Source organism: Gossypium hirsutum, chromosome A08, assembly GCF_007990345.1.
Source record: "Gossypium hirsutum isolate 1008001.06 chromosome A08, Gossypium_hirsutum_v2.1, whole genome shotgun sequence".
Lineage (NCBI taxonomy): Eukaryota > Viridiplantae > Streptophyta > Magnoliopsida > Malvales > Malvaceae > Gossypium > Gossypium hirsutum.
The window spans coordinates 59,276,627-59,348,715 of record NC_053431.1 but is presented as its reverse complement, the minus strand read 5'-3'; the positions used below and the strand labels follow the sequence as shown (position 1 = coordinate 59,348,715).

Below are 72,089 nucleotides of genomic sequence, written 5' to 3'. Positions count from 1 at the left end.
TGAACTTGGACTCAACTCAACGAGTTCGGATGCCTAGTTACATCTCACGAACTCGGACTCAACTCAACGAGTTCGGACATTCGCATCCATAAGTGAACTCGGACTCAACTCAACGAGTTCGGATGCTCAATCATCCTAGTGACATGTCACTTGTATCCTAATCTATTCCTAAGTTTCAAACGGGCTTTTTCCTCGAACACTTATCCTTGCCGTCTTCCGTCGAATGCCGAAATCAATACTCGGTAACAATTATATTTAACAAGTAGTTCACATAATTTACATATTATTTGAAATTAACCACAAAGCATACATTTCATAATAAATTAGCATAACATATAATTAACATCAATAACTTAAAAATAACCATTATGCTACATTATTTACACATGAACTTACCTTGGTACCAAATACAAAGATTTTGCAATTTAGTCCACAATCTTTTCTTTTCCTCGATTGAGGTCGATTCCACGTCTTTCTTGATCTAAAATAACACATTTAGCTTATTTAATACTCACATTATCAAATTAATCCTTAACTCAAATTTTGGCAAAAATACAATTTTACCCCTAAACTTTTGCATATTTACATTTTTGCCCCTAGGCTCGGGATTAAACTGTATTCCTTATTCTTATGTTTTACAACATGCTGATCACTTTTCTCTTCTATGGCAACATCAAATTCTCACTCTAACATGTACTTATGACTATTAGGTATTTTTACCAATTAAGCCCTTTTACTCGTTTTCACTCAAAACCGAGTAGCACAAGTTGTCTAACATAATTTAAAACCCCATATTCTATCATAAAACATCAAAATACACAAATTTCACCTATGGGTATTTTTCCAAATATGAACCCTAAGTTGAATTATTGTTAGCATAAGCTTAATCGAGCTACCGGGATCTCAAAAACGTAAAAATCATTAAAAACGGGGCTTGGAATCACTTACTATGGAGCTTGGAAGCTTGAAACAAACCCTAGCTATGGAGAACCCTTGAAATTTCGGCCTAATGAAGAAGATGGACAAAAATTGGCTTTTAATTTTGTTTTTAATTCATTTTAATAACTAAATGACCAAAATACCCTTACTACTAAACTTTCCAAAAATTCCTTCCATGTCCTAATTTTGTCCATGAACTTAAAATTGGTCAAATTGCTATTTAAGACCTCCTAATTAATATTCCAAAACAATTTCATACTAAAACTTCTAGAATGCAAGTTTCCAACTTATTCGATTTAGTCCCTACTTTCAATTTAAGCACTTTAGGCATAGAATTTCATCACGAAATTTTCACACAATTATGCAATCATATCATAACCTCAAAATAATTATAAAATAATTATTTCTATCTCGGATTTGTGGTCACAAAACCACTATTCTGATTAGGCCCTAATTCGGGATATTACACTATCAAAGCCCCCTTTTGGTACAATTTTGGTTGAACTTTGAAATGGCATGTATAGGACTACCCTTCTTGTTGTTGGTCATGTACCCATGGATTTTGTGTAAATTTGGATAGCCATGCGAAAATGGCTTATATACGTTTTTAGCATAGTACTATAATCGTTTTGTATGTTGATCACTAAGAGGTATGGAAATGTTTGGAAACGATTAGCCATCGGAATGGTTAATCATGATTATACTTTGTGCTATGTATGCAAAAAAAAAGGGGCTAATTGAATCATGGAAACTATGAAATAGGTAAAGTCTACCTTAAAGGCAGATGCTGACAGCAGCAACAATGTGGATGTGAAAATCACTAAAAATAGTAGGAATGGAATTAAATAATGAATAAATTATTTAAGTGAACCTTGATGAATCTAATTTCATATGGAAGAAACGAAACGGTCATATGAGTTGTATGTTAAGAGATATTTAGGTTTTCGTGAAACAGGGCCAGAACGGTTTCTAGATTCCCTATTCCGACTTTGGAAATTCATTATAAATTAACCAGAGATAATTAGGAATCATGCCATATATTTATAGATTCCTATTTGAGTCTAGTTTCTATAGAAACAAACGGCATCAGTATTGAAGCCTTGTACAGGGAGATATCCAAGTCGTAATGCGTGAAGGTCAGTGTAGTCGATCCCTGTAACATGGGAGACTTTAACTAATAAACTGTACTAATTGGCCTGACCAAAAATTATAGAAGAAAAATTTTAGATGCATATATGAGTCTAGTTTCAGGGAAAAATCACGAAACTGATTTCGAGTTGTGGAACTCAAGATATGATTTTTAAGGTGACAGCGACATAGTTAGCCAGCTATCTGGAAATTTTTAAAATGAACTGTGCAAGTAAATGAACTAAGTCGGTCAGCACCTCGTGTTCGACTCCGGCAATGGTCTCGGGCACGGGGTGTTACAATTTTATTGGTATCAGAGCACGGTTTAGTCGATTCTAGGACTACCGTAATACGTTTGGGTCTAGCTATACATGCCATTTTGTGATTATTTGATAGTGTGGTGATTTCTAACAATTGAAAATGTGTTTATTTATAGTAATGGATCCCGATCCCGACCGAGCGGTAGCTGATGATCTTGAGAGTGTGGCGCCTGCTCCCACACAAGGGACAGCTCCGGCGGACACTCAACCGATTGCTAGCAATCCGAATGATGAGGCTAGGCAAGCTTTTTATAGCGTGATGAATGATTGGTTCAACCAATACATTCGAACTAATACGGCTATTCCACAACCTCCATTCCCGACTAATACAACCCCCGCACCTACAATACCTCCGGTAACTGACCAAATAAGGTCAAATAAGCCCCAGTTGACAGAATCCGAAAACATGGGGCTACTGAATTTAAAGCTACGGATAGCGACGATGCCGAGCAAGCTGAATTTTGGTTGGACAACACTATCCAGGTACTCGATGAGCTATCTTGTACACCCGATGAATGCCTAAAGTGTACTATCTCCTTGCTACGCGATTCTGCCTACTATTGGTGGAGTACTCTGACTTCTGTTGTGCCCCGAGAGCAAGTAACTTGGGAGTTTTTCCAAACTAAGTTTCGGAAAAAGTATATCAGTCAGAGATTTGTTGATCAAAAACGGAAGGAATTTCTTGAGCTTAAGCAAGGTTCTATGTCAGTTACTAATTACGAGCGAAAATTTGTTACACTTAGTAGATACGCTCGGGAATGTGTTTCGTCCGAGGCTATCATGTGTAAACGCTTCGAGGATGGGCTGAATGAAGATATAAAAATGTTCGTTGGCATTCTTGAAATACGAGAGTTCGTAGTACTTGTCGAGCGAGCTTGTAAACCGAAGAGCTTAGAAAAGAAAAACAAAAAGTTGATGTGGAACTGGAGAGTTTCGTAAAAGATCCTCGGGAAAGTCTATTCAACAGGCATCGAAGAAATTTTGAGATGATGTGGGCCGGTCTAGAGGCACTTCGGGCCTTTTTAGACGAGATCGTGATCGACCCCTGTGGGTACACGAGGCACTTCGGTCGCCAGTGTTGGGAATGAAGGTCGAGACAAAACGGAGTGTCAGCATTGTGGTTAATGGCATTTGGGGAGCTGTAGGTTCCATGACCGCTCCTGCTATAAGTGTGGATCAGCTGACCACTTTATCAAGGATTGCCCGAGGTTGCCTGAACAAAATGTAAGTCAGAGTGGGAAACCAGGTGCTACTACTGCTCGGGGTAGACCGTCTAGAAACACGGGCAATGCTAGTGGCGGTCAGAGAGGATCTAGAGATGCTACAACCAGATTTGAGGCTCGTGCGCCTGCTAGAGCTTATGCTATACGTGCCCGTGAGGATGCTTCTTCGCCTGATGTTATTACCGGTACTTTTACTCTCTTTGATACTAATGTAATTGCTTTGATTGACCCCGGTTCTACTCATTCTTATATATGTGAAACCTTAGCATCCAGTAAGACTTTACCTATTGAGTCTACTAAGTTCGTAATTCGGGTGTCAAATCCCTTGGGTCGTTACGTGCTTGTCGACAAAGTGTGTAAGAAATTTCCCTAGTAATTCGAGGTTCCTGTTTTCCGGCGGACTTGATGCTTCTGCCGTTTGATGAATTTGATGTTATTCTCGGGTTGGATTGGTTGACCGTGCATGATGCGGTTGTGAATTGCAAAAGCAAGACTATTGATTTGAGGTGCGCAAATAACGAAGTAATCCGAGTTGAGTCTACGGACTTGGATGGGTTGCCAGCTGTAATATCCTCAATGTTGGCTCAGAAATATGTAAGAAAGGGGTATGAAGCATACCTTGCGTATGTACTTGATAACAAGGAATTAGAAAAGAAACTTGAGTTGTACCAGTAATTTGTGAATACCCGGATGTTTTTCCCGAAGAATTACCGGGTTTGCCACCTGTTCGGGAGATAGAGTTTGGTATTGAGCTTGTACCTGGGACTACGCCGATTTCGATAGCTCCGTATCGTATGGCACCAACAGAGTTAAAAGGGTTGAAAGCTCAGTTGCAAGAATTGATGGATAGAGGTTTCGCTCGACCAAGTTTCTCACCTTCGGGTGCACAGTATTGTTTGTGAAAAAGAAGGACGGAACCATGAGGTTGTGAATTGACTATCGTCAACTGAATAAAGTGACGATAAAGAATAAATATCCGTTACCGCGTATTGATGATTTGTTTGATCAACTAAAGGGAGCCTCAGTGTTTTCAAAGATAGATTTGAGATCGGGTTATTATCAGTTACGGATTCGAGATTCGGACGTACCCAAAACTGCTTTCAGAACGAGGTACGGTCACTATGAGTTCTTAGTGATGCCGTTCGGGCTCACTAATGCGCTGCGGTATTTATGGATTTGATGAATCGGATCTTCAGACAGTATTTGGACCGGTTCGTAGTTGTGTTCATTGATGACATCTTGGTCTATTCAAGAGATGAGACCGAACATGCTGAGCACCTGAGATTAGCGTTGCAAATTTTGCGGGATAAGCAGTTATATGCTAAGTTCAGTAAGTGTGAGTTCTGGTTAAGAGAGGTTAGCTTCTTGGGTCATGTGGTATCCGCATTGGGTATTCGAGTTGACCCAAGCAAAATTTCAGCCATACTTAACTGGAAGCCTCCAAGAAATATTACCGAAGTTCAGAGCTTCCTGAAGCTCGCCGGTTATTACCGACGATTTGTAAAAGGTTTCTCGATGATAGCCACACCAATGACGAAGCTACTTCAAAAGGATGTTAAGTTCGAATGGATGGAGAAATGTTAGAAAAGTTTCGATCAACTGAAAACTTATTTGACTGAAGCTCCAATTTTAGTGCAACCCGAATCAGGCAAAGAGTTTGTCATTTATAGTGACGCATCCTTACTTGGGTTGGGTTGCGTATTGATGCAAGAAGGTCGAGTTGTGGCCTATGCGTCGAGACAATTGAAGCCACACGAGAGAAATTATCCGACCCATGATCTCGAACTAGCTGCCATCGTATTTGCTTTGAAAATATGGCGACATTATTTGTTTGGTGAGAAGTGCCATGTATTTTCGGATCACAAAAGTCTCAAATATTTGATGACCCAGCGAGACTTGAATCTGCGACAAAGGCGTTGGCTTGAGTTGTTGAAAGATTATGAGCTTGTCATTAATTATCACCCGGGAAAGGCTAATGTGGTTGCGGACGCCTTAAGCCAAAAATCACTGTTTGCTTTGCGAGCGATGAATGTACACTTGTCTGTTCTACCTGACAATGTGTTAGTAGCTGAATTAAAAGCCAAACCATTATTGATTCATCAAATTCGTGAAGCTCAAAAAGTCGATGATGAATTGGTTGCAAAACGGGCTGAGTGTGTTCCGAACAAGGAATCGGAGTTTCAAATTGATGATGATGATTGTTTGAGGTTCAGAAGTCGTTTGTGTGTTCCAAGGAATTCGGAACTGATTTCGATGATTTTGAACGAAGCCCATTGTAGCCGAATGTCAATTCACCCGGGGAGTACGAAAATGTACAATGATTTGAAACGTCGGTTTTGGTGGCATGGTATGAAACGAGACATCTCCGACTTTGTTTCGAGATGTTTAATATGTCAACAAGTGAAAGCGGAACATCAAGTGCCTTCAGGATTACTTCAGCCGATCATGATACCCGAGTGGAAATGAGATCGAGTCACAATGGACTTTGTGTCCGGACTGCCATTGTCAGCAAGTAAGAAGGATGCGATTCGGGTTGTTGTTGATAGACTGACTAAGTCGGCTCACTTTATCCCTGTGCGTACGGATTTTTCATTGGATAAACTAGCTAAATTGTACGTTTCTCAGATTGTGAGATTACACAGGGTACCGATTTCTGTTGTGTCGGATAGAGATCCGAGATTCACCTCGCGATTTTGGAAGAAATTGCAAGAAGCTTTGGGTACCAAGCTGCATTTTAGCACCCCTTTTCATCCACAAACCGATGGTCAATCCGAGCGGGTAATTCAGATACTTGAGGATATGTTGAGATGTTGCATCCTTGAGTTTAGTGGTTCATGGGAACGATATTTACCATTGATTGAATTCGCTTACAACAATAGTTTTCAATCAAGTATTAAGATGGCACCTTACGAGGCTTTGTACGGGCGTAAATGCTGTACACCATTGTTTTGGACCGAGCTCGGTGAAAGTAAAATTTTCAGAGTGGATTTGATTAAAGATGCTGAACAGAAAGTAAAAGTAATCCGTGAAAGTCTAAAGATAGCCTCAGATCGCCAGAAGTCGTACGCGGATCTGAAACGAAAAGACATTGAGTATCAGGTGGGAGATAAGGTGTTTCTTAAAGTTTCACCTTGGAAAAAGATACTCAGATTTGGGCGTAAGGGCAAATTGAGTCCAAGGTTCATCGGGCCATACGAAATATCCAAACGAGTCGGTCTAGTTGCGTATCGATTGATTTTGCCCCTTGAACTTGAAAAGATTCACGACGTCTTTCATGTTTCGATGCTTCGACGCTATAGATCTGATCCATCGCACATAATTAGCCCATCAGAGGTTAAAATTCAAGCCGATATGAGTTATGAAGAAGAACCGATGCGTATCCTAGCTCGTGAAGTGAAAGAGTTGCGAAACAAAAGGGTTCCGTTAGTAAAGGTGTTATGGCTCAAACACGGGATCGAGGAAGCTACTTAGGAAACCGAGAGCTCGATGAAAGAACGATACCCAAACCTATTTACCGGTAAGATTTTCGGGGACGAAAATTTCTTAAGTAGGGGAGAGTTGTGACAGCCCTAAAGTGACCCTAGTCGGAAAGCGGTCTCGGGACCGCTAGACCGAGTCCCAAATTATTTGAATGTGATAATTATTGCCTAAAATATGTGAATATAAATGTGTGAATGTTTTAAGCTTCGATTTAGTTAATTGCATGTGAATTTAGTTGATAGGACTTATGTGAGAAAATTTAGAAATGTGCTAGGCAAATGCAAGTGGCCTAATAGTGCATGTAATCAAAGGGGTGGACTTGCATGTCAATTTCCCCCCATTTAAGTACTAGTGGCCGGCCATGACAAGGGATGATGGGCAAAACATGTCATGAAACATGTGTTAATGGAAAAATAAAATAAGAAGCATGGGCAATAAACTAATAAGAAATGGAAGGAAGAAAACAAAAAAAAAGGAATGTGTGTGAGTGTTCCCCCCCATTGCCGTGAGTTGGAGAAAAGAAAAAAAATTTTGTTCATCCTTTTTCATTTCTTTTGGCCGAAAATTCTAAGGAAGAAGGAAGGAGTTCTTGCTTCATGTTTGGTTTGGAAGAGGATTAGGAGGAGGTTTGGCAATACTTGTATCTAGATTAAGGTATGTTTGAGGTTGTGCCATGAGATTCATGCATGTTTTTAGTTGCTAGCTTGAGTTCTAATTAGCCCATGGTTCAGATCTTTGCTATGTCATGGGGATGATATTCGGCCTAGGTGGATTTTGTGTTAATGCCATTGCATGCTAAATATGAAGCTTGTTAATGATACATGTGATGGTGGATTGATGACTCTTGGATTTTCTTTTTAGCATTTTTGAGTGAGACATTAAGTTCTTTGTTTAACCATGACCAAAATTGAAATGGTATGGTGTTGTGATGTATTCGGCCATGGTATATCCATAAGTATGATTTATGCTTATTGCATGGTAGGTAAGATTTGTGTTTTGGATTTATGTTCATGTTTAGTTATAATCAACTTTGAGATTCGGCTCTTGCACATATATATATGTTTGCACATGACGTATTGGTATGACATATACAATATCTCAAGGTATATATTTACATATGATGGTGTTTCGGTTATGGAGTACATGATGGATGCGTATTGAGTTATAATATGTAATGCATTAGTTAGTAAAAGGTATGCCATTTGTGTGTGGTATTGAGTATATAATTGGCCTCAACATAGACATGCATAATCGGCCACATGAATGAGTACATAGGTTGATGTGTTGTTCGGCCATAGGTAAGCATATTGAAGGCTTTATCTTGACTTAGAAAATTCGGCTAAGGAGAGTATTAACTAATGTGTTGAGTTTGATTCATGATTCCGTACATATGTGACTTTAATGTCTAATGGATATATGTGGGCCAAGTACCTTGAGTTCCTCTTTTCGATGCTCAAGTGATTAAATCAATTTATTTGTTAAATTAAGCTCAAGAGCAAAGGGGAACTAAATCCGATAAAGGGAAGGAAAAAGTGGTCGAATAGCCATCGGAATCGTTCGACAACATCCGAGGTAAGTTTTCGAGTAATGGGACTTAAATTATGATTCGATTAGATTATGTCTTAAGTAAATCAAAATCATGCTCTTGTATGTGGCTATTGAGCCGAAATTGTAAATGTGATAAGTGTCTTGTGTTTGAGCTTTAGTAATGAAAATGAAATATGAATGTGTCATGATTTATTGATATATGTGCATGGTTACTCGAATGATATCCGGGCTAAGTCCCGAAGGCTTTTGTGCTAAGCGACTATATCCGGGCTAAGTCCCGAAGGCTTTTGTGCTAAGCGACTACATCCGGACTAAGATCCGAAGGCATTTGTGCTAGCGACTATATCCGGGCTAAGTCCCGAAGGCATTTATGCTAGTGACGATATCCGGGTTAAGACCTGAAGGCCTTGTGCGAGTGGTTATATCCGGCTAAACCCCGAAGATGCTTGATTTGGGAACGAGCGATCTTGCTGTAAAAATTTAAATTAATACGCTCGTAAAATCCCAGCGATGAGGTATGTTTCGTGTGTGCTTTGAATTAGTTGATCCCTTACAAATCTGTATTCGCTCAGTCGATAAATGAGCTACCGGCCTTTGGCTAAGTTGATCTTTTGTGTATGAACATAAGGGTTGGTAATGTGAAGTAAGTATGATATTGAGAATTTGTGCATATGAAATTATCCGTTTAGCTAGATGAATGCTATACTTTTGTTGTGCTGGAATCCCTTGCTCAAAACTTACTAAGCATAAATTGCTTACTCCGTTTCTTTGTTTCTCTGTTTTATAGATTTTGGCTCGTCAGCTATCGGACTTGGGATTTTTGGAAGTCGAAGTCTCCCACACTATCAAAGCCCCCTTTTGGTATAATTTTGGTTGAACTTTGAAATGGCATGTATAGGACTACCCTTCTTGTTGTTGGTCATGTACCCATGGATTTTGTGTAAATTTGGATAGCCATGCGAAAATGGCTTATATACGTTTTTAGCATAGTACTATAATTGTTTTGTATGTTGATCACTAAGAGGTATGGAAATGTTTGGAAACGATTAGCCATTGGAATGGTTAATCATGATTATACTTTGTGCTATGTATGCAAAAAAAAAGGGGCTAATTGAATCATGGAAACTATGAAATAGGTAAAGTCTACCTTAAAGGCAGATGCTGACAGCAGCAGCGATGTGGATGTGAAAAATCACTAAAAATAGTAGGAATGGAATTAAATAGTGAATAAATTATGTAAATGAACCTTGATGAATCTACTTTCATATGGAAGAAACGAAACGGTCATATGAGTTGTATGTTAAGAGATATTTAGGTTTTTGTGAAACAGGGTCAGAACGGTTTCTGGATTTCCTGTTCCGACTTTGGAAATTCATTATAAATTAACCAGAGATAATTATGAGTAATGCCATATATTTATAGATTCCTCTTTGAGTCTAGTTTCTATAGAAACAAACAGCATCAGTATTGAAGCCCTGTACAGGGAGATATCCAAGTCGTAATGCGTGAAGGTCAGTGTAGTCGATCCCTGTAACATGGGAGACTTTAACTAATAAACTGTACTAATTTGCCCAACCAAAAATTATAGAAAAAAAATTGTGGATGTATATATGAGTCTAGTTTCAGGGAAAAATCACGAAACTGATTTTTGAGTTGTGGAACTCAAGATATGATTTTTAAGGTGACAGCGACACAATTAGCCAGCTGTCTGGAATTTTTTAAAATGAACTGTGCAAGTAAATGAACTAAGTCGGTCAGCACCTCGTGTTCGACTCTGGCAACGGTCTCGGGCACGGGGTGTTACAAGTATAGCTACAGTGAGCAAAGATATCGTTCCCACGAAGACTAAAAGTACTAGTAATTATCGTATTTCTATTATTTAACCAAAAAATTGAAATGATTGAATTAAACTAAAATTAACTAAATTAATTAACTAAGAACTCAAAAAATAACAAATCAAAAAAATAATCGAATAATAACCAAGAAGTGAAACAATACCCAAGAAAGAATACAATACCCAGGAAAGAATCTGCCTAGACTGCATCTACCATTACCAATCTAAATTAAACAATTTATTCACTTAATATCTTGATCCGTAGAAATCCCTAAATTATGCTAATATCTCTCTTCAAGACTAAAAGCAACAGACTCTAGGTTGATTAATTGAAATTCCTTTCTAATTAAAACCCCTATTATCACATTAACTTGATCTATGAATTCCCCTATTAGATTTGACTCTAATCCGGTAGATTTATGTCACCCTATTTCTAGGATTGCATGCAACTCCACTCAATTATGCCAGATCTACTCTTAAATAGGGTTTATTCCTCCTATGAATTAAGTACCTCAAACATTAATTAATAATCTAAAAATATTAAATCAAGAATTAAGTACGCATAACTGAGAACATGATACAAGTATTTATTTCATAAAACAGAAATGAAAAGACAGAATTCATCATAGGGTTCATCTACCTTAGGTATTTAGAAAATTAGTTAATAATTGCGCGTAAAAACATCTCAAAGACAGAATAACCACAAGAAATAGAGAAACTCATAATAAACTTCAAAGAAAACAAAAGGAGATCTTCAATCTTGGAGGAAATCTACTTCAGAGTAGGCTTCAATGGTGTTTCTAAGTTGTTTTCTTCAAATTTCTCTGACGGCTCCCATTTCTCTTCTTATATTTGGTATATATTTGGAGTGCGAATCACGAAATCCATACGGTCTAGCATATGGCTATGTGGCAACCCATGTGGCTCACACAACTATGTGCCCAGCCCGTGTGGCTCTTGAAATCTACTCTAATTGTCCATTTTTCACTCTGTTTTCACTTGTTCTTCTCCCAAATGCTCTCCTAAGTATAGAAACATGAATTTAAAAGATTAGGAGCATAAAATTCACCATTTTGTATCATTAGTCATCCAAAAATGCATTAAGAACGAGATTAAAACATGTTGCTTTTGACACTTATCAAAATTTATAGTCCAACTAATGAGTACATGATATCCTCTCATTGGCATTGCATGATAGATGAAAAGAAAGCATGGCCACAAGTCAATTTGTCTTTTTAATAAATGACTTAGTTACCATTTGATAGCAATTGACTTTTCATGAAGGAAGATGTAATGGTTGCCATGGGATAAAATAGGATCATATTGGAAGAACGAATTTGTCTCTAATAAACCATAATTTATACATATTTTTACCCCATGCTTAACGCATTTTATGGATGATTTTTCCTTAGAATTAGTGAATTTGATGCTCCTAATGCTTTAATTTCATGTTTTATACTTAGGAGAGCATAAGAGAGCGAAAGGAACGAGAAATGGGCCAAAAACAGAGAAAATGGGCCAAAGTACAAACTCAACACGGCCTGGACTTCCTCACACGGGTAGCCTACACAGCCGTGTCAATATGGAAGAATCGAAGTACAACTCACATGGGTATAACACATGCCCGTGCCATTCTAACAGGCTTGAACAAAGCCTGAAGTAATCGCACACGGGCGTGTCACATGGACGTGTCCCTGCCGAGCCCAAGTTGAGTCCAATTCGGAAAAGGCCACTTTTGAGGGCTCATAGGCATTCCAAAGCCTATAAATACACCCTAGAAAAGAAGAAAAGAGGACACACAGAAGAGGGAGTAAGGAATTACTCCAAGGAAGCCGATTGATTCATCTCAGAAGCCGAATTCATCATCAAGACTGAAGATCTCTCCTTAATTCCCCTTCAGGAGTTTTGGGTTTTCTTTATGTTTTGTATTATTTATTATTATGAGATGTTTTCTTGTTTATTTATGAACTAAATTCCCTAAATACCTAAGGGGAATGAAACCTAAGACGAATCTTGTTATTATTTTCTGAATTGTATGATAAATATTTAACTTGTTCTTAATTCTTGTTTTGATATCCCAGGATACTGACTCAAGATAAGCTCTTATTCAGAGGAGGAATAGACCCTGTCAAAGTGAAAAATTTTCATAATTAAGTAGAGTTGATTGTGCGTCTAGACATAGGGTGACAAGATTTTTTCGAATTAGGGTGTAACCTTAGAAGGGGATCCATAGATCGAGTTAATGCAACCCTAGGGTGTTAATTAGAGAAAGGTCTCAATTATCTAATCTAGGGATTAGACATTATTAGTCTTGAATAGGTATAATAACATAACTTAAGGATCTCTACAGAACAAGTTAAATGAATAAATCGTCCGATTCGGAGCAAGAATAACAAGTACAGTTTAGGTGGATTTTTCCTTAGGTATTGTCTCAATCAATCGATTTTTCCAAAAGCAATTCCCCAATTCTAATTTCTGTTTTTATAGTTTATGATTAGAAGAAACCCGTCAGGGCCACTACTTTTTGATGAAGAAATCGATCGCACAGTTCGCAAAAACCAAAGAGAAATAAGGTGAAGCTTGAGATACACAGAGAACGAGCAAGAAGATGATACTCAACCCCCAACCAAAGAGATGGCTAAAAACCAAGAATTGCAGCTAATCAAAATCCTGCTCCACGCACTATGTATGATTATGCTAAACCTTCTTTAACAGGAATTGAATCGAGCATACTTAGACCTCCTATAGCTACAAATACTTTTGAATTGAAACCTTACACAATTCAAATGATACAACAGTTTGTTCAGTTCGATGGTTTACAGGATGAAGATCCCAACGCTCACTTAGCAAACTTTTTGGAACAATGGAATACAATTAAAATCAATGGCATTTTTGATGATGCCATACATCTCCGATTTTTTCCTTTTTCATTGAGGAACAAGGCTAAACAGTGGTTGAACTCATTACCATAAGGGTCAATTACTACTCAGGAACAAATGACTGAAAAAGTTTTACTAAAATATTTTCCCCCGGCTAAAATGGCTAAATTACGTAATGATATCTCTTCTTTTGTGTAGATGGATTTAGAAACACTCTATGATGCATGGGAGAGATACAAGGACCTTTTGAGAAGGTGCCCCCACCATGGGTTACTGCTTTGGCTTCAGGTTCAAACATTCCATAACGACCTTAATCCTTCGAATCGGCAAATGGTTGACGCAGCTACTGGCGGAACCATAAATAATAAAACACCTGAAGATGCTTATGAGCTCATAGAAGAGATGTCAATGAATAACTATCAGTGGCAAGTCATGAGGACAAAGCCAACGAAAACAGTCTGTGTTTATAATGTCGATTCGGTCACCACGCTCTCTAATCAGGTAGAACTCTTAAATAAGAAAATTGATGGTTTTCTTAGTTCTTCACAGGTTCATCCAGTAATGAGGTGCGAGATGAATGGAAGAGGAGCATGCACAGAGTATCAACCCTTCAACCCTATCATCGAGGAGGAACAAGTCCAATATATGGGTAACAATAACTCTCGATCCCAAAATAATCTATATAGTAACACTTACAATGCAGGTTGGAGGAACCACCCCAATTTCTCATGGGGAGGCCAAGGAAATCAGCAACCACCTTTGGGCTACCAACAACCTCCCTATCAACAGGAAAAGAAGCCGAACCTTGAAGAGATGCTCACAAAGTTTATCTTGGTATCAGAAACCCGCTTTCAAAACACCGAAACAGCACTTAAAAATCAACAAGCGTCAATCCAAGGGTTCAAAACTTAGATAGACTAGCTTTCTAAACTAATCTCCGAATGACCACAAGGTAGCCTGCCAAGTAATACTGAACCTAACCCAAGGGAACAACTCAATGCAATTAATGTTCAAAATGAAGAAGGAGTCGTTGAGCCTGAGCCAAAATCGAGGTAAGAAACAGTGGTAAGCAAAGGTAAAGGTGAGGTAGATTGTAATAAAAACAATCCAGTGACTGTCCCTCGTGTGCCATACCGCAACGCAACAAGGAAAGACCGCTTAGATGAACAATTTGGTAAATTCCTTAAACTCTTAAAAAAGTTACATATTAACTTACCATTTATTAAAGCTCTATCGCAGATGCCAAACGCAATGAAATTTTTAAAGGAGCTTTTAGCGAATAAGCGAAAGTTGGACGAGGCGTCGCATGTGGAGCTGAACACAGTTTGCTCGACTATTCTCTAAAATAAAATACCCAACAAACTAAAAGATTCAGGGAGTTTTACGATTCCTTTCTTAATTGGTAGTTTAGATGTTAATAATGCATTAGCTGATCTAGGGGCTAGTATCAACTTCATGCCTTACAAAATGTTTAAGCAACTAGGTCTCGGGAAACCCAAACAAACAAGGATGAGCATTCAATTAGCAGATAAAACTATAAGATTCCCTAGGGGTATTATTGAAGATGTTCTAGTTAAAATCGATAAATTTATATTTCCCGTTGGCTTTATTGTTCTAGACATAGAAGAGGATAGCAACACTCCCTTAATTCTAGGAAGGCCTTTTTAGCAACTACTAAAACGATCATTGATGTTGGCATAGGTGAACTCACACTCCAGGTAGGAGACGAAACAATCACCCTTCAAGCTTGCAATTCTGGCAACACTTCAAAAATTGAAGGTGATCGTTTAAACCATTCTACTAAAACTAACAATATGGTGCAACCTACTTTGCAGGAAATGAGTCTGAAGGAAGCACATGAGTCATTCTCAAGCAATAGTAGAGGACCTACTCATGAGGAACGAAGACTGCAAATAGAGGAGCTAGATGAATGGTGAACACATAAACCAAAACTGTGCCAAAACGAGCTCGATACGTTTCCAAATCAACTTAAGGTTGGTAATAAAGTCTTATTAGATGCCGTAGATCCTCACATTGTCACTGTTAGAACGGTTGAAGAAATCCCTCTCACGGTACTTAGTATTTTTCCACTGGGTACGATCGAGGTGAGTCACCCCAAGTTTAGCACTTTTAAGGTAAACAGCACGCATTTAAAACCTTATTTTGATGAGATTGATAGTAGGAATGAGGAGTATAAACTCCTCGAACCACCATGACCATTCAATGGAAAGGTAAGTCGAGCTTAGACTATAAATAAGCACTCATCGGGAGGCAACCCGAGCACTAACTACATTAACTTCTTTAAATATTAGTGTATAATACCTAACTTACTAATGGAGCTCTTAAAAATAGGTTCACCACAGAGACACGGTCAAGCACATGGGCGTGCTTAGGACCGTGTCGAAATAGAGCAAAAATATTCCCCAAACACGGGCTGCGAAAAATCGCCACGGTCGTGCGACATGGCCGTGGCCGAGCCTGCCAAAACAACACGGGTGTGTGACACGCCCGTGCCTTAGGACCGTGGTTGAAACTGAAAAACTAGCACGGGCGTGGGACACACCTGTGTCAACACCCATGGTCGAACCTATCAAATTAACACGGGTGTGGACCTTGCATACACGGGGGTGGGAGAAGCGAACGAAGCTAGACACGGTCATTTAACATGGCTGTGTGCACCCACACGCCCAGGGAACACGGGCGTGGGACGAATTTCAAACACGCCCAAATAGGAAAAACGCGAAACACACGGGCAGAAATTGGGGAACACGGGCGTGTTCCCTGGCTGTGTGGCCTAAAATCTATAAATACTATGCGCTATTCACTTTCTTCCCCATTCAAAAACCCTAACCCTAGCTGCTGGAAGACCACATGGCCTCCCTATGACGGCCGTGCGCCGCCTCTAACTCCATTCTCGATGCCCAATCTCTTTCCTTTAGTGTTTGTTTACTCCTTTTCCTTTTATTTCACTGATTTATAATGCTATTTATCATAGTAATCTATATTTTTCATGTTATTTCCATAGTGATAATCACATAAATTTCATTTATAAAACAAGTTATCATCTTTCTCATGTTTAAAATCTTACTCATTACATGATTCCTTCACTTTATTTAATTAGTTAGAAGTGAATATTCATGGCTAGGATAGTTGAAATAATCATGCGTATTGTGTTGACATTTCTTTTCATTCATATAGTATTTTGCATTCCATTATTTGCCATTTTTACTTATATCATGATGCTAATGCCACAAAGAAATAGGTCATTGAACTTATTGTTTTAATTGAATTTAGTAGTTATGGCTGAATATATTTATGCATTTTCCTTTTCGAATTTAGTCGCATTTCTTTTATATATTATTAATTGTCTACTCATCAAAGACGAATTGATGTTTCCACTTGCAGGAATACAATGTTGTCTTTAAGAGGAAAGAAAACCGCCGTACCTACTTCAAAGAAGAGGAAAGGAGCGTCCTCTTCCACGGGTCCAAGCGTGGAAATTAGTCACCCTCTCCTACAGTTCCCTCGTGGGCCCCAGGAAGAACTTTTCCAAATACTTCGGGGCCGACCTTTAATTGTGGGCCGCTACATCGACTGGGCTACCGTAGAATAAGTTCAGTTGGCTGATATAATTCGGGCCCTCCTAACCACCGACCCTTGGGAGCTATGTTTTGGGATCATCGAGCCAACATACATTGAGCTCACGATGGAACTATGATCAACGTTACATCTTCAGACCGTAATGACGAACTACGATGATCCCAGCACGGTTCAATTTCGCCTAGGCTGATTAATCTGCCAGCTAAGGGTCCCAGAGTTCGGTGCTGCACTGGGCTTATATACGGAGGAGTTCAAGGAGGAGAATGATTTGGACACTCTCAGTCGCCACATACACTTCTCCCTCTCGAAGTGCTGGCACACTTTGGCCCTTGGCGCGGCATCCTACAATCCTAGCCACTCCAAGGCATCAGTTCTCCCACCTTCCTTGAGGTACTTACACGCCATTTTGGCTCACACGATTACAGGAAGGCGAGAAAGCACTGGCGTCATCAACACTCACGACGCCTACTTTTTATGGTGCATGTCGCATGGGTACGTCATCGACCTTGCCTATTTCCTCGCCCTCGCGATTCAGCACCAGATGTAGTGGCATAGGAAGGGGGTCATCTCCATTGGTCTCTATGTGACGTGATTGGCTCGACACTTTGGGCTCCTTGAGATCGCGGCCCCAGAATCATCCTTGACCCTCATTGGCCAGATGTCTCCACAAGGCATCTCGAGCATGCTTAGCATGAGGATGATCGAGAGGCACCGAGGAACCTACCCTCCTCAATATCATCTCTCCTAATCTACTGAGGAGGAGACCTACAGGACATTCCTGATGATGCCCATTCGAAGCACGAGGACCCACCGACTCAGCCACCACCAACCTCTCGTCCAGTTCATGCGGCGGCTTCATATGCTGACATCTCTGAGTGCCTTACCCGATTCGAGCAGTAGTGTTTTTAACGATTTGAGAACATTGATGCTACTCTATAGCATATTTGTCAGCACCTCCACATCTCATCGCCAGTCCCACCTTGTGAACCATCCAGCAATGAAGATGTTTAAAAACATTTATTTATTATTTTATGTTTTTTAATTTTTATTAAAACTACTTTTTATTTTTATTAGATTTTAGAATTTTATTATCAATTTCAGTTATTTCTTTATGAGTAATTATTCTTCCTAATATCCCTTGAAAAGTTCCTGATCTTATCACAGTTAAATAGAGCTCTTAAGTTCATCATCGCATAGGAACTAAAAACTCCATCGGGAAAGGTTCTCCACAACTGCCATGTCCTGATCGACCACGACCATAGCTACCACTAGATATAATATTATTTTGGCGTAGGACTTATGGATTAATGAACCTCTACCACTGCCGGAGTATCCTCCTCCACTCTCACATCAATTACTCTCCAAAACTCTAGTTCGAGGAATTCATCATACAGGAAGTTTCACTTCTTTCCCTATCTTATTTTTATATTCTAAATATCTACCGTAGTACATTGAGGGCAATGTACATCTTAAGTGTGGGGGGCATTCATTTCATTATCAGAAAAATCCCTGAATGATCACCTTGTTCTCTTGAAAAGCTCTCATATCATATTTAGGATAAATTTTAATTGATTTATGATTTTGATTGATATATCTTGAATTAAAACATAGGGATTTATGCATTGATTGTTTAAACTTTAAGACATTAGAGAATCAAGCATGATAAGTTGATTTTTAAGAATTTAAAATTATAAGTTGTTTCCCCAAGTCTAGGTATTACTTTGAATTGGAATTCACGAGTCTAAACATCAAAAAGCCATAATTTTTGTGAGATTTTTTAGCCTTTTGAGCATCTATTAATTCTTTCATACTTATTTTTATTATTGCTTTGAGTGCGTCAGTATCGAAATGTTATTCTAGAACTTGCCTAATTATGCATGTCAAGACCACACTATTTGATTTGATATGTCAAAATGATAGGGGCACTTAGGATTAACCCAATCATGCCATGAAAAGCCTACCTCCACGATTAACCCATTGTAAACCCCTTTGAGCCTAACAAGTCATTCCTTATATTACCCTCAATATTAACCCTTAACCCATTATTGTTGAAATCCCTTAAATTAATTTGATCACTATTTTTGTTGAGATTTAAGTTGAGTAAATTGCTTAGCTATGTCTTGTTTGTAATAAGTTAGTCTATGTTATTTAACTTGTTCTTAAAAAAAAAAGCTATGTATAAACATTAGTAATTCCATATTCTGAGAAGAAGCTCTGTTGTATACAAGTAAAGATTAACTCTTTTTCTAGTTAGGCAATTTTTTAATTCAATCTCAACTCTAACCCTTTCTTTTAGCTTGTGACCACACCCCCTAACCAAGCCTCGTTACAACCCTCTAAAGACCTTTTGATTGATGTATCATCTTAAATTATAGTGGTGAAGATTTGATTTTCATGCAAGCCTATGGTAATGACTTTTCATTATTGACTATTGAAAGCTTCATTTATTGTCCTTAAACACCTCGAGTGATTTAAGTGAATCTTTAGTGAGGATGTGAAACTCTGTGATATTCTGAATCAAAGGTAATTACTCAGATGAGGGGAGACACCTATGTTTGCATAATTAAATACTCAACTTGGATTGTTTGAAACTTTTATGTTCTTTTAGTTGAATTCTCAATGTATGATTACTTATAGATTATTTTGAAATATTATCGATAGAAATTATAAGTTGAGAAGAATATATTTTTATTATGAGTTGAGGATTTTGCTTGAGGACAGGCAAATGCTTAAGTGTGGGGGTATTTGATAAACCATAATTTATACATATTTTTACCCCATGCTGAACGCATTTTATGGATGATTTTTCCTTAGAATTAGTGAATTGATGTTCCTAATGCTTTAATTTTATGTTTTATACTTAAGAGAGCATAGGAGAGCGAAAGGAACGAGAAACGGGCCAAAACGGAGAAAATGGGCCAAAGTACAAACTCAACACGGCCTGGACTTCCTCACACGGGCAGCCCACATGACCATGTCAATCTGGCAGAATCAAAACACAACTCACACGGGTATAACACACACTCGTGCCATTCTAACAGGCTCGAATATGGCCTGAAGTAATCGCACACGGGCATGTCACACGGGCATGTCCTTGCCGAGCCCAAGTTGAGTCCAATTCGGAAAAGGCCACTTTTGAGGGCTCATAGGCATTCCAAAGCCTATAAATACACCTTAGAAGATGAGAAAAGAGGACACACAGAAGAGGGAGTAAAGAAGTACTCCATGGAAGCCGATTAATTCATCTCAAAAGCCAGATTCATCACAAGACTGAAGATCTCTCCTCAATTCCCCTTCAGGAGTTTTGGGTTTTCTTTATGTTTTGTATTCTTTATTATTTTGAGATGTTTTCTTATTTATTTATGAACTAAATTGTATGATAAATATTTAACTTCAGATGAATCTTGCTATTATTTTCTGAATTGTATGATAAATATTTAACTTGTTCTTAATTATGTGTTCTTAATTCTTGTTTTGATATCCCAGGATACTGACTTAAGATAAGCTCTTATTCAGAGGAGGAATAGACCCTGTCTAAGAGTACATTTGTCATAATTATGCAGAGTTGATTGCGCACCTAGACATAGGGTGACAAGATTTTGCCGGATTAGGGTGAAACCTAATAAGGGGATCCATAGATCGAGTTAATGCAACCCTAGGGTGTTAATTAGAGAAAGGTCTTAATTATTCAATCTAGGGATTAGACGTTATTAGTCTTGAATAGGGATAATAACATAATTTAGGGATTTCTACGGAACAAGTTAAATGAATAAATCGTCCGTTTCGGAGCCAGAATAACAAGTACAGTCTAGGTGGATTTTTCCTTAGGTATTGTCTCAATCAATCGATTTTCACAAAAGCAATTCCCCAATTCTAATTTCTGTGAGTTCTTAGTTTAGATAATTAGTTAGTTAAAACAAAACCCCATTATTCTCAAGCTAGATAATAAAAAGACAGTCATTACTAGTACTTTTAGTTCCTTTGGGTTCAACAATCCGGTCTTGCTAAAACTATACTACTGTTCGATAGGTACACTTGCCTACATCGCAACAATAGTTAGTTTCAAAATGATTAATCATAAATATTTAAAACCTATCACGAAATCACGCGATCAGTCCCAAATAGATTAATAATATCTTATGTGGGTAACACATTAATAACAATGTTATTAGACGAGCACTAATTAATTAGCTTTTGTAATGATATGTAATTAGGGAGAGCTCAGTCTCGATACTATAATGGAATGACTTTGCAACTAAATAAGTTTATAAATAATAGGTGAAAAGTTGAAACTTAATTATAAGTTATTTGAGCCCTAATTACATATGTCCAATCGGTCCCTCCACTAGCTCGTTGAAATCATAAATGAATTGCATGTAGAACCAAATGAACTAAAATAGATGGAAATTATGAAGTTAAAGAAATTGGTCAGATTCACAAATGAATGTGTTGTCTCACAAGGTATAGAAATGACTAGAGAATTAATTTAAGGTTTTTGAATTATTAAATAATTAATTAATTGATGTTCGAAAATAAAATAATATATTCATTGTGAATCAATTGAAAATGGAAATTAAAATATTTCCTGATAGATTCTTTTATGGTAAAGTTGTCAGGAATGTCTAGGGTCCGCATCGCACAAAGCACAAGTAATTTTCGGGGAAAAGGCTTATTGCTATAAATATCAGAAACCAACTCAGTTTTCAAAATTTTAATTTTTCATTGACTATAGACCGTATTTCTAAACCAGATTTTTCCAACACCGCAAACATAGACTAAGGTCGAATTGCATAAACAATATAAATGTTCATCTTTTTTAGGCACTTTTAGTTTCATGGTTGAAATTATGACCACAGTTCTAAGCATTATTGCTACCACAATTTCTATTTTGCTAATAAGTGCTTAAATTATCATGTTTCGACCTCATTCTTAATGCGTTTTTAGGTGCCTATTCGATGTTAATTGTGAATTTTATGCTCTTAATCCTTTAAACTCATGTGTTAATGCTTAATAGAGCACTTGGGAGCAAGTTGCAGGAGCCACAGAGGCTAAACCATTCCACACAACCATGTGACCTACATGGGCGTGTGGTAGGTCATGTGACCCACACGGATGTGAGGTAGGCCGTGTCGATTTCATAGGATTTTACATTGAACTAAGAAAAGTCACAATTTTTAAGTTTTTTTGGGCATTTTAAGACTTATATATGAATAAAATAAGAAGACAGGAGTGAGCCGTCAAAGAATATTCATGGAAACAACTCAAGAAACACCATTGAAGCAGACTTTGAAGTAAGTTTCCGTTAAGATTGAAGATTCCAGTTGATTTCTTAGGAAGTTATCATTTCTTTATTTCTTTTGGTTATATTGTGTCTTTTATGTTTTTATTTTCAAGCATTATCTAATTTTCTAAATACCTTGGGAGATAAACCCTATGATGGATTTTTTCGTTTGATTTTTATTTTATGCAATAAATTCTTAGTTTCTTGTTCTCAATTATCTTCGATTTTAGTTTCTTGTTCTCGATTATCTTTGCTTTATCCTTGATTTGATATCTCTAAATTATTAATCCGTATTTGATGTAATTAATCAATTGTTGAATAGGCCTTGTTTAAGAGTAGATCTTACGTAATTGAGTGGAGTTGCATGTAATTCTAGAAATAGGACAACATAAATCTACCATAGTAGAGTAAAATCTTGTAACATCCCACTTGACGTAGTATAGGGAATTTGAGTACTGTGTATAGAGATAGGCTTATAGAATAAATTTTAAGCAAATAAAATGTTAAGAACTCGCTAAGTGGTTTAAAACTATGAGTACACCCATGAGTGAAGTCCGTGTTAAGGCGAGTCTAGTGGTTGGCGAAGCTCCTTTTACAGAGTATATATGGAATGAAATGTGCAAGTGTACACAATCGAAACAAGTAATAAAGTGATAAGTAAATGTCGAGTTATCGTGTAACACCCTATGACCCTCATCCGTCGCCGGAATAGATTTACAAGGTATTACCTAATAGAAGACAGATCAGACTAGCCATTCATAATCAATCATGCATAAAATATAGTTTCTTTGATCTTTCAACCATGAACGAATTTTAAGCAAATTAAAATAACTAATAAATTTCAAAATAATTGACACATAAGTCCACTGAACCATATACTCATGTTTAGGAATTAAGCAAGCCATTTTCGCATGGCTAGAATATTTACAATTTCAAATTATAACTTGTTTCAAAAGAGAGCTAAGCCTATACATGCCATCTTTTCAAAATATAAACTATCAAAAAGTACCAAAATAGTGACGATAGTGTGGATGACTTTGGACTTGAAATCCTTGAGCTCGTAGCTTTCAAACAAGATCTATAAAATAGGACAAACACAAAACATTCATAGTAAGCAATTAAGCTTAGTAAGTCTTAAGTATTTTAAACAACAAAACTTATTTATGCACATTATTCACATATAACATATTCGAAATGCAACACTAATTAGCTGAATATACATAACCACATTAAATCCATTTTATTGACTTATCATTTCTTCAATGTTCGAATTACATAATCACACCATCTAAATGACTCGAAGTAATTCTTTGATTCGATTTTATAAAATTAATTCAGATCACTGCATTCACATATAATTTCAATGATCATAATCATATATATAACATATACTTTCATGTACTAAAATCAAAATGGCCGAATATAAATATACACAACCACATTTCATATACTTCTCGTTTCACTTCATAATTTAATTCACATTATCCTCATATGCATAAACAATTTATACGTACCTGGACAATTTAATCTATCGAATGAATCTAGATGTCGTATAGCATAAATCTCATATTCATAGACTTTTATTATTTCACCGGCAATTAGCCTGCTAGGTAATAACCTAAACTTATCATCGGCACGAGGCCTGCTAGGTATAAACCTGAATTTATCACCGGCACGAGGCCTGCTAGACATTAAGTCTGAAACTCATTCACCGGCATTATGCCTGCTAGGCTCATGGCCTGAAACAATTTCACCAGCTAAAAGCTTGCTGAGCCATAGGCCTGAATAATAATTCGAATATAAATTTCACAAAATCATAACATATACACTTCTTGTATTTATGCATTTCACACAAGTTAATCACATTAGTCCACTTAGACTTCATTCGCGTATAATCACTTAATAACTATCACACTGTTGCTTCTTAATTTACGATTACATATCTTCCATCTCATGAATATAACTTACGGCAATATGATGACAACAAATTTCCTTATTTCACTTTCATGCATACCATTCGACTTTATGCATGTATATATATATATGTATATATGCTAAAGGTATGGCTAAATTCTCGTGACATATCATGATTAATTCACAAATAACTTATGTTTAAATACTTAAAACTTACCTCGAGTATTTCTGAACAACTACGGGTCGGCTATTCAACTACTTTAGCTTTCCCCTTATCCGAATTTGCCCCTCTATGCTCTTGAGCTTAAATTCAAAAATTTTAAACTAGTCATTATTCGACTATTCAAGCATTACTTCAAAAATATAATATATATATTTGACTTTCACACATATAGATCATAGTAAGATTATAAGAAAACAATAAGCAACTCATTAACAATTTTTATCAATGTTTACCACATAATCACAAATTCACTACAAGTTGTCTTCCTGAGCAACAGTTACTAAATTATTTATAAATGGAGCTAAAAAACTCCAAATAAATTGCCGTTAATTTTTCCTAAAAATAGACTCATATATATTCTATCCATAAAATTTTTAGAATTTTTGGTTTGGCCAATCAATACCAGAATTTTCTTAAAGTTTCCCCTGTTTCACTGTTTGACTAATCTGACCACTGTTTACTACAAATCAAATTTCTCATTGTAAAGAATTCAAAATATGTTCTCGTTGATTTTATTTGAAACTAGACTCATTAATATTTAATTACATTATTTATTCAGCTTCTAACTCAACTCCCACAATTTATGGTGATTTTCCAAATATCACGTTACTGCTGCTGTCCCAAGCAGATTTATTATAAATTTACTCTTTTCACACATTCTTTGCATTCATATTATTTAAACATGTATATCACCAATCAATTTCATCACATATCTATAATTTCACTTAAGCATAATCTCAATACAATACATCATGCTCAATGATTCGCACACAACCGTTCAAATTAGCAATTATAAGATGGTTCCACACATAGCCCACCCTTATCGATAATTTACGATGGTTTTACCTTTACTCACATATATGAAATAGGCATTTAAATACTTCAGTGTCAACTTTAATTCAATCGAATTCAGCCATTGTACCATTTCATAACCACAGTTACTTTCGTCATTCATATCTAAATGGTATTTCACATAATTCATATAACCTTTCACCATGACCGAATACACACATACACATATGACATCTTCACCTATGCTTCTCATTTCACATTCATGATTCAATTTCAATCGATCTAATATTTTAATACTCAACATTTGCTTAAATCATTATTCAAGTTCAAATTCGGCTAACACACATATAAATACTAGCAACTAAATATTAACTTTGCATTTTACCATAATAGCCAATTGCCATTAAACAATTAAGCCACAATTATTCAATTTTACCAAGCTCAACTCATCTATTATCAACCCTCAATACACAAAAGCATCAAAAACAACATCAAAGAAATACAAACATCCATGACCGGATGTCATCTTCAACAATTTACAAAAAATTTGTCATGAGCTAGCTTCTATACTTGATGACCACTCCAAATATACAAAGATTTTCAATGAAAGATCATTAAACATACCTTAATCAACTTAAAGGTGACCAAATGCCTTAACTTCAATTTCTTCTTTTCTTTCTTTAGGTACGGCAATGGAAGAAGAAAAAGATGAACCGACTTTGTTTTTATCACCCTTTTATTTTAATAAAAATTCATATTTCATATTATTTATTCATTAAACATTTAATTAATTAATATAAAGGACATAAATTGTCAATCATCCACTACCCTTGCCGTCCACTAACTTAAGGAAGGGATATTTGACATGCAAGTCCCCATATTTTAAACCATACAATATTTGGCCACTACAAATTGACCTATCACATTTTCAAGTTTCTCACATAAGTCCTTTTTAATAATTTCACATTCAAATGACAAAATTAAGACACGATACTTTCACACATGAAACTTCACATATAATAAACATAGAAAAGAGCATTTAAATAATTTTGTGACTAGTTTTGTGGTCTCGAAACCATTTTTCGACTAGGGTCAAATTAGGGCTATCACATATCGTACCCACAGGGCCTGTGAAAAGAATTATTTATGAATGCAATTTCAAAAACACTTTGGTGAAGAAAAATATTTTGATTTGAGGAGGTCATTAAAAACTAGGATTTTAACAAAGTAAAATAAATAAAAATAAAATAAAAGTTCCAATTCACGATTTCAAAAGATGATTTTAATCAATATGACATAATTGTGCTAGATTAATTACATTTCATAACTTAGAATTATTAAACTCTTGTTTATGTTGTTATGAATAAATTCACGAAAACTCGGTAATTTGTTAACTGATGAACATACTCACCTACCAAAATCCATTCATCTCTTGACTATATCTCTATGTCAATTCAACCAATTAAACAATTTTAATAGGAAAATGTGTTAATGCACATACATACTTATGAAATTAAAATAATCTCTTGTACATATCTTTATGCCAATTCAAACAATTAATTCAATCTCATAAGTACATAAAAGATTACGTGAGGTAACAATGTATTTCTACCTTGAAACAGTTTAATCACAATAATCTTTCAAGTTATACAAGGCAAATGTATCGTTAGATACCGTTGCTAATTTAACCCTCAGCTACCTTAGATGATTAAACATGCACCTGATTAAGTATCGTGTCAATTAATTACAATTTCAATGCGTTTAAATAATTAATTCATTAGTTACTTTACAATTGTAATGCAAGAATAACTTAGTCATGGTTCTACTTAATCAAACATCTTACCGAGGCCTATAACAACGCAAACACAATTTTAATAAATTAAGTAGACGAAATGCAATCAACCTAACACGAATCAAATTTAAGCCATATCAACTAAATTAAACATTTCAACATCACAAGTATTCATAGACATGTTCATCATAACAACAACAAAAATTAAAAGGATAGGGAACAAGAATCAAATCCGATGTTTCTCCATGGCTTGACTGATTTGCTCCACTCTTCCTTCTCTGCTTGTTCTTGTCAAATCAAGACTACTATGAGCACTTTAATGCTGATCCAAATGGTGGATGAATGAATCTTTTTCAAGAGGTGAAATCGGCAAGAGAATAAAGAAAAATGGATGAGAAATGAAGAGAGAAAATTGAGAGAAAAGAGAAGAGATGAGAAAGTTAAGTTGTGTTTCAAATGAGCAGCCAAGGGGGATTTTTATAGGTTGAGAGGGCTGCTTAAAATAGTCAAAATCAGCAGCCAAAGAGCCCTCCCATGGCCTGCCACCCATGTGGCAAGTTTGAAGTTTTCAAACTTGTTATATTAAGGTAGGGGCAAATCTAGAAAGGCACAAATAGTGGAGGGGTTTGCCTGCAATTTGAGAAAGTTTTCAAGGGCCATTTTGTAGGCTAATTAATCAGCTAAGCAAGCTGATTGGGTCAGCATGTGGGATGGTTTTGGGCTGCCCAGTACTTGGTCGGTTTAGTTTTTCTCGGTTCAACTAAACTAGGCCACTTTTCATAATTAATTAATAATAATTTATTTAACCCAAATTAAATTGGATATAAATTAAAATTAATTATATTATGAATTAATACACATAATTTGGACCGTCTTAGGCTGAAAAATTAATTCGCCTTGATGCTTCAAAATTGTTTCTCGGTTTTGCGCTTCTAGTAGTGTCTGCCGAGCCCTTTTTCGCCTTTTGTGCAAATCTGTCAAAAATTATAAAAATTAACCAAAATTAATTATAAAATTAATTATAATTCATTATGTTAATAATTTAAGTACAAAATAATTATTTTATAATAATTATATAATTTTCAACAAGAATTTTACCGAACTTGCATGAATTTGAGTTAAAAAGGGCATGAAAAAGTGTGTATATATTCTTGTTTCCACACCCCCAAACTTAATTCATTTCTCGTCCCGATTAATGCACAAATTTGAAAAGAATTTCTTGGAAACACCTTTGAAAAATTCCTTCAGAACAACATTCTTCCCAACAATCATGAATTTGGTATACTTATGCTCAAGAACAAGAAATTTGATATTTATGCTACTTATGCATACATATCATTCAAATTAATCTCAATCATTCTTATAATAGTAAAAATTAGACTAAATGCTTCCTAATAAAGACATGTTAATCCCTACCAATATTATTTTATTCCCTTATTCAAGATTAATGTGCAATCATTAAGTTTAACTTATGCATTCATATGTTGAACATAGCAATTTCTCTCCACTAATGTAGGTAGCACAGAAACTTGAATCAGTAGGTCTTTAAAAAGTTGTAACGTGGCTAGGCTAGGGGTAGGTAAAAGATAGATAAATTTAGGCTAAAAACCCTAGAATTAGCTTCATTCAGATCTTCGAAATATTAACCTTCAATACACCGACTTACTTTTCTTTCACATGCTCTTTTGTACATCTATTTCTTTCAAGTACACATGATCTCTCTCTCTCTCTCTCTTTTTTACGAGCATTTTATTGAATGTACTACAATTTTTTGAGCATTCGATAATTCTTTTCAACTCCCCTAAACTTATTTTCAAAGAATGTTCTAAATAGTACTGAGTCTAGTGTTTGGGATAATTTAAAGATAATTAAGAGAGAAGTGATGGCTAGATATTGCAAGGGTTCAAATCAAATTAGGCCATATAGTCTCAAAGTTGGGTTTCAAAGGATAAAATTTCATCAAGGTTGGCTTGAAAGGATCAAACGGTCCAAACATAAGTTGCCTAAATCATTTTTAACATACCATGCTTCCTAGGATTTCGCCTCAAGAAACTACTAAGTCAATTCTAGAGACTTAAACTTTCATGCATGCCTAACTTTCCTAAGGAACTAAAAATTTTATGGTACGATTTGCATGCTTTATTAAAAGTACACTTATGTCATATTTCAGTTAACATAACAATTATTGAAATAATTGAACTTTATTCATACTGAAGTTTAGCATGCTTAACAAATTTTCAAATTTTTGAACAAAATATAACCTAATCATAACCGAAAGAAAATTTTATTTTGAGTGGAAATAATTTCAATTTTTTGGTCCCCCCTACTTAAGATGAACAATGTCTTCATTGTTAAAAGTGAATAGATACTATACACCAGGTAGAATTCTAGAAAAGAGGAGGTGAGTCAATTTGACTGCTTAAGTACCAAGCTCTCTCTAGATCCAATCCTAGACATGTATATATCTATTGCTACACTTTATACTTTACGACTTGTTCATTTTTATTAATGATTTCCACCTCTTGTTTTATTATGCGAAAATAAAAATTCCTAATTAAAATTAATCCTAAAATAACCTAAGAACAAAAATAAAATAAAATCAAGATCCCCTCTTTTTTATTTTCGACTCATCTTTTACTCCATCATCTTTGTTTTTGCATGAATAGCTTCACACCTTCTTTGATAGCGGACTCCATGGTTCAAATATGAAATTTTGATTCCGTGAACAAAAACTTCCTTCAACTCACTTGAGATTAAATTCGCATAAAATTCATGAACTAACTCCTCATCCACATTAGGTCTTTTCTCACAGAAAAACTTCCAAATGAGAGCTTCAGCAACCTGACGAATGCACACCACGAAATCAATATAATTGCTTTCTTTCAATGTAAAGCCTTTCTTTGGATGCATCTGTTAATTCTTGAAAATACTTTCGTATCTCACTTTGGCTTCCTCACAATGGAATTTGTTTTGTGATTTGGGCAGAGGCACGAGTTCTCTTGCAAGGCATGATTAACCTGAACATAAGATAGAAACAATTACTTTCTCAAAATTTTAATTAATATAAACTATTAATAATTTAATAAATTAAAAAATTAAAAAATTAAATAAAATTAAAATTGTAGGCGAAAATTTTGTCTTACCGCCCTTTTTATAAAAATCAAGAACTCCTAAAAAAATAATTACAAATTAAAAGAGGTCAATTTAGGATAGGTTTGAGGGTTAACAGCTAAGGGTGTTGGTGCGCAGATGTGCGTGTGAGTAGGCAGCAGCGTGGAGTGGGCAGCAGCGTGGGCGCTCGCAAGCTGGAGCTAGGGGCAACACGAGGCTCACGGATCCTTGCAGGTACGTTTAGCAGGCTTGGCAAGCTGCTAGAGCTGGACGTATGATAGGTGTGGTGCCAAGGAGCAGGCTACTAGGTGCGCACGGTGGGCGAGAGCTGCTGGGCGAATGGGTGAGGGTGCCGAGTAGCTAGGTGGTGTTGGAAGCTTGTGGGACTAGGTATTGGTGGGGTTTGGATGAATGAAAAAAAATAAAAAGGTGGATGAAATTTATGGTGAGGGGAGTAGGAGTTAAAGTAGAATTCTTTGAACAATTTAATAATTAAAATATTCTAAGTTCTAAACCTATACAAAGTTAACAACAATTTAGAAATAATATAATGCATATTAAATTATTATTTGCTATTAATTTATTAAAGATAAATACTTATTAAAAATATGATAAAATTTAAACTAATCCTAATTCTATACAAAGCTGATAATAATTAATATATATTATAATGGATATAATTATATATTAATGATTATCATCTTATTTATTAAATTAAAAATGAAAAATTTACAAAAAGAGGCGTCTAATTTTTCATATTTACAAGAAGAGCAACAAATTTTGAAAATAGTTCAATTAAGTATCTAGACTTAAAGAAACTTTGAAATTGAGTTGCAATTTTAAATTTGGATCAAAATTGACCCTTTTATTTGAAAAACTAAAAATTTATTTTCCATTTAGGGAATAATTTCTCAAAAAATTATGTTAAAATTAATTCCCAAGAAAGATTGGAGGGGTCACGAGAGGTCCCGCTTAAGTTCCAATCTCCTAGATATAATTTATTTAAACATACTAATCCTGAAAATATACCTTAAACCATTTATTTTAAAAGGAAAACAAGAAAAAATAATCATTTGATAAAATGAATGAGATTTGATCCTGTTCAATTTTACCTTCCCAATAGTGTTTTAAGCTTTAAGCATTAACTCGAAAATTACCTCGCTTACTTCGAAGTTCGACAACTTCGTATGGATAAACTCGGTGAATCTTAAATGTGTAACATCCCAAAATAGGGCCTAGTCAAAATAGTGGTTTTGAGACCATAAATCTGACATTAAAATATTGATTTTATGATTTTTATGAGGTTTAGAATATGAATATATGCATGTGTTAAAGTTTCATGAACAAATTCTAAGTATAAAGTGTCCAATTGGAAATTAGGGACTAAATTGAATAAGTTGCAAAATTTTTGTTTTAGAAGCAATTTGTATGAAATTGCTTTGGATTATTAATTAGGAGGTCTTAAAGAGAATTTTCCCAATTTCTAAGTTTTTGGACAAAAATAGGCTTGAATGGAAAAATTTAAAGAAAAGACATTAGGGGCATTTTGGTCATTTGGTATATTAATGAAATAAAAAAGGGAAAATAAGTCAAAAATCAGCTCATTCTCTCCATGTTGCTACTAAAATTTTATGGTTCTCTATAGCTAGGGTTTTCAAGCTTTCCAAGCCCTATTGTAAGTGCTCCCAAGCCACATTTTTAATGTTCTTCGTAATTTTGAAATCCCAGTAACTTGCTCTCTCTTTTTCTACCCATATTTCATGCTAGGGTTCATGTTTAGAAATTTACCATGCATGAGAAGCTTATGTTTTGATGATTTATGGAAGGATATGAGAGTTTAAAGGATGGTAAACAACATTTACTAAGTAGATTTTCATGAAAAGGGCTTTAAGGACTATTTTGTAAAAGTTGTAGAAGAGCGTAGAAGAATGTCAAAAGAAAGAAAATGTTGACTATTACGAACATGAAAAATTTTCGGCTAGGCTTGGGTAACTAAGAAATCCCATACATTGTATTATTCGAGCCTAAGGACTAAATTGTAATTATATGAAAGTATAGGGGCAAAATAGTAATTTTAACCAAATATGAATTTTGGATCGTTTTGAGTAATGCATGTATTAAACGAGCTAAATTTGATATTATAGATCAAGAGAATCGAGATACGGGCCTTGATCGGGAAAAAATAAGGTTTACGAGGTTTAGGCTCGATTTTTAATATTTTGTACCGAGGTAAGTACATATGCAAATAAATACATTAATTATTGTTATTAAATGATTTATTTGATATGTGTACGCTTAATATGCTTATTTGGCTATGTTGATAATGTAACATGTTTTGATGCTTTGCTATATGATTATGAGACATTGGCTAGTGAAAGAAACCATTATGCGAGTACGTTTGGTAAAGGTCTGGAAGTCTAAAATCCCGTTTGAACCTTAGGAATAGTTAATGATACAAGTGACATGTCACAAGGATAGTAATGTGTGTTATGAGCTCATTTGATATGTGATACATGCTAGGGTCCGGGTGCTGGGTATTTTAGTTGTGTTCGGATACTCTCTTAGCTCTTTGAGTAGCCCCGTTGAGAAAGGCATGTGATTCTGTGATATGAGGCACTTCAGTGCACTTTTTTTCAGGTAGCCAAGGCTACGTTCAGGCACTTCTATGCATTTCTTCCGTGTGTCTGAATCATATTCCAAGTGTTCAACGGGTAACGTAATATGTATTCCGAAAGTAAAATTTAAGTAAGCCATATGTGTGCAAGATGGCACAGGTATGTACTAAAACTCTATGAGGACTTAGTATATGATGATATTATGAAAAGATATGTATTTGAATAAGCATGTGCGTATGAATATGGAAGGTAAGTATATATATGACATGATGAAAAGTATCATAATAGAGAAGTAATTATGCACAGATTATCAATAATTGCAAAAATGTAGATTATTTGTATGTGTACTTACAAAGCTTTATAGCTTACCGTCCTCTCTTTTCCCTTCTCTTTAGATACGTTAAGCTAGTTCAAAGGATCAGGAGACGTCAGAGCTCAGATCACACTATCTTCAAGGATTTTGGGTATAAAAGGGTTCAATTATTTTGGTCAGGGCATGTATAGGAAACTTGTCTATTTTGTGTATATGTGTCATGTTGAAGTAGCCAAGTGTAATTGCTCATTTGGGCATTGATTATTTTGTATGTGGCCATGTGATTTGGTCCATATTATTGATTGGGATGTATCCCTAAGTTTACCTTTACATGCATACTAAGTTGTGTAAGTGTTGGTTTGATGGATGATTATTTATTTGCTAGTATGTGGTTGCATGATTTAGCACTCATAATGGATTGATAATAAGGAATATGGTAAACCATGAAATTGGTGTGCAATAGTTAAAAGATAAGGTTGTGTGAATACTAATGGACTAGTATGAAAAGGGGTCATAGTGATGCTCTAATGTTGCATGTTTAAGTGTCCAAATATATCATGGGATATGACATTGAACATATGGAAGTGTATGATTGTTTAAGGGTGACCAATGGCTTGGAGAGTAGCTTCTAAATGGTCCACATAGGTAGACACATGGGCATGTGTCTAGGTCATGTGTGACACACGGTCAGCCCCATGGGCTTGTCGTTCGGCCATGTATCCCCTGCACCTTGAATTTTAGGTTAACATGCATGGTAGTAAACACACGGGCAGAGACACAGCCATGTGTCTCAACCATGTGGAGGACACGGCCCCTGGCCATGGGCGTGTGCTTGGCCATGTGTCTCAAATTTGTATGATGACGTCATAAATAGAATGCTCGCTAAAATCACACGGGCTACCACAAGGACGTGTCCCAAGCCGTGTGAGGAACACGGGCCAAGGAGACGGGCGTGTGCTCAGCCATGTGAAAACCCTTGTAGGTTCGAATTGGAAAATAAATCCAATAATTCCACACGGGTGTAGGACAATGGCCATGTCCCTAAGCACACAGGCGTGTGCATTGCCTCCACAAGTGCGTGTAAGGCTTTAACCTAAAAATTTTCTTTGAATTTTTGTGATTTCTCGATTTAGTCTCGGACTGCTAATGATGTATGTTTTGGGCCTCGTAGGTCCATAATAGGGACAAATTGACTTTAATTGATTGGTTTAGTTTGAATGAAAATTTGTGGCCCGGTTCTATATGTTTGGTTCTGCTTAAGTTCGGTAATGCCTCGTATCTTGTCCCGACGTCGGATACAGGTAAAAGGTGTTACAAAATGGACCGAACCAACGTAATTTTAACTTAGCTGAATAGAACCTTAATCTGGAATTGAATAACAAGACTTGCTGACCTATTTCAAATTCTCAAACTGGAATGTGCTTGTCATGCCATTTCTTAAGTCTGTCCTTGAGTAATTTGGCATTCTCGTATGAGAAAATTCAAAATTCTTCTAACTCGCTGGAGCATTCGTTTCTCTTTAGCAAGCTTAAGATCTAAGTTGAGTTGATGAAGAGCCCAGTAAGCTTTGTGCGCTAACTCTAAAGGCAGATGACAGGCTTTCCCAAAACCAACCTATAGGATGACATCCTTAAAGGTGTCTTGTATGCTATTCTGTGGGGACATAAAGCACCATCTAGTTGTTTGGACCAATCTCGTCAGTTTGGGCAAACTACCTTCTCAAGTATGCCTTCGATCTTTTTATTTGCGAATTCAGCTTGCCCATTAGTCTATGGATGGTAAGCTATAGCAACCTTGTGTTTCACTTCATGTTTTTTGAGTAACCATTTCACAAAACGGGACCCTTTATCACTGATGATAGCTCTTGGGGTTCCAATCCTTGTGAACCCATGCTTCTGCAAAAACTTCATCACAACCTTAGCATCATTTGTCAGATATGCCTCAGCCTCAACCCTCTTAGACACATAGTTTATTGCTACCAATATCTACTTGTGACCAAAAGACGGAGGGAAAGGACCGATAAAGTCAATACCCCAAACATCAAGTAATTCTGCCTCAATGATGTTTGTTCGAGGCATCTCATTTCTATTGATGACATTTCTAACCCTCTGACATCGATCACAACTCTTTACGTAAGCATATGCGTCTTTGAATAGTGTTGTCCAAAAGAATCCAGCTTGCAATACCTTGGTCGCAGTACGTGTGCCTTTGAAGTGTCCCCCACTCGGAGCTAGGTGGCAATGGTATAGAATCTTGTGTACTTCATCTTCTACCACCCATCTCCTGATCATTTGATTTGCACACTTTTTAAACAAATATGGCTCTTTCCAAAAATAGTACTTCGCATCATGAAGTAACTTTTTCTTTTGATGATACATCTTATCAATCGGCATCAAACCATAAACTAAATAGTTAGCAATATCAGCAAACCAAAGGGTATTATGGACATGATTTACCTTCAGTATGTGTTCATTTGGAAATGTCTCCTGAATTGGTATAAGAAGAGAATTCCCTTCTTGCGGCTCCAACCTTGACAAGTGGTCTGCTACTTGGTTTTCTACTCCTTTCGATCTTGAATTTCTAAATCGAATTCTTGTAGTAGAAGTACCCATCGAATCAGTCTCGGATTAGTGTCTTTCTTGGCAAGTAAATACTTAATTACCGAATGATTCACATAGGCAGTGACTTTGGTACCTACAAGATAGGATCGAAACTTGTCAAAAGCAAACACAATAGCAAGTAACTCTTTCTCTGTTATTGTGTAATTTAGTTGAGCTCTTGTTAGAGTTCGACTTGTGTAGTAGATGGGAAGAAAAAATTTGTTCCTTCGTTGGCCCATGACAGCTCCTATCGTAAAGTCACTTGCATCACACATCAATTCAAATGGCAAATCCTAGTTTGGTGTGACGATTATGGGTGCCGAAACTAACCAACTCTTCAAATCGTTGAAAGCTCTTAAGCACTCCTTATCAAATTTGAACATCGTGTCCTTCTCTAATAATTTGCATAAAGGTTTAACAATTTTGGAGAAGTCCTTGATAAATCTTCAATAGAAACCAGTGTGGCCCGAAAAGCTCTTAACACCTTTTACAGATGTTGGAGGTGGGAGTTTCTCAATAATGTCTACCTTTGCTTTATCTACCTCGATTCAATGTCTCGTTATCCGATGCCCTGGAACAATACCTTCTCTACCATAAAATAACACTTTTCCCAAATGAGTACGAGGTTTGTTTCTTCGCATCGCCTTAGTACCTTGGCTAGATTGGCTAGGCAATCATTATATGTATCTCTAAATACCAAAAAATTATCCATAAAGACTTCTAAGTATTTCTTAATCATATCAGTAAAAATAGACATCATACATCTTTAAAATGTAGCAGGTGCATTACATAAACCAAATGGCACGCGTCTAAATGCAAATGTACCATATGGGCAGGTAAATGTTGTCTTGTGTTGATCTTCCGGTGCTACTGTAATCTAGTTATACCTTGGGTATCTATCGAGAAAATAATAATAGTCTCGCCCTGCGAGTTTATCTAGCATCTGGTCCAAAATCAACAAAGGAAAGTGATCTTTCATAGTCGCCTTGTTCAGCTTCTGGTAATCGATGCAAATTCTCCATCCTGTAATTGTTCTAGTCGGTATCAACTTGCTATTCTCGTTCTTAATGACCGTAATACCTCCTTTCTTTGCTACGTACTGGACTGGACTTACCCATGAGCTGCTGAGATGGGGTAAATTATACCCGCATCTAACCGTGATTTCCTTTTTCACCATGTCCTTCATGATTGGGTTCAGTCTTCGTTGTTCATCAATCGTCCCTTTTTTGCCATCTTCTAGGATAATCTTGTGCATGCATACAAACGGACTAATATCGTGAATATCGGTTATAGTCTATCTGATAGCCTTCTTGAATTGTTTCGATACTAGGATGAGTTTCTCTTCTTGCTCAATGGTTAATTCTGCTGAAACAATCACAGGTAAAGTAGAAGCATTACCTAAATAAACATATTTTAAATGTGAAGGGATTACCTTAAGTTCTAATTTAAGTGGCTCCTCAATTGACACTTTTGGTTCGGCATAATCCTTATTCTCTAACTCCAAATATTCAAAACGGGATTGCAGATTAAATCCTCTTTGATTAGCTTCTAGCAAAGCTAAGTATTCATCCTCCTCTTCATCGTTTGGAGGGTCTGATGTCAAAATTTGTTCCAATGGGTCCTCAACATTGCTGAGTTCCTTTTCCACTATTAAATCCTTTAAATCAGACACTGCAGAACAATCATCAACTGTGTTAGGAAATTGCATAGACTTAAAAACATTAAATGTCACGTGATCATCCTAAACACGCATAGTAAGCTCGCCTTTCTACACATCAATAAGGATTCAACGAGTGTATTGATGACACTAAAGAGTAAGAGATTAATATGTATCAGTACAGGTATGTACATAAACCGTATACGCATTAAATCCATGAAATTTGTGAGTTTCATGATTTACTATGTGGATGAATATATGTTAGCCTTATGATCAAGTTGAGTTGTACTATATTATGTTTAGATTACTTAATTTGTGAATGAATGGTAAGTTATAATTAGCAGTACAAGCTTACTAAGCTATATAGCTTTCTTTGTTTACTTTTCCATGTTTTATAGTGATTTCGAAGCTTGCTCAGATTTGGGAGTTGCCGAATATCTCATCACACTATCCAGCTGTCATTTCGGTACTTTTGAACTTGTGCACTTGGTTATATGGCATGTATAGGTGTTGTGATTAATATGTCTTGTAAGTGATGAATGTTTTGGCTATGTGTATAGCCATGTTAATTGGCTTGTTTTGGTATACTTAATTATGAAATTTTGTATAAATGGCCTTTTGATATGTTGTGTATAATTGCTTTGTGAATGACTTGTTGTGGATTGGGAATGAATGTAGCAAATGACTGAAATTGAGAATGAATTAGCATGCTAAATATTAGGCAAATAATGCATATTTGAAAGTGACCAATTAGGTGAATTCTTGAAGGTAATATTGATATGTTTTGAATTGGAAAAATATGATGTTATGAGCATTATAGTTGTTGGTATTGGAATAGCATGATTTAGGCTTGGTTAAGATTGGTTTGATTGCCTATTGATGTTATGCTATATGACATTTGACATGTATAGGTTGATGCAAATTTAGGTGAGAAAGATGGCTTGGAAAATAGCCTATTTTTTGTTCACAGAGGCAAAGACACGGGTGTGTGTCTCATCCGTGTGTCATACATGGCTAGGTGACACAGCCGTGTGTCCCCTAGTACTTATTTAGAAATCAGGTCAGTAACTCAATACAGGCCAGCATATGGGCCAGCACCCAAGCGTGTGACTTGGCCGTGTGGCATAAGTCAGTATACCCTACAGTTTTAGCACAGGCTAACACACGACCTGGCACACGAGCATGTGAGGCCATTTCGAAGGGTACACGGGCTAGTCATATGAGCGTGTGGTTGGTCGTGTGACCAAGTCAGGGAGTAACACGTGGTCGGACACGGGCTGAGACACGGCTATGTGATCCTGTTTTGTATGTCCACACAGCCTATGACACAGGTGTGTCTTTGGCTGTGTTAGACACACGGTCGGGCCATATGGACATGTGTCCCCAGTGTCTTGAAATTTTTCTATGTTTTTCCAAAAATTTTCCTAAGTTCTTGATTTAGTCCCAAACACTTCTAATACTTGTTTTTGGCCTTGATAGCTCATATTAGGGACTATTTGATTGTATTTGAATGATGTTTGTTTGGATATGAGAATTGTATGATTGTTTAGTTGATAAGTCCGATAATGCTTCAAAACCCTATTCCAGTGACGGATACAGGTTAGGGGTGTTACATTTATTGGTATCAAAGTTACAGTCTAGTCGATTCTTGGACTAACGTAGCGTATGTGAGTCTAGCTATACATGTCATATATAACCTGTGATAGTGTGAAATCTCATGACAGTTTTAAATCATGTTTTCATATAGTAATGGATCCCAATCAAGCAATTGCTGATGACGTAAAAAGTAATGCACTAGACTCCATTCACGAAACAGTGCCATCTAAATCGAGACCTATGTCTGAGAGTTAAGGAGGAGAGGCTTCGGAAGCCTTCTTCCAAATGATGAATGAATAGTTCACTGAGTTTTTCTGAACGAATTCGGTTGCTTAGGAGGAGAGGCTTAGGAAGCCACCTATTCCCAGTTGGTTCCTGATTGCGTGATTTCGTGATAGGTTTTAAATATTTATAATTAATCGTTCTTGAAACTAACTATTATCGCGATGTAGGCAAGTGTACCTATCGAATAGTAGTATAGTTTTAGCAAGACCGGATTAAAGAACCTAAAGGAACTAAAAGTACTAGTAATGACTGTCTTTTTATTATCTAGCCTAAGAATAATGGGGTTTTGTCTTAACTAACTAATTATCTAAACTAAGAACTCACAGAGAATAGAATTGGGGAATTAATTTTGGAAAAATCTGTTGAATTAAAACAATAGCTAAGGAAAAATCCACCTAGACTGTACTTGTTATTCTGGCTCTGAATCGGACGATTTATTCATTTAACTTGTTCCGTAGAGATCCCTAAGTTATGTTATTATCCCTATTCAAGACTAATAACGTCTAATCCCTAGATTGAATAATTGAGACCTTTCTCTAATTAACACCCTAGGGTTGTATTAACTCGATCTATGGATCCCCTTATTAGGTTTCACCCTAATCCGGCAAAATCTTGTCACCCTATGTCTAGGCGCGCAATCAACTCCGTTTAATTATGACAAATGTACACTTAGACAGGGTCTATTACTCCTCTGAATAAGAGCTTATCTTGAGTCAGTATCCTGGGATATCAAAACAAGAATTAAGAACACATAATTAAGAACAAGTTAAATATTTATCATACAATTCAGAAAATAATAAAAAGATTCGTCTTAGGTTTCATTCCCCTTAGGTATTTAGGAAATTTAGTTCATAACTAAATAAGAAAACACCTCAGAATAATAAAGAATACAAAACATAAAGAAGACCCAAAACTCCTGAAGGGGAATTAAGGAGAGATATTCAGTCTTGATGATGAATCCAGCTTCTGAGATGAATCAATCGGCTTCCTTGGAGTAATTCCTTACTCCCTATTCTGTGTGTCCTCTTTTCTTCTCTTCTAGGGTGTATTTATAGGCTTCGGAATGCCTATGAGCCCTCAAAAGTGGCCTTTTTCGAATTGGACTCAACTTGGGCTCGGTAGGCACACGCCTGTGAGCGATTATTTCAGGCCGTGTTTGAGCATGTTAGAATGGCACGGGCATGTGTTCCACCCATTGAGTCGTGCTTCGATTCTGCCAGATTGACACGGCTGTGTGGGCTGCCCGTTTGAGGAAGTCCAGGCCGTGTTGATTTCGTACTTTGGCCTATTTTCTCTATTTTTGGCCCAATTCTCGTTCCTTTTGCTCTCCTATGCTCTCCTAAGTATAAAACATGAAATTAAAGCATTAGGATCATCGAGTTCACCAATTCTAATAGGAAATCATCCATAAAATGCATTAAACATGGGGTAAAAATATGTATAAATTATGGTTTATCAAATACCCCTACACTTAAGCATTTGCTTGTCCTCAAGCAAAATCCTCAACTCATAATCAAAATAAATTCTTCTTAACTTACAATTTCTATCGATAATATCTCAAAATAATCCATAGGTAATCATACATTTGAGAATTCAACTAAAAGAACATCAAATTTTCAAACATTCCAAGTTGAGGATTTTAGCCTGAAAACATAGGTGTCTCCCCTCATCTGAGTAATTACCTTTTATTCAGAATATAATAGAATTTCACATCCCCACTAAAGATTCACTCAAATCACTCGAGGTCTTTTAAGGACAATTAATGAAGCAGTCAATAGTCAATAATGAAAAGTCATTACCATAGGCTTGCATGAAAATCAAATCTCCACCACTATAAATTGAGATGAAACATCAATCAAAAGGTCTTTAGAAGGTTGTAACGAGGATTGGTTAGGGGGTGTGGTCACAAGCTAAAAGAAAAGGGTTAGAATCGAGATTGAATTGAAATATTTCCTAACTAGAAAAAGAGTTAATCATTACTTGCGTACAACAAAGCTTCTTCTCAGAATATGGAATTACTAATGTGTATACATAGTTTTTTTTAAGAACAAGTTAAATAATGTAGACTAACTTATTACAAACAAGACATATCTAAGAAATTTACTCAACTTAAATCTCGACAAAAATAGGGATCAAATTAATTTAGGGGATTTCAACAATAATGGGTTAAGGGTTAACATTGAGGGTAATACAAGGAATGGGTTGTTAGGCTTAAAGGGGTTCACTAAGGTTTAATCGTGGAGGTAGGCTTTTCATGACATCAGTGGGTTAATCCTAGGTGCCTTAATCATTTTGACATATCAAATCAAACGGTGTGGTCTTCACATGAATAATCAGGCAAGTTCTAGAATAATAGTTCGATAGTGATGCACTCAAAGCAATAATAAAAGTGAGCATGAAAGAATTAATAGATGCTCAAAAGGCTCAAAAATCTATAAAAAATTATGGCTTTTTGATGTTTAGACTTGTGAATTCCAATACAAAGTAATACCTAGACTTGGGGAAACAACCTATAATTTTAAATTCGTAAAAATCAACTTATCATGCTTGATTCTCTAATCTCTTAAAGTTTAAACTATCAATGCATAAATCCCTATGTTTTAATTCAAGATATATCAATCAAAATCATATATCAATTAAAATTTATCCTAAATATGATATGAGAGCTTTTCAAGAGAACAAGGTAATCACTCAGGGATTTTTTCTGATAATGAAATGAATGCCCCCCACACTTAAGATGTACATTGCCCTCAATGTACAAAGATAGATATTTTAGAATATAAAAATAAGATAGGGAGAGAAGTGAAACTTTTTGTATGATGAATTCCTCGAACTAGAGTTTTGGAGAGTAATTAGTGCGAGGGTAGAGGAGGATACTCTGGCGGTGGTAGAGGTTCATTAGTCCATAAGTCCTACGCCAAAAGAATATTATATCTAGTGGTAGCTATGGTCATGGTCGATCAGGACATGGCAGTCGTGGAGAACCTTTCCCGGTGGAGTTTTTAGTTCCTATGCGATGATGAGCTTAAGAGCTCTATTTAACTATGATAAGATCAGGAACTTTTTAGGGGGTATTAGGAAGAATAATTACTCATAAAGAAATAACTGAAATTGATAATTAAAAATAAAATTCTAAAATCTAATAAAAATAAAAAGTACTTTTAATAATAATTAAAAACATAAAATGATAAATAAATATTTTTAAACATCTTCATCGCTGGATGGTTCGCGAGGTGGGACTGGCGATGAGATGTGGAGGTGCTAACAAATTTGCTGTAGAGTAGCATCAATGTTGTCAAATCATTGAAAATACTGCTGCTCGAATCGAGTGAGGCGCTCAGAGATGTCAGCATATGAAGCTGCCGCATGAACTGGACGAGAGGGTAGTGGTGGCTGAGTCGGTGGGTCCTCGTGCCGTGGAGGGACATCATCAGGAATGTCCTCGTAGGCCTCCTCCTCGGTAGATTGGGTGAGACGATATTGAGGAGGGTAGGTTCCTCAATGGCTCCTGATCGTCCTCATGCTAAGCATGCTCGAGATGCCTTGTGGAGACATCTGGCCGATGAGGGTCAAGGATGATTCTTGGGCTGTGGTGTCGAGGAGCCTGAAGTGTCGAGCCAATCGCATCACATAGGGGCCAATGGAGATGATCCCCTTCCTATGCTGCTCCGTTTGGTGCTGAATTGTGAGGGCGAAGAAATAGGCAAGGTCGATGACGTGCCCGTGAGACATACACCATAAAAAGTAGGCATCGTGAGTGTTGATGATGCTCGTGCTCTCTCACCTTCCTGTAATCGTGTGAGCCAAAATGGCATGTAAGTACCACAGGGATGGTGGGAGAACTGATGCCTTGGAGCGGCTAGGATTGTAGGAGGCAGCGCCAGGGGCCAAAGTGTGCCAGCACTTCGAGGGGGAGAAGTGTATGTGGCGATTGAGAGTGTCTAAATTATTCTCCTCCTTGAACTCCTCCGTATATAAGCCCAGTGCCGTACCGAACTCTGGGACGCTGAGCTGGCGGACGAATCCGCCTAGGCGAAATTGGACCGTGCCGAGATCATCGTAGTTCGTCATTACGGTCTGAAGATGGAACGTTGAGCATAGTTCCATCATGAGCTCGAGGTATGTTGGCTTGATGATCCTTAAGAATAGCTCCCAAGGGTCAGTGGTTAGGAGGGCCCCAATCGTATCTGTAATGCTCTCACACCCGAGACCGTCGCCAGAGTCGAGCTTGAGGTGTTACTAAACTTAATTCATTAATTTAATAGCTCAAACAATTTTTTTAAAATTTCCAGACAAGCCGGCCAACTGCATCATAGTCTCTTAAAAATTCATATCTCAAGTTCCAAAACTCAAAATTAAGATCCGTAAATTTTCCCTAAAACTAGACTCATATATCTATGTACTAATTTTTTTCTAGAATTTTTGGTCAATCCAATTAGTACAGTTTCTTAGTTAAAGTCTCCCTTGTTTCAGGGTTCGACTACTCTGACCCCTGTGTATTACGAATCAGATATCTCCATGTACAGAGTTTCAATGACTATGTTGTTTGTTTCTTATAAAACTAAACTCAATAAGTATTTTCTACATTTAAGATAAAATGGCTAATTGGTTTTGTACAATTTATAGTGAATTTTTAGTCAGAACAGGGGATGCAGAGATCACTCTGACCCTGTTCCACCAAAACTTAGATATCTTACAAAATATAAATCATATACCTGTTTTGTTCCATCCATATGAAAATAGAATCATCAAGCTTCAATTTCATAAATTACTCATCATTTAATTCCATTTCTAGTATTTTTAGTGATTTTTCAAATTTACATTACTGCTGCTGTCAGATTCTATGTTATGGCAAATTTTACTTTATATTTTCATGGACTAAATAACATTTTCAACATACATAACATCAAATATGACTTAGATTGGCCATCCCAATGGCTAATCATTTACAAACCCTTTTCTTGCCAAACCATAGCCATATCATAAGATTATTTACAAAAAGTGAGTATTTTGCCATACATGCCATATTCAAAACACACAAGCCATTTTACCAATTTAGGCCTTCGGATAGTGTGGACGAATCTTCGACCTATCCGATTCTCAAGCCGGCTTGTCAACAACTACAATGAATGAAAAGAAGGGGGTAAGCATAGATGCTTAGTAAGTTCACATGCAAATAGCAAGTAACATAATCATGAAATTCCACATAAAACATCATTTGAATAAACAACACCAAGACATTCATGTTTCATTTGCATTTAATATCTTTCTACGATTTCATCATACCAAGTTCTCAACCCGAGGATTTAAGCACATACCTGTCAAATTTTCTCATTCATCACACTTACCAATATGTCACCTTCGTTTTAGGCATTCTTCTCATTCACTTAAGATTCACCCGTTGAACACATCGAAATATAATTCGAATACGCGGATTTCATGAATGTAAGTGCCATACTTGTAGCTAGACAAACTCAATAGCCTACGGAACTTATGTAGCCAAGCTACCATGTAACCCGCCCATAAGTGAACTCGGACTCAACTCAATGAGATCGGGCGTTCGTATCCATAAGTGAACTCGGACTCAACTCAACGAGTTCGGAACTCAAGTATCCTAGTGACATGTCACTTGTATTCTAATCTATTCCTAAGGTTCAAATGGGATTTTTCCTCGATCTCACATCTTTGCCGTCTTCCACGGAATATCGGAACCGATACTCGATGATAGTTCATACTCATCAAGTAATTCACAGAATTACATATTATTCAACAATAACCACAAAACATAACAATTCATGATAATAATAAGCATCATATCATATAAACAACATTAAATTGCTCAAAATGACAATTATGTTACTACATTTGCACATGAACTTACCTCGATACAAAATATTAGCAATCGAGCCTATTCTTCGTAAACTTTGTTTTTCCCTCGATCGCGACTTGAATCTCGTTTCTCTTAATCTATAATGCCAAATTAATCTTATTTAATACATGCATTCATCAAAACAGCATTTAATACGAACTTTGGCAAAATTACATTTTGCCCCTAAACTTTTGCATAATTAAACTTTTTCCCCTAGGCTCGGGAATTAAACTTCATCCCTTATTCTTATGTTTTATGACATGCTGATCGTTTTTCCCTTCTATGGCAACATCAAATTCACAGTCTAACATGTACTTATGACTATTAGGTATTTTACCGATTAAACCCTTTTACTCGTTTTCGCTTAAAACCGAGTAGCACAAGTTGTCTAACATAATTTAAAACCTCATATTCTATCATAAAACACCAAAATACAAAAATTTCACCTATGGGTTTTTTTCCAATTATGAACCCTAGGTTGAATTATTTCTAGCATAAGTTAATTCGAGCTATCGGGATTTCAAAACCATAAAAATCATTAAAAACGGGGCATGAAACCACTTACTATGAAGCTTCAAAGTTGAAGAAACCCTAGCTATGGGGAGAGGTAAAATTCGGCAGCAAAAATATGGAGAAGATGATCATTTTGTGTTATTTTTCCCATTTTATTTCATTTAATATACAAATGACCAAAATGTCCTTACTACTAAACTTTCCAAAAATTCCATCCATGTCCAATTTTTGTCCATAGACTTAGAAATTGGTCAAATTTCTATTTAAGACCTCCTCATTAATATTCCAAAGCAATTTCATACTAAAAACTCCTAGAATGCAAATTTTGCAAATTATTCAATTTAGTCCCTAATTTCAATTTAAGCACTTTAGGCATAGGATTTCATCACGAAATTTTCACACAATCATGCAATCATATCATAAACATCAAAATAATAATAAAATAATTATTTCTATCTCAAATTTGTGGTCACGAAACCACTATTCTGATTAGGCCCTAATTCGGGATATTACAGCATCAGTCAACTGAACTTGTTCTATGGCAGCCCAATTGATGCAGCGGCCCGCAATTAAAGGTCGGGCCCAAAGTATTTGGAAAAGTTCTTCCTGGGGCCCATGGGGGAACTGTAGAAGAGGGTGACAAATTTTTGCGGTTGGACTCGCTGAAGAGGACGCTCCCTTCCTCTTCTTTGAAGCAGGTACGACGGTCTTCTTTCCCCATGAAGATGACATGGTAAGTACAATCAAAACTATTAATTCATCTTGCGGAATGATCAAACTGAAATGAAGAAAAATAACAATCATAATTTCAGCAACTTTTAAGAATAACAAGTTAATCAAGCAAGCACTTGTATGGTGTAAAAATGGCAATGAATTTCATGGAATGCAACATGTGTGACGGATGAAAAATGTTAACACTAAAGGCATGAGTATGTCTATTGTTCTAATCATGAATATTTACTTCTAACTAATCAAATGAAGTGAAGGAATCATGTAACGAGTAAGATTTTAAACATGAGAAAGATGATAACTTGTTTTATAAATGAAATTTATGTAATTATCAATATGGAAATAACATGAAAAATATAGATTACTATGATAAATAGCATTATAAATCAGTGAAATAAAAGGAAAATGAGTAAACAAACGCTAAAGGGAAGAGATTGGGCGTCGAGAATGGAGTTGGAGGCAGCGCACGGGCATGGTAGGGAGGCCGTGTGGTCTTACAACGGCTAGGGTTAAGGTTTTTGAATGGGGAAGAAAGTGAATAGTGCATAGTATTTATAGATTTTAGGCCACACGGCTAGGGAACATGACTGTGTTCCCCAATCTTTTCCCGTGTGTTTCGCGTTTTTCCTATTTGGTAGCGTTTGAAATTCACCCCACGCCCGTGTACCTTGGGCGTGTCGGTGCACACGGCCGTGTCAAACGACCGTTTCTAGCTTCGTTCACTTCTCCCACGCTCGTGTATGCAAGGTCCACTCCCGTGTTGATTTAACAAGATTGACCACGGATACTAGACACGGGCATGTCGCACGCCCGTGCTGTTTTAACAGGTTCACCCACGGTTCTTCCACACGGGTGTGTCGAACACCCGTGTTATTTTGGCAGGTTCAACCACGTCCATGTCACACGGCCATGGCATTTTATCGTAGCCCGTGTTGGGGAAATCTTTTGCCCTGTTTTCACACGGCCCTATGCATGCCCGTGTGCTTGGCCATGTCTTTGTGGAAAAACTTAAATTTGAGATCTCTATTAGTAAGTTAGGTGTTAAATACTAAAATTTAAAGAAATTAATATTGTTAGTTGTCGGGTTGCCTCCCGAGAAGCGCTTATTTATAGTCTAAGCTCAACTTACCTCTCCATTGAATGGTCATGGTGGTTCGAGGAGTTTATACTCCTCATTCCTGCTATCAATCTCATCAAAATAGGGTCTTAAACAAGTGTTGTTTACCTTAAAAGTGCCGAATTTGGGATGACTCACATCGACCGTACCGAATGGAAAATATTAAGTACCGTAAGACGGATTTCTTCATCCAGTCTGGTAGTGACAATGTAAGGATCTGTGGCATCTAATAAGACTTTATCTCCAACCTTAAGTTGATTTGAAAAGGTATCGAGCTCGTTTTGACACAGCTTTGGTTTATCATGTGTTCTTGGTTTATGTGTTCGCCATTCATCTAGCTCCTCTATTTGTAGTCTTCGTTCCTTGTGAGTAGGTCCTCTACTGTTGCTTGAGAATGACTCATGTGCTTCCTTCAGACTCATTTCCTGCAAAGTAGGTTGCACCATATTGTTAGTTTTAGTAGATGGTTTAAATGATCACCTTCAATTTTCGATGTGTTGCCAGAATTGCGAGCTTGAAGGGTGATTGTTTCGTCTCTCACCCGAAATGTGAGTTCACCTGTGCTAACATCAATGATCGTTTTAGCAGTTGCTAAAAAGAGCCTTCCTAGAATTAAGAGAGTGCTGCTATCCTCTTCTATGTCTAGAACAATGAAGTCAAAGGGAAATATAAATTTATCAATTTTAACTAGCACATCTTCAATAATACCCTTAGGGAATCTTATAGTTTTATCTTCTAATTGAATGCTCATCCTAGTCTATTTGGGTTTCCCGAGACCTAGTTGCTTAAACATTTTGTAAGCCATGACGTTGATACTAGCCCCTAGATCAGCTAATGCATTATTAACATCTAAACTACCAATTAAGCAAGGAATTGTAAAAATCCTTGGAACTTTTAGTTTGTTGGGTAGTTTATTTTGGAGAATAGCTGAGCAAACTGCGTTCAGCTCCACATGCAATGCCTCGTCCAACTTTCGCTTATTTTCTAAAAGCTCCTTTAAAAATTTCATTCCGTTTGGCATCTGCTATAGAGCTTTAATAAACGGTAAGTTAATATGTAATTTTTTTAAGAGTTTAAGGAATTGACCAAATTGTTCATTTGAGCGGTCTTTCCTTGTCGCGTTGGGGTATGGCACACGAGGTTTATATTCGACAGTCACTAGTTTATTTTTATTATAATCTACCTCACCTTTATCTTTGCTTACCACTGTTTCTTGCCTCAATTTTGGCTAAGGCTCAACGACTCCTTCTTCATTTTAAACATTAATTGCGTTGAGCTATTCCCCTGGGTTAGGTTCAATATTACTTGGCAGGCTACCTTGTGGTCATTCGGAGATTAGTTTAGAAAGCTGGCCTATCTGAGTTTCGAGCCCTTGGATTGACGCTTGTTTATTTTTAAGTGTTGTTTCGGTGTTTTGAAAGCAGGTTTCTGATACCGAGAAAAATTTGTGAGCATCTCTCCAAGGTTCGGCTTCTTTTCCTGTTGATAGGGTGGCTGTTGGTAGCCCGGAGGTGGTCGCTGATCTCCTTGGCCTTCCCATAAGAAATTGGGGTGGTTCCTCCAACTTGCATTATAGGTGTTACTATATAGATTGTTTTGAGGTTGAGGATTATTACCCATGTAATTTAATTGCTTGTTATCCATGTTGTGGCCATAAGGTTGGTATTTTGAATGGCTTGTTCCACCTCCACTTGCTTCGCACTGCATTACTGGGTGAACCTATGAAGAACTAAGAAAACCATCAATTTTTTATTCAAGAGTTCTACCTGATTAGAGAGCATGGTGACCTAATTGACATTATAAACACCGGTTGTTTTCGTTGGCTTTGTCCTCATGACTTGCCACTGATAGTTATTCAGTGACATTTCCTCTATGAACTCATAAGTATCTTCAGGTGTTTTATTAGTGATGATTCCGCCAGCAACTGCGTTAACCATTTGCTGAGTCAAAGGATTCAGACTGTTCTGGAATGTTTGAACTTGAAGCCAAAGTGGTAACCCATCGTGAGGGCACCTTCTCAAAAGGTCCTTGTATCTCTCCCATGCATCGTAAAGTGCTTCTAAATCAATCTGCACAAAACAAGAGATACCATTACGTAATTTAGCCGTTTTAGCTGGCGAAAAACATTTTAGTAAAAATTTTTCGGTCATTTGTTCCCAAGTAGTAATTGACCCTCGTGGTAACGAGTTCAACCACTGTTTAGCCTTGTTCCTCAATGAAAAGGGAAACAATCGAAGACGTATGTCATCATCAGAAACACCATTGATTTTAAATGTATCGCATAGTTCCAAAAAGTTTCTAAGTGAGCATTGGGATCTTCATCCTGCAAACCATCAAACTGAACAAACTGTTGTATCATTTGAATTGTGTTAGGTTTTAGGTCAAAAGTATTTGCAGCTACAGCAGGTCTAACTATGCTCGATTCAATTCCTGTTAAAGAAGGTTTAGCATAATCATACATAGTGCGTGGAGCAGGATTTTGATTAGACGCAATGCAGGAGGTAGCTGATTGCCTTGGTTTTCAGTCATCTCTTCAGTTAGGGATTGAGTATCGTCCTCTTGCTCGTTCTCTGTGTTTCTTAAGCTTCGCCTTATTTCTCTTTGGTTTCTGTGAACTGTGCGATCGATTTCTTCGTCAAAAAGTAGTGGCCCTGACGAGTTTCTTCTAGTCATAAACTATAAAAACCTGCCAGAAGAAAGAAAAAGAAAATTAGTAAATTAGAATAAAATTAAAAAATAAAATTAGTTTGCAAGAAAAATAAATGGCTAAAGTAATAAAAATTGAGTGTGCCTAATATTTTAGTTCCCCGGCAACGACACCAAAAACTTGATCGCATGATTTCTTGATAGGTTTTAAATATTTATAATTAATCGTTCTTGAAACTAACTATTATCGCTATGTAGGCAAGTGTACCTATCGAATAGTAGTATAGTTTTAGCAAGACCGGATTGTCGAACCCAAAGGAACTAAAAGTACTAGTAATGACTGTCTTTTTATTATCTAGCCTAAGAATAATGGGGTTTTGTTTTAACTAACTAATTATCTAAACTAAGAACTCATAGAGAATAGAATTGGAGAATTGCTTTTGGGAAAATCGATTGAATTAAGGCAATACCTAAGGAAAAATCTACCTAGGTTGTACTTGTTATTCTAGCTCCGAATCGGATGATTTATTCGTTTAACTTGTTCCGTAGATATCCCTAAGTTATGTTATTATCCCTATTCAAGACTAATAACGTCTAATCCCTAGATTGAATAATTGAGATCTTTCTTTAATTAACACCGTAGGGTTGCATTAACTCGATCTATGGATCCCCTTATTAGGTTTCACCCTAATCTGGCAAAATCTTGTCACCCTATGTCTAGGCGCGCAACCAACTCCGCTTAATTATGACAAATGTACTCTTAGGCAGGGTCTATTCCACCTCTAAATAAGAGCTTATCTTGAGTCAATATCCTGGGATATCAAAATAAGAATTAAGAACGCATAATTAAGAACAAGTTAAATATTTATCATACAATTCAGAAAATAAAAACAAGATTACTCTTAGGTTTCATTCCCCTTAGGTATTTAGGGAATTTAGTTCATAACTAAATAAGAAAACATCTCAGAATAATAAAGAATACAAAACATAAAGAAAACCCAAAACTCTTGAAGGGGAATTGAGGAGAGATCTTCAGTCTTGATGATGAATTCGGCTTCTAAGATGAATCAATCAGCTTCCTTGGAGTAATTCCTTACTCCATATTCTGTGTGTCCTCTTTTCTCCTCTTCTAGGGTTTATTTATAGGCTTTGGAATGCCTATAAGCCATTAAAAGTGGCCTTTTCTGAATTCGACTCAACTTGGGCTCGGCAGGGACACGCCCGTGTGACACGCCCGTGTGCGATCATTTCAGGCTGTGTTTGAGCCTGTTAGAATGGCATGGGCGTGTGTTCCACCTGTGTGAGTCATGCTTCGATTCTACCAGATTGACACGGCCGTGTGGGCTGCCCGTGTGAGGAAGTCTAGGCCGTGTTGATTTCATATTTTGGCCCATTTTCTCTGTTTTTGGCCTGTTTCTCATTCCTTTCTCTCTCCTATGCTCTCCTAAGTATAGAACATGAAATTAAAGCATTAGGAGCATCGAATTCACCAATTCTAGTGAGAAATCATCCATAAAATGCATTAAACATGGGGTAAAAATATGTATAATTTACGTTTTATCATCAAGTAAGTAATCCATTGAGATTGTATAAGCCACTTGTTGATAAAATCAAAAAACATGGGGCCGAAATCATCCATAAAATGCGTTAAACAAGGGGTAAAAATATGTATAAATTACGGTTTATTGGTTTCCGTAGCTCCTCAAGGTTTGGAACCTTTACATATGAGTAAGCAACCTGTAGATAAAATTTGAAAGTATGAGGCTGAAGAGTTTAGAGCTACAGTTGATGATGATCTAGAGAGAGTAGAGTTTTGGCTTGAGAATACAATCCGGGTATTTGATGATCTGTCTTGTATGCCAGCTAAATGTGTTAAATGCACTGTATCACTTTTGAGAGATACTGCATATCAGTGGTGGAACACTTTGATTTCTGTGGTGCCGAGAGAATGAGTCACGTGGGAATTCTCTTAGACCGAGTTCAGAGAGAAATACATAAATCAGTGGTTTATCGATCAAAAGTGCAAAGAATTTCTAGAATTGAAACAGGATCGTATGACCGTAACCGAGTACAAAAGAGAATTCGGGAGACTAAGTAAATACTCTCGAGAATATGTTTCCACTAAAGAGATTATGTGTAAATGGTTCGAAGATGGGTTGAATGAATATATTAAGCTTCTAATCGGGATTTTGGAATTGAAAGAATTTGTTGTTTTGGTCGGTAGAGCTTGCAAAGCCGAGGAACTTAGAAAAGAAAAGAAAAAAGCTAATTTTGAGGCAAGAGATTCGAGAAAGAGGTCGATGAGTAAACCTTATCATTCTTCTTCAAAGAAATTAAGGGATTCGTATAATCGTTCGAATGCTTTAATGGGGTATTCTAATAGAGATAGTGGGAAGCACACACGAGTCCAAAAGCTCAAACTACCTCAGTATCGAGCATTGGTAGTGTCAAAACCAACAAACCTGAGTGTCAGTAATGTGGAAGACGGCATTTTGGAGACTACTGGATGAATAATAAAACTTGTTTTAGATGTGCTCGCAAGATCGTTTTATTCGAGATTATCCTGAGTTACCTGAGAAAGACAAATTTCTAAATATAAGACCAAACAATGCAGCTGCCAAAGGGAGACCACCTCGAAACACTGGAAATGCGACTAGTAGTAAAGGTGCGACAAATAACTCTACTATGAGATCTGAGGCTCGAGCACCAGCTAGAGCTTACGCTATTCATGCTCGCAAAAATGCGTCATCACCAAATGTTATCACCGGTACATCTTCTGTCTATGACACTGATGTAATTGCTTTGATTGATCCTGGACCGACTCATTCATATGCTTGTATGAATTTAGTTTCTAGTAAGAGTTTTTACCTGTTGAGTCAATTGAAATTTTTATTAAAGTATCGAACCCCTTAGGCCAGTATGTCCTAGTTGATAAAGTTTGCAAGAATTGTCTTTTGATGACTTGGGGTTATTATTTTTCGGCTGATTTGATACTTTTACCGTTTGATGAATTCGATGTGATTTTGGGTATGGATTGGTTCTGCATGATGCTGTTGTAAACCGTAGACGAAAAACGATTGAGTTGAAATGTCAAAATAGTGAAATTATTCGAATTTAATCTGATGACTCGAGTGGTTTGCCTATAGTGATATCGACAATGCTAGCACAAAAATATGTGAGAAAAGGTTTGCGATGCTTATCTTACATATGTACTAGATACAAAAGTGTCTAAATGGAAGATTGAATCAATGCCAGTGGTTTGTGAATATCCAGATGTATTTCCAGAAGAGTTACCTAGGTTGCCACCAGCCAGAGAGGTTGAATTTGCTATTAAATTAGTACTAGGAACATCACTGATATCGATAGCTCCATATAGAATTGCTCCTACAGAGTTAAAAGAGTTAAAAGCTAAGTTGTAAGAGTTAACAGATAGAGGTTTTGCGTGACCTAGTTTTTTACCCTGGGTGCACCAATTCTATTCGTAAAGAAAAAAGATGGACGATGAGACTGCGTATTGATTATTGTTAGCTTAACAAGGTTATAATTAAGAATAAGCATCCTTTTTTGAGAACTGATGATTTGTTTGATCAGTTGAAAGGAGGAATAATATTTTCAAAGATTTATTTACAATCTGACCATTATTAGTTGTGACTTAAAGATTCGGATGTGCCAAAAACTGCATTCAGAACCAGGTAGACCATTATGAATTTCTTGTTATGCCATTTAGATTAACTAACGCTCCTACAGTATTTATGGATTTGATGAATCGAATCCTTAGACCATATTTGGACAAATTTTTTGTTGTATTCATTGATGACATTTTGATTTACTCTCGAGACGAATCTGAGCGTGCCGAACATTTGAAGATTATATTACAAACATTGAGAGATAAGCAATTGTTTGCTAAATTCAAAAAATTTGAGTTTTGGCTTCGAGAGGTAGGGTTTTGGGGACATATTGCTTTAGCGGAACGCATTCGAGTTGATCCGTGTAAGATTTCAGCAGTTGTTAATTGGAAACCACCAAGAAACGTATCCGAAGTCAGAAGTTTTCTGGGATTAGTTAGCTACTATCAGTATTTTGCAAAAGGAATCTCGATGATTGCTACATCGATAACTCGATTGTTACAGGAAGATGTAAAGTTTGAGTGGTCTGCGAAATGCCAACAGAGTTTTGAACAGCTGAAAGCACTATTAACTTAGGCACCAGTTTTAGTTTAGCTTGAGTCGGGTAAAGAGTTTGTGATTATCAGTGATACGTCACTGAACGGTTTGGGATGTGTTTTGATGTAAGAAGGCAAAGTGATAGCTTATGCTTCCAGACAATTAAAACCGCATAAAAAAATTATCTGACGCATGACTTATAGTTGGCTACTATTGTTTTCACATTGAAAATTTGATGACATTATTTATTCAGTGAGAAGTGCCACATATTTACCGATCACAAGAGCTTGAAGTATTTAATGTCTCAAAAAGATTTGAATTTGTGACAACGAAGATGGTTTGAGTTGTTGAAAGACTATAAGTTAGTAATTGATTATCATCCGAGGAAAGTGAATGTAGTCGCAGATGCTTTGCATAGAAAATCTTTGTTTACTTTGCAAGCGATGAACACACATTTATCCTTATCTTATGATGGTTCGATTTTAGCTGAGTTAAAAGCTAAATCGATGTTTCTTCAGCAAATTTGTGAGGTTCAAAAATGTGATAATGAATTGCAAGCTAAAAGAGTATAGTGTAAGTCAACTACAAATTCAGAGTATCAAATCAGATCCGATGATTGTTTGCTATTCAGAGGTAGAATTTGTGTATCGAGAAATCCCAAGCTTACTTAGAAAATTCTACATGAAGCACACAATGGTTGTTTATCTGTTCATCCATGGAATACTAAGATGTACAGTGATTTAAAATAGTTGTACTGGTGGTCGGGCATGAAACGAGATATTTTAGAATTTGTGTCGAGATGCTTGGTTTGTCAACAAGTCAAAGCAGAGCATCAAGTTTTTTCGGGACTACTACTGCCAATGATGATACCAGAGTGGAAAAGGGATAGAGTTACTATGGATTTCGTATTGGGGTTACCTCTATCTCCCAAAAAGAAATATGCTATTTGGGTTGTTGTTGATCTTTTGACGAAATCTGTACATTTTATTCCGGTACGTACAGATTTTTCACTCGATAGATTACCTGAATTTACATTTTTGAGATTGTCAGATTGCACAAGGTGCTAGTTTCTATTAATACGGATAGAGATCTGAGATTTACATTGTGATTTTGGAAGAAATTGCAAGAAGCTTTGGGTACACGATTGCATTTCAGTACCACCTTTCATCCTCAAATAGATGGTTAGTCCTAGAGAGTTATTCAGATTCTCGAAGATATGCTTCATTACTGTGTTTTAGAGTTTGAAGGCAACTGGGAAAAATATTTATCGTTGGTTGAATTTGTGTATAACAATAGTTTTCAATCGAGTATAAAGATGGCACTATATAAAGCTTTATATGGTCGTAAATTTTGAACTCCATTGTACTAGACTAAGCTTAGTGAGAACAAGATTCACGGGGCTGATTTGGTTAGAGAGACTGAAGATAAAGTGAAAGTAATTCGCAACAAAGTATATTCAGATCGAGAAAAATCGTATGCAGATTTGAAACGTAAAGATATTGAATTTCAAATCGGCGACAGAGTGTTTTTGAAAGTATCACCATGGAAGAAGATTCTACGATTTGCTCGCAAAGGAAAATTGAATCTGCAATTTACTGGACCGTACGAGATTATCGAGAGAATTGGGACAATAGTTTATCGACTAGCCTTACTGTAACAGCCCGTTTCTAGTCAAATCAGAATAGTGGTTACGGGACCACAAATCTGAAGTCAAAACAATTATTTTATTATTATTTTAATTTTTACAGCATGATTGAATGATTGTGTGAAAGTTTCGTTTAAAAATTTTATCGTTTGAGTGTTTAATTCGACAAAAAGGACTAAATCGCGTAAAGTGTAAAAGTGGAGTTCTATTAGTTAAAGGTACTAAATGGCTATTAAATTAAATAGTAAAGGTTCTTAAGTAGTAATTAGACCATTATATTGGTGAGTGGACATATTTGGACATATTATTAAGTGTTTTAATGGTTATTAATCAAGTTTAAAATAGTAAATTAGTTAGTAAAGAATAAATAAATAAAACAAAACAATTATAATATTTTTAGTTATCATATTCATCAATCGATTATTAGGGCTAAAAGAAACCATTTTTATTCTCTTCATTTGACTATGTTATTTTTGCTCATTAAGGTACGGTTTTTGATCCGTTTTTAATGATTTCTATGTTTTTGTGATAATTGTAACTAGGTCTAGCTAGCCAAGGGACTTTTTGCAAAACTGTTAAAGATTTAGGAAGTTGCCATTGATGAATAAACATGTGTTTTGATGATTGATGATAAATTATGAATGTTTGTTGTCAATTATACAAGTTTTATTAAGTGATTTTTAGTAAAACAGCAAATTAGGGATTAAATTGTGAAATGTGGAAACTTAGTGGTTAAAATGTGAAATAAGTGGAAAATATGGGCTACTAGCGACCTATTTGTAATTCGGTTAGCATGATTAGTATTGAATTTCATGAATTTGTTATTTTATGAAATAAGGACTAAATTGTAAAAGTTGTGAAACATTAGGGGCAAATTTGTAAAAGTGGTTTAATTTGAATTTTGGATTAAATTGAATAGAAAGATAATAAATAAGTTAATTTTGATTATATTTAAATCAAAAAAGTGAAACTCGAATCTAAATCGATGGAAAGGCAAAGTTCTCGACTAATCAATCAATTTAGCCATTTTTACATTCAAAGTAAGTTCATATGTAATAAATTTCATTATAAATATATTTTAAATGCTTTGATATTGCATAAACTGTGATTACAAAACTATAGACATGTTCAACAATGATTTGACGATGGTTTGACATTTGAAATCCCGGTTTAACCTTAGGAATAGATTAGGATACTAGTGACATGTCATTAAGGTATTATTGTGATTATGTGTTCCGGGTGTTGGTCTTGTACGTCCTACTAGTGACTGAGTATATCGGCATGTGTTGCGATTACTTGACAGCTTGTGTGAGCAGCACCATGTCGCTACGTCTTGACCCACAATTTGTGTGAGCAGGCCCATTGATAGCTGTAGTGTGAGCAGTACATGTGATATGAGATTGAGTTAGCTTTGGCTATATATGTGGCACTTTGGGTGTGAGTTCCCATGTATCCGATGGTATTTCGAATGGTTCAACGGGTAAAAGAAAGACGTGTTAGAATATGAGATTAATACGAGATGGTACAAGTATGTACATGAACTGTATAAGTTTAAATCAAACAAGTTGTACAGTTTACACACAAGATTATAATTGAAAATGTGAAAGGTTTGTTAGTTAAATGAATTACATGTTGATATAAAGCTATAAAGCTATAAAGCTTACTTTGTTTTTTTTTTATGTTTATTCTAGTGATTTTAAAGCTAGCTCAGATTCGGGGATCGTCGGAGATTTCGTCACACTATCCTACTATTACTTTGGTACCTTTTGAGCTTATGTTTTGAGTTCGCATGTATAGGGACTTTGGTTATTTTGGTATATTTGGTAATGTGTTGTGCCATTTGAAATGGCTTGCAAATTCTTATGTTTTGATTTGTCTATATAGCCATGAGAGTTGGCTTAATTTGGTTGGTTTGATTATGTATATAAATGTATATATATGGCTTATGTTATGAATTTGAGGTTGGTTTCGTGATGCTTATAGATAGTAGATGTTGTGGTTGTGAAATGATAAAAATTAGAGAAGATATATGCTTGTGAAATTGAGCATTATGATGCATGTCTAGAAATGTTACCTAGTTGAATGGTATAAGTTAAGTTTTGTATAAATTGGATGGTACATTGTGGTTTTGTATTGGTTGGTGTTGGAAATGGTATGAAATATGCTTAAGAGAGGTTGATTGAATGCCTATTATATGCTTTATTTTGGTGCCTTTGAATTTGGTGTAGGTGTATACAAGTTTGGGTGGCAAATTGGCTTGGTAAATAGCCTATTTTTGTCCACATGGGCAGAGACACAGGCATGTGTCTTAGCCATGTGTGACACACGGTTATGTTACATGGCCGTGTGTCCCCTGGAGTTGAAATTAAAATCAAGTCAGTATGCTCCACACGGCCTCACACACAGGCGTGTGACTTGGCCGTGTGGTATAAGTCAGTATACCCTACTGGTTTGGCAAAGCCTAGCACACGGTCTGGAACACGGGCGTGTATGACCATTTTTATGGAACACAAGCTAGCCACACTGCCATGTGTGTTGGCCGTGTGACCCAAGTCTGAGAGTTACACTGTAACACCCCTATCCCGTAACCGTCGCCAGAATAGGTAATGGGCATTACTGGACTTGTAACTCATGTCAGAACAGTAAAATTTTGAACTTTTTCTTGAAATAAAGATCGTTCATTTAAATAAGTACTAAGCACAACCAGAGGTAAAATTTAAACTTCACTAAGTAAACATTCAAAAGATGCCATTTTCGCATGGCTTATATACATTAACCAAAAATATTCTTCCGCCACTAGTCTATTCTATACATGCCATAAAATAATTCTAAACATAACAGCAACAAGCGGTGGATAGTGATAGTGTGACTAGTTGCTGACGATCCCCGAGCCTGTAGCTTTGCAATGAGATCTATAAAACAGAGGAAACAGAGTAAACGAAGTAAGCATTATAATGCTTAGTAAGTTTTAAGCAGTGTCAACAGATAACAATCAAATTATAACATAGTTGTTCGTATATTTTATTTCACTCTTCCTTCGGGCATGCCATCCCTTTACCGAATATGCACAACTCATCATATACAATAGGCAGTTAAACTTTCACATAAAAGTGAGCTCATGTGACATAAATATATTGTATGATTTCACATAACCTCTCACACTGATCTGATGTCACATAATCATAGGAATAGTCTCATAGATTGCTCTCGTATGCATCACATAACTACCTTATGATTTAGTTCAAATCAAGCTCATATATAAACTTGGAGTACATACCTGTTTAACCTTTCGCATTGAATATATTTATAAGCAATTCTTATTACGAAGTCTTATAGCTTTAACCTCTACTCGGATTATCGGCGAGACCTTTAGCTCAGACGAACTCTCCACACGAAATTATCGGGTCTTACCCGGACAAAATCTCCACACGTAGTCATCGGGTCTTACCCAGACATAATCTCCACACGTAGTCATCGGGTCTTACCCGGAATATATTTCCAAGTTTCATGTACATTTAATCACATGCTACAACATTCACATCGACTGTCATATTTGTAATTCATTTGCCTCATCAAATATCTAATAATACACACCTTTCACATTGGTTGTTCGGCCACAATATACGCACATCGCCTACATATTTCACACTAGCCATTCGGCTTTACCACATACACATATCTCATATATATATTTCACATTGACCATTCGGCTTTACCACATATACATTTCTCATACATATTTCACATTAGCCATTCGGCTTTACCACATATATGCATGTTCATATTCACCACATTGGCCATAAGGCCTTATCACACATATGCATGCTCACATTCATCACATTGGCCATTCGGCCTTATCACATATATGCATGTTCACATTCATCACATTGGCCATTCGGCCTTATCTCATATATGCACATTCACATTCATCACATAAAATCCTAAATCAAAATATAAATTTTCATGTATCCACATCACAATTATCCAAATATACTTCACATACCACATATACTATCATGTATACACTTTGTCTTGGCCGAATCTCCATCAATCAATTTCCAATGAATAATTCAATTTCACGCCATACTATCATTTCATATTCGAATACTCATAAACTTACAATTTCACAAATTTTAATATCAAAGATCCATCTAACACTCATATATCATTTTACAATATCACGATTTAGAATTCACGTATGGGTTTAATCAATAGCTTATGAGCAACTAAAACAAGTTTTATCAATGTTTACAACAAAATCACATATCCACTACTAGCTGTTTTCCTGAGAAATAGTCACTAAATTAGTTATAACTGGAGCTAAAAAACTCCAAATCACTTGCCATTAATTTTCCCTGAATATAGACTCGTATATCTTCCATCCATAAAATTTCCAGAGTTTTAGGTTTTTCCAATCAATACCAGATTTTTCTTAAAGTTTCCCCTGTTTCACTATTCGACTAATCTGACCACTCTTCACTACGAATCAAATTTTTCATTGTACAGAATTAAAAATGTGTTCTATTTGATTTAATTTGAAACTAGACTCATTAAGGAGTCTAAGCATATAAATTTTATCTTATAACCATTTTTGTACAAATTATAATGATTTTCTAAATACAGAATAGGGCATTTCGGAGTCATTCTGACACTGTCCCACATAACTTTAAATATCTCTTTATAGGAAATTTCTTTGCTTACACGGTCTCTTTTATAAGAAACTAGACTAACTAAGCTTTGATTACATATTTTATTCAGCTTATAATTCCACACCAACAATTTATAGTGATTTTCTAAAATCACGTTACTGCTGCTGTCCAAAGCAAATTATTACAATTTGCTCTTAAATTTCCAAGTCCAAACACTTATGAACTTACCATTTGAGTTTAAGACATATCATGGCCACATCATATCTTATTAAATCAACTCATTATCTCCTATTATGATTGAATTTACTCAACGTTTAATCACTTAAAACTTACCTCGGATGTGGTCGAACGATTTCGGCGGCTATTCGATCACTTTTTCCCTTCCCTTATCCAACTGTGGTCCTCTAGGCTCTTTAGCTAATTCAAACAAATTTAACTTATTAAAGTCTCATTATGCTAGCTTATGGCCGAATATGACAAGGAGTTTGATAGGTCATATGGCCACCTTTAGCTCAAATACAAAATGGTCATACGCATTTTTAATCACATTGAGCAATTTAATACAATTAATCTAACATTTCCTCATGTGCACTTTTATGACCGAATACACACATCATTGACCTAATATCAATTAAATAAGCACTTAACAAATTCTCCTTGAGCCGATTATCTAAGTCAAGATAAAAGCATCAATATGCTTGCCCCTAACCGAATACATGCAACACCAATCTATCTCATGTGGCCGAATATGCAAGTCTATGTTGAGGCCAATTATATACTTAATACCACATATAAATGGCATACATTTTCCTAACTAATGCATTATATATTATAACTCAATACGCATCCATCGTTTACTCCATAACTGAAACACCATCATATATAAATATATACCTTGAGATAATATATATGTCATACCAATACATCATGTGCAAATATATATATGTGCAAGAGCCGAATCACAAAGTTGATTATAACCACCTCATATATTTTCATCATATACCCGAATGCAACAAGTACATTATAATAACTTCCAACTCAATTCATGTTACAAATTTATACTTCACAAGAACAAATCATTAACCAAATATAAACATATATCCAAAACACAAATCTTACCTACCATGTAATAAGCATACCAAACTAAACTCTTTCTATGTTCGAATATAACCTAATATCATTTAGTACCAAATCATGTATATTTTATTTTTACATGAACCATAGCCGAATCATTTTAACCATGAGTAACATAACAAACATAAATCATACTTATGGACTTAAGGTAGAACCAAGAAAGGAACTCATAAATATCAAGATGTAAGCAACTACCATTGTTCATCTAGATTTAGCATGAAACACAACCATCGCCCTTATTAATCTCCATAGCCGAAAACCTTACTTATTCCAAAATCACAATTTCAACATGGGTTACCAACAATAACTTGATATCTCACTCAATATCAACTAGGATTTCAAGAACTAGTATCAACTTCCTTACCTTAATATGGACCTAAGATGACCGATTGCTTCACTCCTTAACCAAAGAACACAACTTGTTTTCATCACCGAATGCTCTTGTTCTCTCTCTTTTTTTCTTTAGAATCGGCTAGGAAGAAACATGGATGATGATCTCTTTTTTTATTCCTTCATCATCCTACTAACCATTATTATTTTATCATTTCTAACATAAACCATTAGCACAACATGTTTTATGACATGTTTTGCCCATCACCCTTTGTCATGGCCAGCCATTAGTAATTAAATGGGGGAAATTGACATGCAAGTCCACCCCTTTGATTACATGCACTAATATATCCTTATGTTTTGACCTACCACATTTCAAAAGTGTCACACATAAGTCCTATTGACTAAATTCACATGCAATTTTCTAAATCGAAGCTTAAAACTTTCACACCTTCATATTCACATATTTTAGACAATAAATATCATATTCAAATAATTTGGTGACTCGGTTTAGCGGTCCCGAAACCGCTTTCCGACTAGGGTCACTTTAAGGCTGTCACAACTCTCCCCACTTAAGAAATTTTCGTCCCTGAAAATCTTACCGGTGCATAGTTTAGGATAACGTCCTCTTATTGAATTATATTCATATAAACATTAGCTCATCGATAGCAATTGTAATTCATTATTGATTTCGCATCGATCTATAAAATCATTTTCTTATCTTAAAACAAATACATAAACATTTCTACAAGTATGCACATATATCTCATTTTCTTGATTTCATAAGCAATAATCACTTAATTTAATTCACAAATGCATTTCAAACACATATCAAGCACATATTAACATGTATAATTCACATCATCAACCCACATATTTGTAACCCACATTTTCATTCATGTATAAGCTGTAACCTGACCGAAAGTACACATATACTCAAACATCCCAATGAATATCCTTTATAACTCCATCATATCTCACTATTCAACTTAACCTATTTACAACAGAAAATCAACTTCCACATACCTGAACATTGAATTCATTTCTTAACAACATATCCACCATCTTTTTACGTATTCACTTATTTAGTATACATAACATAATATAATACGAACTCACAAATTTTTACTTTCATTTGATTTTCACATACCTTTCGTACATACCTGTATCACTTATTCTGATCTTACTTTATTTATCATCTTAAATATACCCGTTGAATCATTCGAAATCATTACGGATACTCATTAAGCACATATAGCTCTTACAATGCCATATCCTAGATATGGTCTTACATATTCTCACATATCGAGCCGATGCCATGTCCCAGACATGGTCTTACACACTATCTCAAATCAATGCCTTCGTCCCAGACGAGGTCTTACATGAATTCCACTTCACACACTTAGTGCCCACTGACCGATCTCGCACTCATAGTGCTCGGTTAAAGGAATTCGCACACACACAGTGCCTCTAATCATTCACACACATAGTGCTCTTATTCATTTGTTATTACACATTGAAATGACTTAACCATGTCTATAAACATCATGTATGTACACTTTTAAACATATCATCTCATTTAAGTTTGAATTTGTATAGTAATGAACACTTAAACTTTGCTCAAATTACCGGCACGAAGCCTACTAGGCACGAAGGCCCGAATACACGTCACCAGCATGATTGCTCTTCGGGACCTAGCCCGGATATAACACCAGCACGAATGCTCTTCGGAACTTAGTCCGGATACATCACTAGCACGAGTGCTCTTCAGGACTTAGTCCGGATACATCACTAGCACGAATGCTCTTCGGGACTTAGTCCGGATACATAACTAGCACGAATGCTCTTCGGGACTTAGCCCGGATACATCACTAGCACGAATGATCTACGGGACTTAGCCCGGATACATCACTCTCAATTCTCATGTACATATACACATATGGCAATACACATTAGTATATCATTTACATTACTTGAATACAAACACAACATGCTTATCGACCATTCAACTTCCAGTTCCATAGCCACATACAAAAATCACATTTATAGTCATAACACTCTTTCAAAATTTCATCACTTCTACCTTTATAATTCAATCCAAATCGAAATTCAAATACGAGTACATGATATGTACCTGATCAACTTAATAATTTAAGCATATCTAAGTGAAGTTATATCGCAAATTCTCATAGTCAGAAGCTTGCCACAGCTCGATCGGGATCAAGATTCATTACAATACAGCAAACACATTTTAATAGTCAAAAATCATCACACTATCATTTTATCACTTTATGGCATGTATAAATAGACTCACGCGTGCTACGTTAGTCCTAGAATCGACTAAACCGTAGCTCTGATACTAATAAAATGTAACACCCCTATCCCGTAACCGTCGCCAGAATAGGTAAGGGGCATTACCGGATTTGTAACTCATGTCAGAACAGTAAAATTTTGAACTTTTTCTTGAAATAAAGATCGTTCATTTAAATAAGTACTAAGCACAACCAGAGGTAAAATTTAAACTTCACTAAGTAAACATTCAAAAGATGCCATTTTCGCATGGCTTATATACATTAACCAAAAATATTCTTCCGCCACTAGTCTATTCTATACATGCCATAAAATAATTCTAAACATAACAGCAACAAGCGGTGGATAGTGATAGTGTGACTAGTTGCTGACGATCCCCGAGCCTGTAGCTTTGCAATGAGATCTATAAAACAGAGGAAACAGAGTAAACGGAGTAAGCATTATAATGCTTAGTAAGTTTTAAGCAGTGTCAACAGATAACAATCAAATTATAACATAGTTGTTCGTATATTTTATTTCACTCTTCCTTCGGGCATGCCATCCCTTTACCGAATATGCACAACTCATCATATACAATAGGCAGTTAAACTTTCACATAAAAGTGAGCTCATGTGACATAAATATATTGTATGATTTCACATAACCTCTCACACTGATCCGATGTCACATAATCATAGGAATAGTCTCATAGATTGCTCTCGTATGCATCACATAACTACCTTATGATTTAGTTCAAATCAAGCTCACATATAAACTTGGAGTACATACCTGTTTAACCGTTCGCATTGAATATATTTATAACCAATTCTTATTACGAAGTCTTATAGCTTTAACCTCTACTCGGATTATCGGCGAGAAATTTAGCTCAGACGAAATCTCCACACGAAGTTATCGGGTCTTACCCGGACAAAATCTCCACACGTAGTCATCGGGTCTTACCCGGACATAATCTCCACACGTAGTCATCGGGTCTAACGCGGACATAATCTCCACACGTAGTCATCGGGTCTTACCCGAAATATATTTCCAAGTTTCATGTACATTTAATCACATGTTACAACATTCACATCGACTGTCATATTTGTAATTCATTTGCCTCATCAAATATCTAATAATACACACCTTTCACATTGGTCGTTTGGCCACAATATACGCGCATCGCCTACATATTTCACACTAGCCATTCGGCTTTACCACATATACATATCTCATATATATATTTCACATTAACCATTCAGCTTTATCACATATGCATATCTCATACATATTTCACATTAGCCATTCGGCTTTACCACATATACATTTCTCATACATATTTCACATTAGCCATTCGGCTTTACCACATATATGCATGTTCATATTCACCACATTGGCCATTCGGCCTTATCACACATATGCCTGCTCACATTCATCACATTGGCCATTCGTCCTTATCACATATACGCATGTTCACATTCATCACATTGGCCATTCGGCCTTATCTCATATATGCACATTCACATTCATCACATAAAATCCTAAATCAAAATATAAATTTTCATGTATCCACATCACAATTATCCAAATATACTTCACATACCACATATACTATCATGTATACACTTTGTCTTGGCCGAATCTACATCAATCATTTTCCAATGAATAATTCAATTTCACGCCATACTATCATTTCATAATCGAATACTCATAAACTTACAATTTCACAAATTTTAATATCAAAGATCCATCTAACACTCATATATCGTTTTACAATATCACGATTTAGAATTGACGTATGGGTTTAATCAATAGCTTATGAGCAACTAAAACAAGTTTTATCCATGTTTACAACAAAATCACATATCCACTACGAGCTGTTTTCCTGAGAAATAGTCACTAAATTAGTTATAACTGGAGCTAAAAAACTCCAAATCACTTGCCGTTAATTTTCCCTGAATATAGACTCGTATATCTTCCATCCATAAAATTTCCAGAGTTTTAGGTTTTGCCAATCAATACCAGATTTTTCTTAAAGTTTCCCCTGTTTCACTATTTGACTAATCTGACCACTCTTCACTACGAATCAAATTTTTCATTGTACAGAATTAAAAATGTGTTCTATTTGATTTAATTTGAAAATAGACTCATTAAGGAGTCTAAGCATATAAATTTTATCTTATAACCATTTTTGTACAAATTATAATGATTTTCTAAATACAGAACAGGGGATTTCGGAGTCATTCTGACACTGTCCCACATAACTTTAAATATCTCTTTATAGGAAATTTCTTTGCTTACACAGTCTCTTTTATAAGAAACTAGACTAACTAATGTTTGATTACATATTTTATTCAGCTTATAATTCCACACCAACAATTTATAGTGATTTTCTAAAATCACGTTACTGCTGCTGTCCAAACCAAATTATTACAATTTGCTCTTAAATTTCCAAGTCCAAACACTTATGAACTTACCATTTGAGTTTAAGACATATCATGGCCACATCATATCTTATTAAATCAACTCATTATGTCCTATTATGATTGAATTTACTCAACGTTTAATCACTTAAAACTTACCTCGGATGTGGTCGAACGATTTCGGCGGCTATTCGATCACTTTTTCCCTTCCCTTACCCAACTGTGGTCCTCTAGGCTCTTTAGCTAATTCAAACAAATTTAACTTATTAAAGTCTCATTATGCTAGCTTATGGCCGAATATGACAAGGAGTTTGATAGGTCATATGGCCACCTTTAGCTCAAATACAAAATGGTCATACGCATTTTTAATCACATTGAGCAATTTAATACAATTAATCTAACATTTCCTCATGTGCACTTTTATGACCGAATACACACATCATTGACCTAATATCAATTAAATAAGCACTTACCAAATTCTCCTTGAGCCGATTATCTAAGTCAAGATAAAAGCATCAATATGCTTGCCCCTAACCGAATATATGCAACACCAATCTATCTCATGTGGCCGAATATGCAAGTCTATGTTGAGGCCAATTATATACTTAATACCACATATAAATGGCATACATTTTCCTAACTAATGCATTATATATTATAACTCAATACGCATCCATCGTTTACTCCATAACTGAAACACCATCATATATAAATATATACCTCGAGATAATATATATGTCATACCAATACATCATGTGCAAATATATATATGTGCAAGAGCCGAATCACAAAGTTGATTATAACCACCTCATATATTTTCATCATATACCCGAATGCAACAAGTACATTATAATAACTTCCAACTCAATTCATGTTACAAATTTATACTTCACAAGAACAAATCATTAACCAAATATAAACATATATCCAAAACACAAATCTTACCTACCATGTAATAATCATACCAAACTAAACTCTTTCTATGTTCGAATATAACCTAATATCATTTAATACCAAATCATGTATATTTTATTTTTACATGAACCATAGCCGAATCATTTTAACCATGAGTAACATAACAAACATAAATCATACTTATGGACCTAAGGTAGAACCAAGAAAGGAACTCATAAATATCAAGATGTAAGCAACTACCATTGTTCATCTAGATTTAGCATGAAACGCAACCATCGCCCTTATTAATCTCCATAGCCGAAAACCTTACTTATTCCAAAATCACAATTTCAACATGGGTTACCAACAATAACTTGATATCTCACTCAATATCAACTAGGATTTCAAGAACTAGTATCAACTTCCTTACCTTAATATGGACCTAAGATGACCGATTGCTTCACTCCTTAACCAAAGAACACAACTTGTTTTCATCACCGAATGCTCTTGTTCTCTCTCTTTTTTTCTTTAGAATCGGCTAGGAAGAAACATGGATGATGATCTCTTTTTTTATTCCTTCATCATCCTACTAACCATTATTATTTTATCATTTCTAACATAAACCATTAGCCCATCACCCTTTGTCATGGCCGGCCATTAGTAATTAAATGGGGGAAATTGACATGCAAGTCCACCCCTTTGATTACATGCACTAATATATCCTTATGTTTTGACCTACCACATTTCAAAAGTGTCACACATAAGTCCTATTGACTAAATTCACATGCAATTTACTAAATCGAAGCTTAAAACTTTCACACCTTCATATTCACATATTTTAGACAATAAATATCATATTCAAATAATTTGGTGACTCGGTTTAGCGGTCCCGAAACCGCTTTCCGACTAGGGTCACTTTAAGGCTGTCACAACTCTCCCCCACTTAAGAAATTTTAATCCCCGAAAATCTTACCGGTGCATAGTTTAGGATAACGTCCTCTTATTGAATTATATTCATATAAACATTAGCTCATCGATAGCAATTGTAATTCATTATTGATTTCGCATCGATCTATAAAATCATTTTCTTATCTTAAAACAAATACATAAACATTTCTACAAGTATGCACATATATCTCATTTTCTTGATTTCATAAGCAATAGTCACTTAATTTAATTCACAAATGCATTTCAAACACATATCAAGCACATATTAACATGTATAATTCACATCATCAACCCACATATTTGTAACCCACATTTTCATTCATGTATAAGCTGTAACCTGACCGAAAGTACACATATACTCAAACATCCCAATGAATATCCTTTATAACTCCATCATATCTCACTATTCAACTTAACCTATTTCCAACAGAAAATCAACTTCCACATACCTGAACATTGAATTCATTTCTTAACAACATATCCACCATCTTTTTACGTATTCACTTATTTAGTATACATAACATAATATAATACGAACTCACAAATTTTTACTTTCATTTGATTTTCACATACCTTCCGTACATACCTGTATCACTTATTCTGATCTTACTTTATTTATCATCTTAAATATACCCGTTGAATCATTCGAAATCATTACGGATACTCATTAAGCACATATAGCTCTTACAATGCCATATCCTAGATATGGTCTTACATATTCTCACATATCGAGCCGATGCCATGTCCCAGACATGGTCTTACACACTATCTCAAATCAATGCCTTCGTCCCAGACGAGGTCTTACATGAATTCCACTTCACACACTTAGTGCCCACTGACCGATCTCGCACTCATAGTGCTCGGTTAAAGGAATTCGCACACACACAGTGCCTCTAATCATTCACACACATAGTGCTCTTATTCATTTGTTATTACACATTGAAATAACTTAACCAAGTCTATAAACATCATTTATGTACACTTTTAAACATATCATCTCATTTAAGTTTGAATTTGTATAGTAATGAACACTTAAACTTTGCTCAAATTACCGGCACGAAGCCTACTAGGCACGAAGGCCCGAATACACGTCACCAGCATGATTGCTCTTCGGGACCTAGCCCGGATATAACACCAGCACGAATGCTCTTCGGAACTTAGTCCGGATACATCACAAGCACGAGTGCTCTTCGGGACTTAGTCCGGATACATCACTAGCACGAATGCTCTTCGGGACTTAGTCCGGATACATAACTAGCACGAATGCTCTTCGGGACTTAGCCCGGATACATCACTAGCACGAATGCTCTTCGGGACTTAGCCCGGATACATCACTCTCAATTCTCATGTACATATACACATATGGCAATACACATTAGTATATCATTTACATTACTTGAATACAAACACAACATGCTTATCGACCATTCAACTTCCAGTTCCATAGCCACATACAAAAATCACATTTATAGTCATAACACTCTTTCAAAATTGCATCACTTATACCTTTATAATTCAATCCAAATCGAAATTCAAATACGAGTACATGATACGTACCTGATCAACTTAATAATTTAAGCATATCTAAGTGAAGTTATATCGCAAATTCTCATAGTCAGAAGCTTGCCACAGCTCGATCGGGATCAAGATTCATTACAATACAGCAAACACATTTTAATAGTCAAAAATCATCACACTATTATTTTATCACTTTATGGCATGTATAAATAGACTCACGCGTGCTACGTTAGTCCTAGAATCGACTAAACCGTAGCTCTGATACTAATAAAATGTAACACCCCTATCCCGTAACCGTCGCCAGAATAGGTAAGGGGCATTACCAGACTTGTAACTCATGTCAGAACAGTAAAATTTTGACCTTTTTCTTGAAATAAAGATCGTTCATTTAAATAAGTACTAAGCACAACCAGAGGTAAAATTTAAACTTCACTAAGTAAACATTCAAAAGATGCCATTTTCGCATGGCTTATATACATTAACTAAAAATATTCTTCCGCAACTAGTCTATTCTATACATGCCATAAAATAATTCTAAACATAACAGCAACAAGCGGTGGATAGTGATAGTGTGACTAGTTGCTGACGATCCCCGAGCCTGTAGCTTTGCAATGAGATCTATAAAACAGAGGAAACAGAGTAAACGGAGTAAGCACTATAATGCTTAGTAAGTTTTAAGCAGTGTCAACAGATAACAATCAAATTATAACATAGTTGTTCGTATATTTTATTTCACTCTTCCTTCGGGCATGCCATCCCTTTACCGAATATGCACAACTCATCATATACAATAGGCAGTTAAACTTTCACATAAAAGTGAGCTCATGTGACATAAATATATTGTATGATTTCACATAGCCTCTCACACTGATCCGATGTCACATAATCATAGGAATAGTCTCATAGATTGCTCTCGTATGCATCACATAACTACCTTATGATTTAGTTCAAATCAAGCTCATATATAAACTTGGAGTACATACCTGTTTAACCGTTCGCATTGAATATATTTATAAGCAATTCTTATTACGAAGTCTTATAGCTTTAACCTCTACTCGGATTATCGGCGAGACCTTTAGCTCAGACGAAATCTCCACACGAAGTTATCGGGTCTTACTCGGACAAAATCTCCACATGTAGTCATCGGGTCTTACCCGGACATAATCTCCACACGTAGTCATCGGGTCTAACCCGGACATAATCTCCACACGTAGTCATCGGGTCTTACCCGGAATATATTTCCAAGTTTCATGTACATTTAATCACATGTTACAACATTCACATCGACTGTCATATTTGTAATTCATTTGCCTCATCAAATATCTAATAATACACACCTTTCACATTGGTCGTTTGGCCACAATATACGCACATCGCCTACATATTTCACACTAGCCATTCGGCTTTACCACATATACATATCTCATATATATATTTCACATTAACCATTCAGCTTTACCACATATGCAGATCTCATACATATTTCACATTAGCCATTCGGCTTAACCACATATACATTTCTCATACATATTTCACATTAGCCATTCGGCTTTACCACATATATGCATGTTCATATTCACCACATTGGCCATTCGGGCTTATCACACATATGCATGCTCACATTCATCACATTGGCCATTCGGCCTTATCACATATATGCATGTTCACATTCATCACATTGGCCATTCGGCCTTATCTCATATATGCACATTCACATTCATCACATAAAATCCTAAATCAAAATATAAATTTTCATGTATCCACATCACAATTATCCAAATATACTTCACATACCACATATACTATCATGTATACACTTTGTCTTGGCCGAATCTACATCAATCATTTTCCAATGAATAATTCAATTTCACGCCATACTATCATTTCATATTCGAATACTCATAAACTTACAATTTCACAAATTTTAATATCAAAGATCCATCGAACACTCATATATCGTTTTACAATATCACGATTTAGAATTCACGTATGGGTTTAATCAATAGCTTATGAGCAACTAAAACAAGTTTTATCCATGTTTACAACAAAATCACATATCCACTACGAGCTGTTTTCCTGAGAAATAGTCACTAAA

General features: G+C 35.9%; 2 non-coding genes across 2 annotated transcripts; one reads left to right on the top strand and one right to left on the bottom strand.

The window, feature by feature from the left end:
- Positions 1–13,516: 13,516 nt before the first annotated feature.
- On the bottom strand, positions 13,517–13,623 carry LOC121205858 (small nucleolar RNA R71). Its single transcript, XR_005900931.1, has one exon. It is a non-coding gene; the product is annotated as a small nucleolar RNA R71 (small nucleolar RNA).
- Positions 13,624–49,353: 35,730 nt separating this feature from the next.
- Positions 49,354–49,460, top strand: LOC121205346 (small nucleolar RNA R71). Its single transcript, XR_005900427.1, has one exon. It is a non-coding gene; the product is annotated as a small nucleolar RNA R71 (small nucleolar RNA).
- Positions 49,461–72,089: the final 22,629 nt, after the last annotated feature.